Source organism: Cyprinodon tularosa, unplaced genomic scaffold (genome assembly GCF_016077235.1).
Source record: "Cyprinodon tularosa strain WSP-4 unplaced genomic scaffold, ASM1607723v1 ctg133, whole genome shotgun sequence".
In the NCBI taxonomy this organism is placed as follows: Eukaryota; Metazoa; Chordata; class Actinopteri; order Cyprinodontiformes; family Cyprinodontidae; genus Cyprinodon; species Cyprinodon tularosa.
Genome location: NW_024038148.1, coordinates 984768 through 1056856, shown reverse-complemented (window position 1 = coordinate 1056856; position 72089 = coordinate 984768). Strand labels below are relative to the sequence as shown.

The window sequence follows — 72089 nt, the reverse complement described above, 5'->3', positions numbered from 1 at the left end:
GCTTTGGCATCCCACACAGAATCTGCATTCTCTGATATAACATTAAGACAATGGAGAAGAGCTTCATAAAGGCTGTGAAAGTCTTCCAGGCTAGTGTGACACTCAACCCAATGAGTCTCACACATGAGCGTTAACTTCTTCTGAGCTAACAGTTCTTGTCCTGCTGCAAGCCTTTCCTGGTTAATCTCAGACACCGAAGATTCAAACTGTTGCTGCCTCTTTGGTGAATACTTGAAAAAAAATACCAACTGAAGCAACAGTTGAAAGCATACATTTGATATCCAAAACAGATGATGACTTGGATAATGCTAGGTTTAATTGGTGACTCGCACAGTGGAAGTACTTAGCTCTTGGGGATTCTTTGCAAAAGTTTGCAGCACAACCATTTCCTCTTCCTGCCATATTGCCAGCACCATCATAGCCTTGAGCACGACACAGTTTTGGATCTAGGCCAACTTTCTTTAAAGAGGTCAACAGGTTTTTACATATTGCTTCCCCTGTTATGGAATCACATCCAACAAAATCTATTAACCTTTCAAAAGGAATGCCATCTTTCACGTAGCGAATACACACACCTAGTTGTTCACAGTGTGAAACATCAGTGACCTCATCAGCTATTACAGCATAGTATGGCCCCCAATCCTGATTCAGCACATCATGCACAATTGTGCTTTGAATATACTCTTTTATACAGTCAAGCAAATCGTTTTGAGATGTCTCAGAAATGTATTTTGCATTCTGACCACATGCGTCCAAGTAATTTTTAAGTGGACCATCGCCTGCTTCTTGTCTGAACTTGAGAAGTGCAGGAAAGTTGCCTTTGTTCAGACTTTCTGATGTAGGATCGTCTCGGTGGCCTCTTAGGGCGAAGCCCTGACACCCACACAGCTCTATACATTTTACAACTGATGAGAGGAACAGTCTATTTTTTGTAACACGTTTATCCATCTCAGAATACAACGTTTGGGGCAAATCCGCTTGGTTGAGCGCCGGCTCTTCAGTTGTCTTTACATCGAAACACGGTCCTTGTTGTTCATCTGGAAAAGAAAATTTTTGTGATCAGGTGAACCTTGTAATCTCAGGAGGAGAGTGTTTTTATCGTAAATTATTAAATTCACTGAACACATATGACCAGGTGCACAAAACTGAATTTACTTAAAAGTAAATTGTATTTTTATTGTAAAATATTAAATGCACTGAAAACAAATAACACCAGATTTGTAGTTATCATATCACAATGTTAACAAGACTCCCTTAGACTCCAAGCATGTGCTTAGAGCGTTCATTGATTTGGATCCTTACCAATTGATAAAAGTTAGTCATGTTTTCATAAAGGATACCATTCTTATTTTGAACAGTACAACACACATGGTACAGGTTTAGACCCAAAAATACACACTACAAAATAACTATTGTATGCATGTCAATGGCAACTAATGTTGCTTATTTTTGTTAATTGTACACTCTTTATTACTTATCAAACATTGCAATTTTCATAACTTTCCCGTTACTGGTTAAAGTATTCCTACAATTGCATTACTTTGCAACTTTAAACAACTTGTTTATCAACAATCAACAATGTTGATAATGTTTTCTCATTATCATACCTTTTATCTGTGTGTCTCCAATATCTGAACGTTCATACTGGTCAACGCTGTGGTCATTTTCTGTAGTTGTGCCAGTTCCACTGAAGAATAGAAAACAAGATACATTTCAATCTGTGTTATTTAGATTATAGACATAAGCCTACACTTTGGATTTATTACTACAACATGACAAAACTTCTGAACTCGCTTGTTTGTGCTCTAAACTGCCACACTACAGACAATGGCGGAAATATTCCTCCGCCTCATAACGTCACGGTGAAAACCGTAATGTTTTTTTTACCATATGTACTGGAACATCAAACGGCCACCCACGTGGTCACTGTTGCTTAAACAATAGCTCTAACAAATTTCAATGGTGAGGTCCTCCCGAAATCCAAAATAATTTTTGATCGGAGCTGTGCAAAATGGTTCCTTGAAGTAGGAACCGCTGTACAAAGCACAACAGCGGGAAACTTGTTGAAGGAAAAGCCCGGTCAAAATAAGAATTCTAACTGCTGAAAGTACTTTAAATATAAAACTATTACATACTGGTCAATAAATTAACTCGGTGTTTCTTTTGCTTTGAAGAAGTGTGTTTGCGCTTTAAACTGCCGCACTACAGACACTGGCGGAAATATTCCTCCGCCTGATAACGTAACGGCGAAAACTACATTTTTTCCCCCCACTTTTACCCGATGTAATTGAACATCCAACTGCCATGCACGTGGTCGCTGTTGCTTCAACAATAGCTCTCGCGAATTTCAATGGCCTCCCGAAATCCAGAATAATTGTTGGAGCTGTGCACAACGGTTGTAGCTTGTAGAGTGTCACTCTACAAGCTACAACCTTTTTTTTCATCCTGTGACGTCTCTGTGCGTTGCTACACTGTGTAGCAACGCACAGAGACGTCGACCAGTAGCGCGCAACATGGCTGCTCTTTACACAGTGATCGAGACGACAATTTATGCTTTTATTTCCTTATCGATTAACGCTTAGTTCATGAAATCACCACAAACATTTTAGTTTAAGATATAGCTAATGATCCTTGTTGACCGGACTTCTTTTTTAATTTGCCTGTCGTCGGCCGCCGGGTTTCGGTCAGCTTTTTTTCTGGCTACATATGTTCACTGTTTACGAATCAAAAAATCATATAAATTTGCTGTTATATAGAAAATAAAGTGATAAAGTTGGTTTCTACTTACCCTTCTGTTGGATTGGACCAGAATCTTAAAAGAGATGGTTGTCTGGTTTTCTTGTTTGGCCTTAAATCTTCCAGGTCTCCTCGTGCTCGCTTCGACGCCATTGTGGTATCACTGAATCGCGTCGCGTTGCAACGCCGCGTTATTACAACGCCTAGGTCTCGCGAGACGTGGCGTTGCAATTCAAATTCATGCCGATATCCGGTGTCTCGACCGTCGCGTCGGCGTCATAGCGCGTTCCAGATAACAGGTAATGGCTACTAATCTTAATTCTAGGATGTTTAAGATTTCGGCCTCTTAAAAAAGTACTTTTGGTCTCCCAAAGGGGGGTGCGCGCGCGCCCCCGCCTGAATCCGCGCCTGGATGAGGAGGTGATGGCTGGAAACAGCAGGAAACTGAAGAGTCTTTGGCCTGTGACTGTAGACTTGGGAGTGAATGTTAAAATGTGATAATGAAGCAGTGCTTCTGCAGCTACTCTGAGGAAAAACAACTGTAATAAAAGTTCTCTGATAAACTAACATTTCTTCTGAAATCATTTCTGGGAGATTTTAATAGACGTCCTTGTTTGGAAATTTGCCGTTTTGCTTTAGTAATAAAGCCAAATAAGTCAGTTTTAACCTTGACTGGTTATTTGTGGAACTTTTATTTTAGACAAATGTTCAACATTTGATCCAGCAGAAAACGGGACAAAATATGCAATTTCCATGTCTTTCTTTTCTCTTCTACTGCATATTTCATTCAGCTTCTACTATTCCTTGGAATATTTCATATCCACAAAGCAAGATGGTTAGACTCTGAACCAAATTAAAAACACTTCATCCAAAAAGTTAAGAAATACAGCATCACAATAAAATCAAACTATATTCTTTACAAATCTGTGAACTTATCACCCTAGTAACTGTATATGTATATATTTTTTTACATACCTTTGATTTGTTATAGTTTTCTTTGTTGACTTGCTGACCTTTTAATGTTCTAATGTGTTATCTCCTGTATAATGTCTTTATACGCTTTTGGCATTCACTAGTTTCTTGTATAATGGAAGCTAAATGATAAAATAAAAAACCTTGGCTGCGTTCGAATTTATGGGCTGCGTCTTCCAAGCAGGGGCGGAGCTAATATGGGGGAGCCAGCCAAATCTTTATAAAGATTTTCTGGCTACACCTCTGCTTCCAAGGACATGGTCCACCTGGACTGGATCCTTCCAAGTCCGTGAAAATAAGGACACCGGAGGAGTTTTGGTTGTTTCAAACAGGTCAAGCCTTCGGCGGCTTTTAACGCCGTACACTCTGTCGCTTAGCAACTGTGACAGTTGACACACAAACCTTCAGTTAAATAACATGCTGCTGTCATTTTGCACATCTCTGATGTTGCTGCTATTTTCAAATATCCATTACTGTAAAAATGTCCATAGCTGTATATTGGTTATTTATTCTCCATGTGGACAGTTTTATATTGTTAAAACACTTTACAGTATTTTATTGTTTATATTTTAACTCTTCCCTATTATGTTATTCTTATACATTTTTCTAAGGTCCACATTTGTGTGACCATTTTCAATAATCTTTCTGCTGCTGTAAATTTGCCCATTGTGGGACAATAAAGTGATTTTCTATTTTATTCTATTATATTCTATTCTATTTTATAAAAGGAGTTGAAAGATATAAGTAAATCTAAACAATGTATGTAATAAAAATATATCTGCAAAATCTCTTATGTTCAACAACAATAAATACTTAGTTAAGCAAATTGTGCAAAACAGCAATAAAAAAAATTATAATCCTATCAGATTTATAGTTCCCACACTACAGATATATTAGAATCTGTCCCTAAATTACAGCCAAACCCATTTACACAGTAACAGATAAAAACCTTTAGATAAATCAAACATTACCGCCACATATCTGACTGAATAACCATTAAAACAACTATTTTAATTCATTTCAGAAGGAACTATTCACATACAGGTGCTGGTCATAAAATTAGAATATCATGAAAAAGTAGATTGATTTCAGTAATTCCATTTAAAAAGTGAAACTTGTATATTATATTCATACATTACATACAAACTCATATATTTCAGATGTTTATTTTGTTTAATTTTGATGATTACAAATGACAACAAATGAAAATCTCAAATTCATCATATCAGAAAATTAGAATATTACTGAAGACCAATAAAAACAAAGGATTTATAGAAATGTTGGCCAACTGAAAAGTATGAACATGAAAAGTATGAGCATGTACAGCACTCAGTATTTAGTTGGGCCTCCTTTGGCCTGTATTACTGCAGCAATGCGGCGTGGCATGGAGTCGATCAGTCTGTGGCACTGCTCAGGTGTTATGATAGCCCAGGTTGCTCTAATAGTGGCTTTTAGCTCTTCTGAATTGTTGGGTCTGGTGTATTGCATCTTCTTCTTCACAATACCCCATAGATTTTCTATGGGGTTAAGGTCAGGAGAGTTTGCTGGCCAATTAAGAACAGGGATACCATGGTCCTTCAACCAGGTACTGGTAGCTTTGGCACAGTGTGCAGGTGCCAAGTCCTGTTGGAAAATGAAATCTGCATCTCCAAAAAGTTGGTCAGCTGCAGGAAGCATGAAGTGCTCTAAAACTTCCTGGTATGTGGCTGCGTTGACCCTGGACCTCAGAAAACACAATGGACCAACACCAGCAGATGACATGGCACCCCAAACCATCACTGACTGTGGAAACTTTACACTGGACTTCAAGCAACGTGGATGAAGTGCCTCTCTTCTTTTCCTCCAGACTCTGGGACCTTGATTTCCAAAGGAAATGCAAAATTTACTTTCATCAGAGAACATGACTTTGGACCACTCACCAGCAGTCCAGTCCTGTTTCTCTTTAGCCCAGGCAAGACGCTTCTGACGCTGTCTGTGGTTCAAGAGTGGCTTGACACAAGGAATGCGACAGCAGAAACCCATGTCTTTCATACGTCTGTGTGTGGTGGTTCTTGAAGCACTCACTCCAGCTGCAGTCCACTCTTTGTGAATCTCCCCCACATTTTTGAATGGGTTTTGTTTCACAATCCTCTCCAGGGTGCGGTTATCTCTCTTGCTTGTACGCTTTTTTCGACCACATCTTTTCCTTCCCTTCGCCTCTCTATTAATGTGCTTGGACACTGAGCTCTGTGAACAGCCAGCCTCTTTAGCGATGACCTTTTGTGTCTTGCCCTCCTTGTGCAAGGTGTCGATGGTCGTCTTTTGGACAACTGTCAAGTCAGCAGTCTTCCCCATGATTGTGTAGCCTATAGAACTAGACTGAAAGACCATTTAAAGGCTTTTGCAGGTGGTTTGAGTTAATTAGCTGATTAGAGTGTGGCACCAGGGGCCATCAATTTTGAACCTTTTCACAATATTCTAATTTTCTGATATGATGAATTTGAGATTTTCATTTGTTGTCATTTGTAATCATCAAAATTAAACAAAATAAACATCTGAAATATATGAGTTTGTATGTAATGTATGAATATAATATACAAGTTTCACTTTTTAAATGGAATTACTGAAATCAATCTACTTTTTCATGATATTCTAATTTTATGACCAGCACCTGTATATTAAACTCCACTTCCAATATTCACCACAGTTCGGCGCCAAGTAACCTTTCCTCTGATCACGGAGCAGCCGGCTTGCTTGGACTTGCAATGAATCCTGGGATATCCAAGGATACACCAGATCGGTCCTTCAAATCGGGCAAAACGAAGGATGCATTTGTAGGCCGCGTAACGAGGAGTCTTGGAATCCGACCAGACCTTGGCACCTCGCTATGATGTAATCGGCCCTCGAATCTGGCCTTCGGAGGATGCAGCCCATGAATTCGAACAGAGCCTTTGACTTTAAACCTCGGGTTAACACCATTGTAAATGTATGTAGCTTGTCATCTGCAAGCCACTTGCCTACATACAAATAATGACTGAGAGGCCAGGTTCTTGGTACCCAGAGGCGGTTCTAGACAGGGGCCTGTGCCCCTGTAGAACTAGTCCTGGCCCCTTCTATGGCCTCTGTATTGAAAACACGCATAACAGAGTTGATGCAATTAGCAGATGCAATCATATAAAAAAAAAAAACCTTTTCAGATGTGTTTTTGCAGTGTAACTAAATCAATTTCTAATGATTGTTCGGTTGAATAAGGAATATCTGTCCCCACAATCAGGGGCGAATTTAGGAAAACACATAAAACAGACTCATTATACAGATTAGTGTTGTGCCGAGGCCATTTTTTGGTCCCAATACCAATACCCGATAACTGGCTGTACAGAATTGGCCGATACCATCTGTTTGAAATTGATGTGTGTATATATGAATAACTGCATACTACTTGGATGTAAAATAATTACCATCATGGTTTTGTCAAGCTGCTGCCTACCTTTGTGAAGCAGGAAAAAGACTAAAACAAAGTGAATCCAGTAGAACTTTTTATTGCCTACCTGGAATGGGTGACAATAGTTGAAGAAACTTTTGGCTCTCAAAATGGTATCTGTGCCCCATTTGTTTGTACTCGCTGATACCAATACCATCATTTTAGTGCTGGTATCCGAGCCACAATAATACTGATACAAAAATTTTAATAGAATAAACACACTTTATTTGATCTACCTTCTGTCCCTCACTAAGCCCACTCTCACTTATCTGATTGCTCCTTCCTGTGTTTCCAAAAAATCAACAGCAAAAGCATATACCACAGTCCTTTTCACTGTAGACAGCCCATGATCTGCTTATCTGTTCTCCATTTTTATTTAATATGATAGAATAATAGCTGGAAGTAAATATGAGCCCGTCTCATGTTTTCCACTTCAGCATGAGAGAAAAAAAGAAACACCTAAATAACTGTTTTTTGTGGCAGTCTGTAGCAAATACGAACGAAATTCAAAACTTAATTTTAAAATGACCCATGGTCAGTATGGTAAATAAATAAAATCAATATAGGGGGACATCTCCTTCTGCGGTTTAATGCTCACTAGTTGTTCATCTCTTGTTCAACAGGTGCTAAGTTTGCTGCTGACGGTGGGCTGCTGCTGGAGGGGCCCCTTAGATACATTTAGGGCCGGATCTATCAAAGGTTTGCGTGTATAAAAACATGAGCTATTTCACTGCGCACGCAAAAAAATGTACAAACTGATCTATCAACAGCGTGCTAAAAGGATTTGGTCTTTAAAACGTGCTAAATAGCGCCTCTTATCCATTTAGAACTTTTTCTGCAATGAATATGCAATATTGGGCGTTTACACGCAAAAGTGCGTCTTGTGGGAGGAGAACATGTAAATATATTAATTTAGCACTCGCAAAGTGATTTATTAAACCTGAAATCAATTTTGCTAACGGTATCTGACTCTATATTTAACACGTTTCAAAAGAAGGTGCAAATGGTCTGTATGCGTAATTGCGCACACATGGCAGCGGTTATTGTCGCAAGAAGGAGACATCGAAATGAAGCAAGGAGACGCAGAGAACGCATTTTTTCACTCCTTGTGAATATTTTTGGAATGAACGAGGAAACGATCATCAAAACATAGTTTATCCAGCATTGCCATTTTGGAGCTGCAGTTCCAGTGATTTGCTCCTCACAGAGCGTCAGCTGTACTTGTTCTTCAGTGCTGGTCAGAGGCATCTCATCTACTGTGCCCCCTCCTCTTTTGTTCGCAGATGTTTTGTTATATGCCAGTTTTTCTTTGATTCGCCTTCTAATATCCTGGTATCTTCTTTTTACTTCATCCACTGTTCGCAAGGTTTCACCAACAGCGTTTACTTTATTACAGATTTGTTCACATATAGCGTTCCTCTGTGTGACAGTCACAATTTTTTGCTGTAGCTCACTTAAATGTTTGTTGGCTTCATCCACCAACACCTCCATTTCCATGGGGTCGAATTTCCTTCTGCGCTTTCTGCTGTCCAAACTCGCCATGCCGCAAACCACAAAACGCGCAAAACCATCATTTAAATAGGGCGTCTCCAACAGTTTTGCACCTGCCACCAGTTACGCAATCACTCTTGTTAAATCACCCGCAAACCATGGTTCAGCCCCTCGCGCAAAATTCCGGTTTGCGAGCGCAAATTACTGCACGCAAAATTGGATCTTGATAAATCCGGCCCTTAGTGTTATAAGCTTTCTGATGGCATTTTAGCAAAAGGATTTTTATCAAAAACACAATTAATGTGCAAAAATAAGGAATAGCTGTATTAACCATATATATAAAAGGAGGTTTATGGGCACCCCAGGAACTTGGGGCCCTAGGCAACTGCCTGGTTTTGCCTAATGGTGAATCCGCCCCTGCCCCCAATGATACCTTTAAAGGTGTTTACATGTGGTAGTTTTTTCCAGCGATGGACCGAAACTATTCTCCTTCCTTCTCTCCGTTCATCTCTGTTCAGGGTTCTTTCTGTTCTCGACTCATCATTTTTTAAGTCGTAAAACTCTGGCACATTTTATTTTTTTTCTATAAAATTATGTTCATAAAAATATTGTTTTGGGATTCTACTCTGAACAGCATTGTTTGATGAAACACATTTGGCTAAATTACTTTTACCTGAGATGCAAATAAATTCACTATGGATTCCTGCTTCTCCGGCTGAATCAAGTGATGATTTCTCTCATGAAGCAGAGTTGGAATTAATTCTTAAAATGGTCTATTTTATTCAGCTGGTTGAAAATGCAGAAATGCATCTAAATTTAAGATCTCAGTCTCCAGCTGTTTAATGAGATAAGAAAATTGATAATTTCCTTCAGCTGGGATGAGGAAAACTCTGCATATATGCAGAGATGGGAAGTAACGAAGTACAAATACTTTGTTACTGTACTCAAGTAGATTTTTTTGATATTTTTACTTTACTTAAGTACTTATTTTTATGGCGACTTTTTACTTCTACCCCTTACATTTTTACACAAATATCTGTACTTTCTACTCCTTACATTTTAAAAAATTGGCTCGTTACTTTAGTTTTGAATCATTTCAATGGAGTTACCTTTATTATTTTTCACGTCATCAATACCAAATTCAATCTAATTGGATGGGAATCTACGTTGCATTTGACGCACCACTACAAGATGAATCGACAGATTCGGCGGTATTCATTCGCGGCAAATCATTGCAGCTTGGTGGCGGTGGCGTTAGCATGGTAGTATGGACGACGAGATGATTGAAAATGAACACAACGGAGATCTAGTCCTATTGGCAGACATCCATTTAAAATGTAGGCAACGGCATGAAAAAAGTGGTTTCTACTTTTACTTTTATACTTTAAGTAAATTTACAAGCCTGTACTTTGTTACTTTTACTTGAGTAAAGAAGTTTAATCAGTACTTCCACTTTTACCAGAGTATTTTTTAACACAAGTATCTGTACTTTTACTTGAGTAGGGAAAGTTAGTACTTATGCCATCTCTGCATAAATGTTCCGTAAAATAAAAAAAACAAAAAAAAAAAACAAATCCACTGGACTTGGTTTCCAAGATTTGAAGAAGTTTCGCCTCCCCTCCAGGAAGCTTTCTCAATTCAAAGTACATTTGACAATTAGAAAGGAGAATAAAATGATATGAATCAATATCAGATGCTCCGCTGGTTGAACTTAAAAAGTAAAAACAAACAGCTTAAGGCAGGAGAGTAAGATTTAATAAAGAATAAAGAACTGATATAAAAGGGGAGTTTTTCTTCTTTAGATTTTTATAAAGCTTTTGATTGTTTGTATCACACATTTATTCTGAAAACGACATTATTTTTGATCTGGCAATAAATTTATTAAGGCGATCGCAATTTTATATAAAGGAATAAATAGTTCGGTTACTCATGGTAGGTGTACTTGCTGTAGGTTGAGATGAAAGAATTTAATCCAAATAATTAGCAATATTCTTGTAAAATCAGTTTGGAGGAATAGATGTCATTGCATTAAGAAAGATGATGTAGTAAAATAATTGAAAGAATGGGTCTAAATGTGGTGGATTTTGATGTAATGGATGGGGTCCTTAAATTGAAGTGGCAGAAAGCCTTCCTTAAATATACAGATTCCTTTTGCTTTACGATCAAAATGAATGGATTTGTGTTCCTTTTACGATGTGACTATGTGACTTTAATTGTAACTTTCTGCCAGTTAAGCTCTCTGCGATTCATCAGTACTATTGCACTGGAAATGAATTACAAACATAACCTCACTCCACAACATTCACTTTTGGAACAGAAATGTATTGATAAACAGGAAGTCAGTATTTGAAAGACATTGTTATAATAAAGGGATCTGCTCTGTTAGTCAATTAATGGATTCAGAGGGGAACTTCTGAATCATGGTGAATGATGATTCATATCAGGGTCGTTGTTTTGCTCAATATAACCTAAATTGCCAAAAAAAAAAAAAAGAAAACCAAATATAACAAATTGCTGAAATCTTAACTTTGCAATTTTAGTTCTCTGTTAGACATTATTTATTATACTCTGGCACTTCAGATGAAGGTATTCAGATCCACGAAATTAGATGTTACAGTGACATGGGGAGTTTCACTTTAAGCAATGTTTCCTGAATTCAATTAGAAGACATGACATTTTAAAAGACTTTATAACAGATCAAATTTCTAAAATAAAACCTATTTTTGTAACCTACCCTCTGCTTCCAGCAATGAAAGAGACACAATTCAAAATAATGAATGAAACATATCCAACTAAAGAGTTTTTGTCATCAGCATTTAAGTTACATACAGAATATTGTGTAGTTTTTAAGAGAAACACGAGACTTTGAAACATTTCTTCTATTTTTTCGTGAACCAATTTTTAAAGTTCTGGACAGATTTCTGCGACTGGCTAAACATAAAGAACATTGATCTGTCTCCTCTATCTGACACAGTTTGTAGAAACAGTATTATTTGGTTTAGAAGGGGAAAAAAACTATTTACAGGAGTATTTTGGAAACTTTCTTTTCATTCACAGATGTAAGACTTTTTTCTTTTTTTTTTAAGCCCACATTTTGTCATTGGAAAAATAATTTTGACCATTTTTCTAAGTGTCTGAAACTGGTTACATCTAAACATGTAGTCAAATTATATTTGTTGAAACGTTTTGATTAAATTTTTTGTTCTGTTTTGTTTCTTGTCTAACCCTAACCCTTGTTTTAATTTTATGTTGTTCACATGTCAATACACATAATTTTTGACGGTTATTTATTGCTGCCTAATGTCTATTCTATTTTACAATGTTTACTCCTATCTTGACTGATTCTGTTTGTGTTGTTCAATCGATTTGAGATTCTAGTATAATTTAGCATATATTTGTTTTGTAGCTACTTTGCAAGAAAAACAAAGCAGGAGAGCAGAGTTTGCATCTTTCGTCCTTTTCTAATGTCTTTCCGGCCTGCTTAGGCGGAAGTTGTATTGCGTGCATCACCCAAAACTGTCCGGCGGATGTTGTTCCACGGGCCTTGCCACAAAAACAATGGCGAGCGGGATCGGCAGTGAGTAATGTTTTTATCTCGTTTTTAATGTTATTTGCCACTATCAGACACCAGTAAGGCCGGATTAAAACATATTAGTTTATTTCATCCCAATTGTTGAGGCACAGTAGCCTCGCTGTCCCGAATATCGCTGCAGTGTTGAAAGCTGTGTGTGCTCCATGAATGTTTCCCCCCTTAACATTGCTAAGCTAAGGCGGTAATATAGACCAGAATTATCCGTTTTCATTTTGTTAGTAGAATACGACTCACATGAAATTTACAAGTTTTTGTTTTTATAAGCCTTTGTGAAATTACAGTGAAATGGGAAGCTTTATCCGTTCCGGAGTTGTTTTGCTAGCCGTAGCAAGCTAGCAGTGCTTGTTTTCCTTCAACATGCTGCAGTCATCATCGGGTGTGTTATTAAATGTGTTATTTATAAATAATAAAAATAAAGTAATTCCTTTATTTGAAAAGTAGTTTATTTCACAGACGATATCAATTCAAGTGTTATTGATGCTGTACGCATCTTCCACTCCAACATATTGAATCAGTTAGCTGGTAGGATCCAGTACCTGTCACTATAAATAAACATGTTATTTGTTGTATAAATATTAATTTGTTTTCTTGTATTTTTTCTTCTTTTCGCTGTAGAACACAAGATACTGAATGTGGGACCTACAGAGCCATGGTCAATCAGGGAGAAATTATGTTTGGCCTCATCTGTTATGAGGAGTGGAGACCAAAACTGGTAAATTAATTAAAATGCTGCTCAATAGTAAAGGAGAGAATCTGCTGTCAATCAATCATCAATTAATATAGATATATGTGTATATATAAAGGGCAAAACAAATTCCAACTTTAAAAAAAAAAAACCTAGCTGCTCTTCCAGACTGGTGAGATAACAATAAACATTTTCAAGAGTGAAAATCACGGTTCAGAACTTGCATTATTGAATTTGTTGTTTTCATACATATAGTCCTATTAAAAGCTGTGAATTGTGCTTATTAAGATGTAGCAAATTTTGTAAACTTTATATATAAGACAACAGATCCACTGAATGTATCCCAGTTGTGAGCCATGCATACAAACTCTCAACTCATGTCATTGATCTGTGTGCCAAGATTATAAAGTGCCCAGTTTAGTAAAGCTTAAGCCCAGATTTCCAAAAGCTTTGCTTATTTTTGGTCCGCTGACACTTGCCAGCAGAAAGAGCGAAAGCTGTTATTATTCCTGCGGCAGGATCGCTAATGTACTATTTAATGGCTATTTTTGCAAACCCTGGTTTTTAAAAAGCAATTACCTGCTAATACCTTTTTTTTTTTTTTTTTTTTTTTTTTTTTATACAAACAATATTTTAGATCAGGGGTTAGTTAATGTTTCATAATTGTTTCAATAATTTTTGTCAAACTAAAATGTATTTTAACCTTTTCAAAACGTTTTAACTACATAATTACATCCATGCTGTTATCTGCATAGTTTTGTTTTTTTTTTTATCTTTTTTTTTGTAAAAAACAACAAAAAAGATGTGTTCTTCATACCTTGAGTTTGTTTTTTAATTCAATCTAAATTAGCACTTTATTTATACATTTACAGTGTTTCTTTTTTGAGACAGATTTTTTTCCCCCATTTGCTCTTGAGTCTATTTTATCTTTTGATTTTGGTTCTTTTTCATATTTGTTTAGTCTTGTAGGTACCTGCAAGACTAAACTGTTAACTGTAAACTCTAATTTTCTTTATAGCTTTGCCTGTCACACCAGAATTTCCCTACTATAGGATAATAAATTGTATATTACTATTCTTTTCTGGGACAAAATGATTGCAGAGTTGGCATTTCAAACTGGCCATACCCCTTTTTGTGGGGTTAGTTTGTCTAGCATTACAAAAACACATGTCTGTGTTTTGGCTAGTGAACATTTGTTCCACTTTTCAAACATTTCCTCCTCCAGCATGTCTTTAAGACAGGTTGAAATAAAGAGATAATTGTTTCAAACATGTCTTAACATGTCTGTGATTAGCTAAAGTAGATTTTCCTCCCTCTAAGTAATACATCATAGATGGTGGTAGTTAGACTGACAAACTTCAATGTTTAGTGAACGCTGGTCATGGATGATGAGGTGGAAAATCCTCCATTACTTTAGCCAGTTTCTCCCATGGATGTTTCCTGCCCTCACACTGATTCCTCTTCAATATGCCCTCATTCCATGGATATTTTTTGTCCTTAAGGGTGTCTGTAAGCAGAGCCATCAAGCCTTTCTCAGAGCCTGGTCGACCTCCTGACTGGTTCTCTCAGAAGGTAAGAGACATAAACCTACTGTTGCATTTATTACAAGGCTAGTTTTTAGTTAACTTCCTGCTGTGTTTCTCAGCACTGTGCCTCACAATATTCTGAGCTGCTTGAAGCCACAGAAGCACCAAAGTGAGTGCATTAACATTTACACACTGCAGTCATTGTCAGTGATGCTGCAGAACTGAATTTCTAACTTGAGGCCATGTTTATTTAAATGTTCTTGTTCCTTTAGACGCAAGCGTGGGGAGAAGGGAGAGGTGGTGGAGACGATCGAAGATGTCATCGTCCGTAGGCTGACCAGTGAAAGGATTGAGGAATTAAAAAGATTACAGAGAGACACACAGGAGCAGTACAGGTAAGTGGACACTTCAGGTGCATCAGCTTTTGTTATCCTCTTGATTGTGTGCATGTAGAACTGATTTCATTATTAAAAATCAGCTTTAATTTTGGTTTATCGGGATTTGGAATTCCAAAATCAAAGGGTCTGTTCAGACCTGCCACATTTGCTCCACTTTAAATGGACCAGTTTGTTTTATTTCCTGGATCTGAACCTTTTCTGCAGGTATGAATAAATATCAGCAAACTTCGGTCAGGAACTAACGGCCAGATCGGGGACTCTGGTGCGATTTGCACCAGGTGTGAATACAACTTACAATTAGAATACAAACCACCTGGTCCAAAACAAACAAGCAGACTTAAAGACTGGTGTGAATTAAGTTTGGGTGATTGGATGAATCTATCTACCATCGACGATAGAATCAGACCTTCAGTGGTTGTTTTTGGTTTATTTAGAGCATTTATTTATTTATTTTTTCTTGGACCTGCGGGGTAAGACATAGCCCACAAAAAACAAAAACTAAATCTAATTCTGTTTTTAAAGTCGTAGGGAAATCATATTTAAATGTCAAATCAACATGTATATAAATGTACTCTTTATCAGACCATATTGTCCCAAAAGTTAGAACATTTCTATGTAAAAAAACAAAAATCCTGTCTTAAAATCTGTGTTTTTTTTTTTCGTTATCTTATGCAGCAGGTTAATCAGACATCAGCCTGAACACCTAAATTATTCCAAAAACAATAAAAATTTTCTTTACCAAACCAAGCTTCTGCCGCCCTGGCGTCCTCTTCCACAACATCTTCGTCCCCGCTTTCCTCCTCTAAATAAAAAATGTATGACGGAGGAGACTCATCCACGACCTCTGACACTAAACTCTCCTCCTCTTGCATGTTTCCTCTGTCCATAGCATTCCTTCACAGTGTCGTTTCTAAGTCACCAATTTAGTGCTACTTGGTCCCAATGGAATTTCCACTTGGAACCTACTAGCACTAAGTTGCTAACTGGTTAGCAAGATGCTTCTGACAAACCGGCCACAACCATATAGCTTGCAAACCAACCGCCACAACAATCCTATCCCCTTGATAAACCACCAATCAAATTCACTTTATTCACTCGTGTAAAGTCAGGCACCACTCGGGAGTATTCCGAACTGCGACGGTTGGAACATTCGCTTCCCTAAAATTTTAATGGTGCTCACAAGCTCCTTTCAGCTGTAGCTTTTTTTCCCCGGGGCCACCGAGCTGCAGCCAAACCAGAACCGCAGAGAAGCTGTTTTTTTTAAAAGTGTGTGGTACTTATATAGAGCTTTTTCAAGTCAGGCGATGTGACCAAATCAATTTACACTACATTCAGTCATTCACCCATTCACGCACACACCCAGACACTGATGATGGCAAACTATATTGTAGCCACACCTGCCTTGGGCTCACTGACAGAAGCAAGCATCAATCCATCCATCCATTCATCTTCTCCTGCTTATATGACAGGATCGCTGTGTGACTGGTATCTATCTCTAGCAGTCTATGGGCAAAAGTCACGGTACACCCTGGGAAGGTCGCCTGTCTAACGCAGACAAAAAAAACATCATGTGACCTGGATTCGATCACTTTGCATGCACACATTTAGTCAACAAGCAGAAGCTATGGAAGAGTTTGGAACTCTCAGCACAGTTGCAAAGAAAAAAATACAAATCCCTAAAAAATGCAATGATGTTTGATTCCAGCAGGCTTAAAACTGGATTTATGCTGGAAAAAAACAGTCTGACTGTTGGGAGTTTACTGAGTTATTCTATGATCTATCAGTTTTCAATGAGGCGTTACAGCGCTGGTCTAGCTTTCTCCTAATTCTGCTTCTCTGCCAGCAGATGGCGCCACATCTGTTTGTGTCAGCTTATAGCCCCCAGTGTGAGGTTCTATTTAGGCTTCAAAAGGATGATTTAAAAACTATCCTGATGACCACTTGGTTTATATTTTGGTCTTTTTGGTAGAGGCAATAATGTGACTGTGCACATTGAAAGCTCAAAACTAACCAAACAAAGACTCTGCCTGTCGTATCTTTCCTTAAAGGTTAGAGGTGATTTGCAGTAAAATGTTTTCCTTCCTGTTCCATTCCTTGTCCTGACAGAAAACTGAAGAAGGAGGTGGATCTGATACAGTCGGGTCACATGGACTCCCAGCTCAAAGATCTGTGGGCAGAAATCACACTGTAAGGTTCTTTTCTATCTTATAAAAAATATGTCTAACTTTAATCTGAGTTATTCTGCTGTGTGTGAACAACAATAATCAAGGATTAGTTCTTCTAGAGATGTAGGATTTAACCTTAATAGTGCTAAGATAGTATTGCTATTTTTTCATGATTTTATTGGCCTTTTTTATGCGTGTACACTGGATTCTGCAGTAGCTTTTCTCTATTTTGTTTGGTTGTTTTTTGCTACCACAGAAAGAAGAAACAGGAGGAGGAGGAAGCAGAACAGAAGAGGAAAGCCACAGAGATGGCGTACCAAGGTAGGTTCACACTGCTTACTGTGAACACATGCAGATCAGATTTCCCTCAAAACGCAGAAAAGCAAAATACACCCAGGCCGGTGCTGCAAAGCTGTTCATCAGTGAGACCTGATCTGCAAAAACAAACTAGCATAAGGTTGTGTGACAATGGAAATGCCTCAGCAGTGGTTTTCTATCCTTCTAGTCATTTACAAACACTTGAAAAATAGCCTCATAATTTTGATAAACTGAGGACAAAAACAAATATTTGTCTTCATTTCACCTCTTTTTTTGTGAGAAAGTAATTGATGTGAAATGACTTTCTGACATAACAGCAGCCGTTAGATAATAACGGCCAGAGGAGCCTGAGAGCACAGAGCTCTGCCGCTCCGACAGGTTTAAAAAAGGCTAAATCTGACTAACCACGTGATGTTTTGGTGCCTGTTTCATCAATTAACTTATTTTTAAAACAAATGAAAGGTTTTAAAATGTCATTTGTAAACTCACCTTTATTTACTGCCGCTTCTGATGGAACAAATCACTGCAGGACATCTTGCTGACCATAGCTCCGCCCCTTCAACAACCCCGGAAAAAGTCATCATCAGCGTCAATGTGCATTAACACTCTACCCCAGCTTCTCTAAACATTTTGAGAGTTGAAACAAAAGAGGCTATTTGATTCAAATATATCCAACAAGATGCTAGACAATGATCTCGGGCTACCACTCTAGTGCCCACTGGCTGAAAAACCCTTTGTGGCAGTGTTGCTCTCCATTGTTTACGTTCCTGATTTCTGTCATACTGATTACATCCCCAACACTAACCCAGCGTAATGGTGTCATCAGACACTAGGCCTGGGCAATAAAATAGCAATTTAGAAAAATGCAATTTTCAAATCGCAGAGGGACTCAGTTTTACATCACAATACATTTAACAAGAGTAAGAGACTAAATTTCTCCCTTCAGCCCTTAAGATGGAGCTAATATGATTAACGTGGGCATGTCATCGCACAAAAGGGAACATGGAGTTGCAGCTAGCAGCTGCAAATGTTACAGTAAAGTCCTGGAACACTGGATTCTGGGCCAGCAGGCTTTCAAAGTCAGGAAAAAACTGAAACGCTGGAGTAAAGCATCATTATGCTTGAGCTTGGCGCGAAGAAAATCGCAATATAGATTTTTGGCAAAATCTTTCAGCCCTACCAGACACGCAGCTGCATGGGACAGAGGCCTCACCGCTTGACAGCAGGGGATCAGACACAGCTTTTTATTTTTTGCTAATGGAAAAAGAGACAGATTGTTAGCATTATTGTTTAAAACCACGCTAACCACTAATTTTAGAGGGAATGAGGCTCATCAGTACAACAAAACACCTACGTGTTACAAAGCTTGCCTGGAAAGCCGGGCACCTTTCTGAGAGCTGTGCTTGATGTTCTGGTAAATTTTTAATTGTGTCATTCCAGAGAGATCAGGTTCATGGACGTCAGTATTCCCTCCCAGTTACTGCTTGTATTTTCTTTTAAAACCTTCAGTTTATGAGCTATGACTCAAGATGTCCGCCTTTGACCTTCTGTTTCCCCCACAGCGCGCCAGGCACTGAAAAACACGCCGAAGCGCCTCACCAGTGTGACGGTCCGTTCTCCTCTGGGGTCCAGCCCCCCGACCCACGACTCTCAGGCAGACTCTGCGGTTCCCACGCCGCCCATGGACACTGAAGGCGTCCCTTCAGAGGACACCACCATCCACTCAGTTGTAAGAGCACTGTTCTTCAGCACTTATAAATTACAGAGGAAAATAGAAAACCTTTATTTTAGCAGAGACGCTGCAGTTCAAACACTGTTTTGCATCTGAACTTGTAAAAAGAACGGCCTTTCTCTGTCAGGCCCAGGGGGTCGGGGTGTTTCTGCCAGCAGCTGACCCTCCGGTGTCGGGACCAAAAGACGGAGGCCTGGCGAATCTGGTTGATGACTCGCCACAGAAGAGATTGCTGACGCAGAAAGCCACGCCGCCGCCGTCACCTCTGTTATCAGAGCTGCTGAAGAAGGGAAACCTCATATCAGCCAGCCCACGCCTGGTGAGATCAGCCTTCACATTACAAATACCAGTGATAGGCAGAGGCTAATTCCTACCCTAGCTTTTTCTTTTAGTGTGTTAAAGTTTGTTAATCCCTATAACAAATACAAAGCCTTTTACTTTCCTCCCATATCTGACATTTTCCGGGTATTTTCTGGTTTTAGGTATCCGAAGGAGACACAACCAATTTAACAAACGGTCTGCAGACTGCAGCTGTAGTGCAGAGTCACGAAGTTTTTACAGGTAAGCAAACTGAGGTGTAGCTAACACTGGAAACTAAAGAAGGGACAAGAGCATTAAATGCTCCAAGTTGATGTCACTGGGAATCCCCAGCAGTCGCTTCCCTCAAAGCAGCGCATCTTTGGGATTTTCCATTAATGTTCCCGCTGGCTTGAAGTAGAGAGCCGTTTATTGAGAGCTTTCATTCAAAATTAAATACATTAATTGTCAATTAATATTCTGTTAAAGAAATTAATAAATATCCCCATGAAAAAAGATAAATATGCTAAAATAATTTTATTAATTTATTTTCTAATTAATTACATAATTTATTTATGTATTTCATAATAGCTTTTTGTGACACTTTTATTTTGTAAATCTACTTTAGATATTAAGTGACTTTTTTTAACATTTTCATTTTAAGCTCTTTATGTTTTTAACTTCTCATATTCAAATAAGGAGGCGGGGTTTTATCTGTCGGGCCGCGCTGGTTAGGATTGGCTGAGTGAATTTGATTTGAAGTACTCCAATCATTTTGACCAATCAAATCAAATTATTTCCTCTTAATCAGCTCTGTTTGGTTCTGTCACTACCCGATCCGTACCATCAGCTTAATTGTGCATTTGCAAGCAGATATTCATCCAGGTTGCCATAAATAATGTTCTTATGGTACTAAAAGTACATATTTCTATCCTTAAATCACCAAAGAATTTTTATCTACATATTTATAAAAATAATTAATGGCTTTTTCGAGCCACAAAATATCTTCGCAAAATAGTAATACTGAACTTCTTGAAATGTTAAAAATGTTGTAATTTGCATTTATTATAATTCTGTGTATTTAATTTCCCTCTCTGATCAATAAAGTATTTTAATTGGACTGATGTGCGCCAGCCAGGCAGCATTATGTCCCACAGAGAGAACCAAATCCAACATCTCTGAACTGAATTTATACCTAGAATAAATACATACCAGCTGGTCCAGTTGGATCGACTGATTCTGCAGCTTTCCTTTCTCCTTTATCAGTTTCCTCCACACTCTCCTCTTTCTTCTCTTTGACTCTGAAATCCTCTCATCTTCCCCACTTATGCTAACATTATTTTCCTCCTCTTCACATTTTATTTATCACATGAACAAAGATCCCTTTAATTTGATGGTTATTAGGGTATAACGATATTCTTCCTCCAGTTACAGGATAAAAATGATAACAAATGTAACACAAGTCTAAAAGGAATCAGAAAGAAAACCTCAAATTAAGGAGTTATAACTTGGTACTTTATGTACACAATCCTTCTCCACTTGTCTTTAAAGTCAAGCTTAACAAAATAAAACAGCTCATTCAGATCCCTTTTCATACCACAATTTATTTTCTCAAGAGGGTGCACAAAAGAATTAGCCTGACGTAGTCCGACTCAATTCTAGTCAGAATATGAGTCTGATACTGCTCCATAGAGCTGTGATTATGGGGCGTGTTTCGAACGAACCAGGAAAAAAAATGCCTCTGCACTCAATTGGATAGACCTACAACCAATAAGAGCAACGGAGTGCGTGACGTATCTTAAGCGAGGCATAGTTGTTGTCAACAAAAATCAAAGCGTGCAGTTTCACGCCTAGAATAAGAAGATGAGACTTGATCGCGTTTCTCTGTTCCTCTTTTAAAATTAATTTGCTGTCGATATCTTCTAGAACAGACCTAATAGCAGAATCTACTCACCCAAACTCTCCAGCGGCAGCCATTATTGTTGTCACCCAAGCGCGCTTTGGTCACGTGGTTGATAACGTTACTCTTGATCATCTGTCCATCATCGTATAAAGCCCGCCCTGACAATTTGATTGGATCGCCTGACAGTGGGCTTTAATACTCGCGCTACTATGGAGCAGAGCCAGACCGAACTTCCCCGAACTCAAACCTTGTCGGCGGGACTAAGTTCGGACTGGCACCCAGGCTACAAAAGAATATGACTTGTGTGGGAGTAGCATTAGCAACATTAGCAGTTAGCCATGGTTTGTTTCCCTGTCTGTTACACAGTAGGTAGAAAGTTACTCAAGCAGCAACACCTTACGATCCCCAGCTGAGTCCCTGATTGTTGGAATCGCCCCTTTTGCTGTAATACAGACAGTAGTAGTGATAGCGAGGCGGGCTAATGCTAGCATCCTTTCAGGAGTGATGGAAGTATACAGGACGACCCAAATCATGCTGCATGGAGAACGAGCTCTAGTGGGATTTCCTGTTTTGAACAAAGAACCCAAACAAAAATAAAATGAGTCACTTTTACACTTTTCCCAACTCCAACACACACATTTAAACAGGAAAAAGTCTGCACAATGACTCCTCTAAATATTCAAACTAGAGAATAATAATGTGCAGCAAATGGAGCGAGCTGCAACACTCGCAACGGCTGCTCGCAACACATTGGATAAATATATTACAGTCATTCCAGTAAGATGCTCCTTTCTGTTTGTTTATTTTTCCACGGTGTTCTGACCAGGGGCCTGTTTCAATAAGGAAGTTCAACCAACTCTGAGTTAAAACTTGAACTCTGAGTTGACTTATCCTGAGATTGGAAACTCTGAGTTTTGGGTTTCAGAACAGCTGAAATGAGTTAGTTCATCAACTCTAAATTGACTGACTCTGAGTTAAGCGCGTGCACCACAACTATAAAAAGCCATTATCAATGGAGCACAGATATTACAAACCATGGCAACAGGGTCAGACAAAAAAAGGTGTGCATATTTCTCACCAGCAGAACTGGATGTGCTTATGCAAGCATATGCAGAATTTGAACATGTATTTAAAAAAAAAAGCAACACGGCTGCAGCGGCGAAGGAGAGAGAGTTAGCTTGGGTGAAAATAGCTGCTCGAGTCAATGCGTAAGTTTACATTTTAATTACTTTTATACAGTGTTGGGTGTAATGAATTAAGTTACTTAAGTCATATAAATACTGTAATTAAATTAAAGACTATAAAACAATAGTGGATTTAATATCAAATTTTAAAAGGTATATTTTGATTTGAACTTTCTCCCTCTAGTTACACACTTTGGTCAATTTAAGATTAATTCATGCAATTGAATATTGTTTATTTGAAAGCATTAGAAGTGCAGTTTCTTGTCTCTCCTTGTATTGTTGAAGTGGTTGATGTTGATTTGGGATTTAGAAAGTAATTAATAAGTAAGTAAAACAAATTAGTAAGTAGACCAATACTTTCTGGAGACAGTAATTATTACATTAATCTAATTAGACTTGTTGAAGATAAAATTTGTAGTTAGTAATTAAGAACTATTTTAGAGTAACCTACCCAACTGTTATAATATCAGAGGTGAAACTGGAAGAACAGTATTTTATTAAACCTAATTTAGTTTTCATGGATAGGTGCAATCCTGCAGGCATCAAAAGAACATGGCAGCAGCTGAAAATGAAATATAAAAACATACTTCAAGCAGGTAAGCCTTGAGCACATCATGGGAGTAGAGTAGCTACCTGGCTTTACAAACAGGATCATCCATAAAAGGACATGCCATTTCATTCCCTTTGATGCGCTCTACGTGACTGAAATGTGTGCAATGAATACTGTATGTCCCCAAAGAATCAATGAGGTGTTTAAACACCACTTCCTCTTTAAAAAAGGGGAGGAGACCAAAATAAACTCTGGATTTTCTGAAGAAAACCTGCTCCCGACCAGGTTAGGTTCACAGAGTAAATTGCCATGGTAACTGACTCTGAGTTTAAGTTACCTCTCTTTCAGAAACGGGCTTGACTTACTCTGCTTTCTCAGGTTTAACTTACCTCCCTTTCTGAAACAGAAAACCCAGAGTTTCCCTCATTTCAGGGTTAACAAACTCAGAGTTTTCACTTAACCTCCTTTCTGAAACAGGCCCCAGATTGGGCAGTCACTCTGATCAGAAATTATTTACCCGCTTTATCCTCAGCACTGGTTTTGTACAGGAAGATCAGAGGTGTTACACAGCCTCCATTTCCTGTGTAAATAATCACCCATTGAACAATGTTGTTTAATAAGTTATAAGATAATAACATAACTTTATAACCTGAGCTAATCCTTTGAAGTCATAGGGAAATGATATTTAAATGTCAAATCATTCTGGCTTAAACATGTATATAAATGTACTCACACGATATTGTACCAAAATTTAGAAAATTTCTGCTTTAAAAAAAATCCTGTCTTAAAATCTGTGGGTTTTTTTTCATTATCTTATTCAGACCAGTTATTATTCGTCAGCTTGTACGCCTAAATTCGGCCAATCATATATCAACGGTCATCTGTCAATCACATTTGTTCGGTCATAGCATCTTGATTCATATGTTGCAGCTAATATACGCAACGGTTGAAATAAGAATAATTTCCTATCCCAGTGAGTCAGTGTTCACGGGATGGACGTCTGTGTCTTCAGCAGGCGTAGAGCTAACAGAGCTGGCAGCGTTGCGAGGCAAGGGCTCACACATGTACGGCTGTAAGCCTTCTACACCAAACCAAACTTCTGCCGCCCTGGCGTCCTCTTCCACAACATCTTCATCCCGTTTTCCTCCTCTAAATAAAAAATGGATGATGTAGGAGACTCATCCACGACCTGCGACACTAAACTCTCCTCCTCTTGCATGTTTCCACTGTCCATAGCGTTCCTTGACAGCGTCGTTTCTAAGTCACCAATTTAGTGCTACTTGGTCCCAATGGAATTTCCCATTGGGAACCTACTAGCACTAAGTTGCTAACTGGTTAGCAAGATGCTTTTGATAAATCGGCCACAGTCAAACTTGCTTGCGAATTTTCCGCCACAATAAACCCGCCCTCGTTATAAATGAACAATTACATTCACTTTATTCACTCATGCAAAGTCGTGCATCATTCGGCAGAATTCGGAAATGCAACGGTTGGAACAGCCGTTTCCCTACGGCTTTAAGGTACTTCATAAATCAAGTGGGTTAAGTTGGAAATGAAAGAGGAAGTTTAAATAAATGGAGAACTAGGATGTGACTGTATGTGGAGCGAAGCTGACCTTCTCATGTGGGTTTGCAGAGGGTGATGCTGAAGCTGCGGTGAAGGCAGAACTCGGTGAGGAGACGGGGCTGGCTGAAGAGGATCTTGTAGCTGTTTCCTACATGGGAGATGAGCTGGACCTGGAGACTGTGGGCGACATCATTGCCATCATAGAGGAGAAGGTATTTTATTTTTGTTCATGACCTTGATTAGGGCTGGGCGATAATTCAATAACGATATATATCGATCGATAGATGTGTGGCGCAATAGAAAAAAAGAGGGTCGATAAAAGTTCGATAAAAATTTATTTATGTATTTGTTATATTTATTTTGGTCACTTTTCTGGTCACTTTAGTTTATTCTTTGTCAGTATTTAATAACATAACTCAGGTATTTTAAGTTATTTTTCCTTAAAACAATTCTGTTATGGTTAAGAAAGTTGTTTAAATAAAGATTTAATTGGAAGTCTGTGTTTGTATTTCATTATTAAAATTAAATCATTTAGCAATATTATAAAAAGTCCAGGCAGAGCTGCACATAAAATATGGTTTCAAATCTTTTCAATAATTATCGATATCGATCAATATGCATTTTTTTTTTATCGATAAGCTTTTTTTCTATATCGCCCAGCCCTAACCTTGACGCTGAATGTTAAAGCAGTGGTTCATCTCAAACGAAGGGTTTGGTTGTTGTTTGCTTTTAATGTGATCTTTGATCAGTGAGTCCTGTTGGAGCTTCATCATTTACTTTCATTTACTTACCTGTGTGGACATATTTTTATTTTATTTTTTCCTAAAACACTGTATATTTCTATGTTTGTCTCTAAATAGAAGTCAAGAGGGACTATAAAATGATAGAGATCCTTACAGTTGATTTCATACTACTTAGTTTCCACCACCATAACCACAGATTCACTGTATTTTATTGGGAGTTTATGACATAGAGAGGTTAGAAGAGGAATTTTCAATGTCTCTGAGGAGAGGAATTGATTTGAATTTAGTCTGACTGATTCCATCACTTATAGCGTCACCTTTCACTGCAGCTACAGACATAAATCTGTTGTCTTGCGGCTTTGCATTTCCAGAGAACGGCTATTTTAGTCACTTCTTTGAAAACTAGCTTTAGCTCAAATGCACAGCTAACAGTTAATGAGCACATATTCTGCGTCGGAGTAAGATTTTTACTTTCACTAGGCCCTGTTAATGAATAAATATGCTTTGGCCTTAACTATTTATTTTATTTTATTTCTGTAGTTTTCACATTAACTTTACAGAACTTAATATAAATGCGAAACATTAGAGTCATCAAGCCGGGGCTACAAATAAACATCATTTCAGCTAAACTAAAACCTCCTTTAACATAGTTAACTGTTGGTCTGATCATCAAAGATATTTGGAATATGTGATTAAAATAAAACAAGGTAATCATTTCAGAAAAAGAAGAAAAAACTAAAATATTTTTTACAATTTAGCTCCTTGGTGTGTTTAAGAAAAAGTCGCTTTCCATGTCATGAGTTTCTTTTATTATTCCTATCCAGTCTTCAGTAGTTGATGTCTTTTTACTACATTCTAGCAATATTTGGAATAAATATACATCTTTCTTTTTAATTCACATGGTAGATTGGCCAAGTAAATTACACTGAAATCAAGTGGTAGTTGAACCTGTAGTTGATTTTATTTATGGCTATCAGAGTAATGGGCACCTAACATGTCTGCGTCCCTTTTTAAGCTATATTGTTTCTTCTTCCTGTTGGTTTATCTCATGAAATGTTTCTGTTTGCAATGGGGCGACATGTTAAAACCTTCTTAATACTGTAGCGTGTCGCTGCTTTTTCCAAGTGATTCATCCTGTTTTCTGTCCCTCCCTCCAGGTGGACGACTCCGTTGAGGCTTTAGACGCAGCTGCCGTGGAGGCGGCTCTATCTCTCTGCGAGGAAGCGGTTTCCGAAGGCCACACCCTCCCCGGGCCGTGGGAGACCCAGGAGCTGAAGCCTTCAGAACCCCCCGTCCAGCAGGAGCATCAGGATGTTCCCAGCATGCTGACCCCGTCCTCCAGCAGCAATCAGGAGACACAGAACCAGCCGGACGTTAAAAGAGAAGAACAGTTCAAGGGGAGCGGGGAAGGCGCCGAGGTGGCGGGAAGCGACGTCACCTCCTCGGTCGCTTCCGACGACGGCGCGGCTGGGTGTGAAGTGGCAGAGGAGGGGGCTGCAGTGAAGGAGGCTGCAGACGCTGCGGTGAAGAGTGAAGGAGAGGACTGGAGCCAGACTGAGGCCAACCCTCCATGTCTCGGTGGGGGGGGGACACACACCTGCTCATTCATGCACAGAAATAATCCTTATTTTGTCTCTAATTCTTTCTATTCTTGTTCAGACTCAGAGGACAGTTCTGTGTCAGGGAAAGAGTCCAAGGTAACCAGGAAGAAACCGACACCTGCTGGACAGCCATTCATCATGGAGGAAAGTTTGACTCCCTTTGCTTTCTGTCAACTTCAGGAGGTGAAGGAAGAGGAGGGGGGCAGTGAGGCTGACCCCGATGAAGGGATGGAGCTGAAGGAGGACTGCGGGGAGGGGGACGGTCCCTACCTGTCTGAGGTGGAGCGGGCCGCCAGCGAGAGCGAAGACGGCTACGGTCCGCCCTCCCAGCGCTACACCGTGGATTCACTGGCCAGCAGCCCGGCCTCCTCCTCCCAGCTGTAGGTTCCTGGTTTAATTTAAAATAATTTTAAATTATGTTTGATGTTTAAAGCAGCTTTATGCTTTTTTAGATTAAACTAACTGCTGCAAACACAGTGAACCACATGGCCTCTCTCTCTAATCTTCTCTTCCATGTGAATCAGCTCCACATGTGGAGAGGACCAGGAGGCCGTCCAGGCGCAGAAGATCTGGAAGAAAGCCATCATGCTTGTGTGGAGAGCTGCAGCCAATCACAGGTGCTGCTTCTTGGAAAGCATAAAAACATAATCTCTCTTCGCTGCTCATCATACGCCTCCGTTATCTCCCAGATAGTAAGATTATTCAATCCCTATTTCTAAAATATTCCCACAATCACAGGTACGCCAGCGTCTTCCTGCAGCCTGTGTCAGACGATATCGCCCCCGGTTACCACAGCATTGTGCACAGGTAAGAAAACACAAACGCACACATTGTAACATGCAGTGTTTAAAAAAAAACAAGCTTAAGAATATACTTATGCAGTTTGCCACAATTAGAAACAACAAATATGTGGCTGGAGACATTCTGCTTAGATGAGACCAATTTTAAGCTTTCTATCCTTCAATAATTTGGTTGGAAGAGGAAAACTAGCACTAGACGCCATCCTGTATGCAACATCCCAACATTGGGCATTGTGCATCATGTGTGGATGCTTTTCTTCGGCACGGAGGAGGAAGATAAACAGGACTTAAATGCAAAGCAATGGAGAAAGAAACCTGTTAGAGGATGACCAGGGTTCACCTTCCAGCAGTGCAGCTAACCTCAGTAATCAGTCGGCCTCATTGGAAGGTGCTGTACATTAGAAAATGAAAAGTATACTGTTACAGCATAAAGGCGACTTAAATATATTAAATAATTAAAATAAGATAAGATAAGATAAAAAAAAAATATTGAGAAAGGAAAGTTGGACTGAAAGCGAATAAGCTTTAGAAAGTTCAGTCAAAGGCTGCTCTAAAGAAGTAATTCAATTAAAAGCTATTTGAGGTTTCAGTGATTTTAGTTTTCTGGGAGTTTATTCCATTTAGTGAATCATAGGAACTAAAAGCTGCTTCTCCATGTTTAGTTCTAGGTTTGCAAAGTAGATTTTATCCACAAAATCTAATTATTGATGGTCTGGCTGTTGATCCACTGACAGCAAGTATCTAATGTAGTTTGGAGCTAAGCCTTTGAGGGATTAATAGACCAACATACGTGTTTTAAAGTTTATTCTCTGGAATACGTGGAGCCAGTGGAAGGACTTTAGAACTGGGCTGATGTGTTCTACTTTTGGCTCTAGTGAGGATGCAGGCAGCAGCATTCTGGATCAACTGCAGCTGTGTGGTCCACTTTAAGGCAGAGCTGTGAAAAACACTGCTGCTCTGCTAAAGATGAACAAAGCAGGAATTAGTTTTCCGAGGTCCTGCTGAGACATTGGTCCTCCATCCTGAAGATGTTCCTCAGGTGATGGAGGAACTTTATGAGCCTTTGAAGATTCAGGTCTGAGTTCATCACTACACCCAGATTTGATGCCTGATTGCTGCTTTCTAACTGGATTAACTGGAGCTCTGTGCTAACTTTTAAACTGACTTAGTAAAAAAAAAAAACATTGCTTTACTCCTGTTTTGATTCACCTGAAGAACATTCTGTCTCATCCATGCGTTGATTTCTTCTCTGAATTAACCCAGAGCTGGAATGAGTTCATAGTGACGTGGAGACACAGTGATGTACAGCTGGGTGTCGTCAGCATAGTGACGCTGACTTACGTTATTCCTTATTAAGATCTGAGTTAGGGAGAGCATGTAGATATCAGCTAGGAGGGGCCCTAAGATGGATCCTTGGGGAACGCCATGGGGGATTTTTGTGGCCCCGATGCAAACGTGCTTCAAGTAGGATTTAATCCAGTTCAGTTTAGCGCCAGAAAGGCTGAGCCAGTTTTACAGGCTAATAAAATGTAGTTAGATGCACTAATCAGATATAATATTCAGGGTTCCCACGGGTCCTTAAAAAGTCTTAAAAGGCATTGAATTCCTCAAAATAAAACTATGGCCTTAATTGGTATTAAAATGTCTTAAATCAGTCTTTTGTAGGTCTTATTTTTTAAAACATCATAAATAGGATTTTTTTTTTACTATTTATTTTTATAATTTAAATGAAACATTAAAATTGAAAACATTTTTTTTTATAAAAAAAAAATAAAAAAAAATAACAGCTCGCCATTACTGGTTCTGTCCTGATAGCGGAACCAATTAAAGTGTTGTTGCAGCCGGGACATTTGGGAGATGCGCCATTTACTTTTTGTCTGGAAAATATGAGCAAGTGTAAATGTAACCAAAATTGGTTATCCAGCCAAGAGTTTTCTCCATGGCTAAAACCAGAGAAAAAAAACCAAGCTCAGAACGATGGGAATTAAGGCAGTGGAGTCGCACATGCGAAACACCAAACACAAAGCGTCAAAATGGAGTTACAGAGAAACAGCCGGTATTTCTCAGTTTTGTTCCACCCTTGTCTCTGCAGCGCCTCCACTTATCACCAAATCAAACATACTAAGAAAACGATACAAAGAAAAATAGCTGCAAAAAACGCTTAGCACTGGTTATGTTGTGACTTTAAAACTGATTTGTTTTGTTCCCTTCTAAAACAAAGTTTGTGAATTCAGTTAAATAGTTGTTAAAATATATCTGTCATTGGTGTGTTTTTAGCTTTCTTCCTGTATGGGAAGCTTTTCAAAATTTGAAACATTAGTGCAGTGGTTTATGTTAAAATAAACCTTTGGGTTAAGTTGTCGCAAGCAGGCTTTTCTTGTGAATTTGGTCTTAAATTTTTATTTCAAGTGGCATTAAAAAGTCTTGAATTTAACTTTCCTTATGCTGTAGGAACCCTTATATTATTGGCATTGTTCCAGAAAATCCTGAATCACTGTTAAGCCAGTTCACCTAAATTGTGCTAAAATACCAAGGAACTTTGTACTCAGATGAGATGGGTAGCTTAAGAGAAAAATAAATAAACATTTATGATCCCTAGTTTACATGACTCAAAATTCTATAATTAGGATTAAAAACACAAAAAAGTAAGTGGAATTGGAAGGTCTACATTTTTTAAACCATTAAAGTCAAAATTTGTTTTGTTTGGACTTATTTGTCTGATCTTATACTGATTCGAAGTTACCTTTTACTATATAAATGTGTACAATTATACAAAAAATAATATATATATATATATATATATATATATATATATATATATATATATATATATATATAGCAAACAGAGCTCTTGTGTCTGAAAGATATCACACTGAAAAAAAAATAGAGGTTGACAGAACTTAAATTTTCTAGGCAACGTGATGCATTTGGTTTTTTGAGTTTTCCTTACTTAAATTTACTGTGGTTGAGTTTACAAAGATTTTTGAGTTCTGCCAACTTAGGTTTTTGGAGTGTTACATAGAAATTTTGAGTTCTACCAACTTAGGTTTTTGAGTTTCACCCTTAAGTTCTGAGTTCTATCAACTTTGTTTTATGAGTTTGACATATAGATTTTGAGTTCTACAAACTCAGATTTTGTAGTGTTATCTGCAAGTTGAGTTCTATCAACTCAGTTTTTTTAGTCCAACCAATCGTCTTCACTACCAATCATTCAACACACAAAAAATTATGTTAATACAACATTTTTATTGCTTGAAGTCAAACATTGTATCAATAGATACAGTATAAAACCATGTTCAAGAACATAATCTTAACTGCACAGATCAAAGTAACCTGACACTGGACCAGAATGTTCTAGATTCGTAAGAAGGAGTGATGATGAGGGAAAAAACAGTAAGACACCGATTTAGTAAGAGGAAAACACACAGGTAATTTTTTGTGAAGTAAGTGTATTAACATATATGAAAAAATAACAGTTTTACAAATTTGGACGGCCTTCAGTTTGATTTTTTCAATTGTAGTCTCTTTAAATTGGGTGCACCCTTTAAAAAAAATAAAATGAAATAAAATGTCTTGTTTCCCAACGGAAAAAGAAAAAGGTTTTCCCTTTTTATCTCTGAGTTTTTCTTTTTAGTCCTACCACTCCGACAGGACGATGAATGCAAGAAAAGAAAGTCCTCTTCAGTCCAAATCCTCTTCTTCAGTCCAAATCCAGATGTTCGCACGGTTGGCTCACCATCTCCATTTAAGGAGAGAATCCAGAATCCAGGGTATCCAAAAACCCTGCCTGCATAGCACAACAGGGCTTAGTTAAATCCATTCACTTCTTGTTCTTAACTGTACAGTTTATATCTCTCCAAGTATGATAAATTTCAGTGTGTAATGTAACTTTTCTAACTCATTACGAATTAACTGCTGCATTACAGGGTTAACATATAAAATGTTAATGTCACTGTTTTTCTTTTAAAGCAAATAAAATCATGAAAGCAAAAAATCCACATGTAAATAATTATAAAACCACTTACAGTTAAACAGTAAATATCCACATCGGATTAAGAAAGTAAAATAATGTAGTCTTGTAATATTCTGTGCCTGAGTGCAACAACACTGCACTACATAAAACAGTTTAGAAATTTCATAAGTTATTACACTCAACTTAATGTCTCTTTTCATTTGTACAATGAAAATAACAGGCACTCTTTTCTCTAGCATAAACACTCACCCACACATGCGCGACATAAACACGCACGCGCACACGCGCACTATAAACACGCACGCGCACGCGCGCGGCTTTTCCTTTCATCAGAACGTGAAAAACATGTGAACTCATGCTTCAACTCGGTGGCAATACACCACAAGGGAATATTAACTCACGGAGCTAACCGCTAACTGTCTGTACTTTGCAGCACTCACCGGGAAAAGAAAAGATTCAGAAAACTGGTAAGGTCCCAGGGTCGTTCCTCCGTGGTTCTCCAGATGCATAAAAGGACAATGTCCGCCAGTCTTCTCAAACGCGAGGGAAAAAGGCTGTGCACTTGAAGAAAGGGATAGGAAACCCCGTACCGTAGTGGGCGTGTCCATGAACATAAGCAGTGCGCATGCCCATGAGTTTACAGTTGAGGGAACTCAAAAAATCTTGCATAGGCGATTTAAAACTCCTTGTTAAACCAACTTCTGAGAATTTGAGTTGGGCAAACATGTATTTATTTGTTAGATGTCAAATTTATATTTCTGAGTTGGATTACAATACAATTGTGTGTTAGAACAACAATTGCCATTTACTTTTTTAACAGTGCAGGATCAGAGGTGGAAATGTGGATGTGTGCATCCCTGGTTTTGATGGAGGTTTTTCATTTATTAGAATGTCTTAGTCAAAGGCCGTACATACATCCAATTGAGAATCTACAGGAAAGGATATTTTACAAAAAAATAATAAAAGATGGAGGAAAAAAATCCAATCTTTAGACATGCCAATGTGTTAGAGCCATACGTCAAAAAGGCTGCAACCAAAGCTGGTTCTTCATTACCTTGTAAGCAAGATGAAATGTCGTGAGATTGGTGAATTCAAAACCTATTGAAAAAGCAGATAAAGCCAGGAGCCAGCAGAGGCATTTGTCTGGATAGAGAAATGTTTCAGACCAATGAAATGCGGTAATGTGTATGACGTTGATGCTTCAACCAACCAAAGGCTAAAGGCTGGAGCAAAACAAACATGGCTGTGCCTGTTTCAGCTGGAATACTCTCCATTTATTTTTGAAAAACAAGCAAAAGCACATGTTCATTGCCTTCATGGAACAGAAAGATGTTTGTATGTTCCTCCCAAACAGATTTGGTTGGAGTTTAATCCATCGGTTAACTCCATGAAAAAAAATCAAGAATGTGATACAGCTCAGATTCAATTCAATTCAGTTTATTTATATAGCGCCAATTCACAACAAGTCATCTCAACACTTCACAATTCAACCAGATCATACAGTCGGATTGATTCAAAGTTTTCTGTCTAAGGAAAACCAGTTGATTGCATCAACACATCGACTCAAACGAAACTAAGCATGCTTGTAACGACAGTGGAGAGAAAAAAACTCCCTTTTAGCATGAAGAAACCTCCAGCAGAACCAGGCTCAGTGTGAGCGGCCATCTGCTGAGGCCGACTGGAGTTCAAGGAGACAGAAGCAGAGATAGATAAAGAAACAGATACAAAAGGCATCTGCCAACCAGCTCCACAGGCGGCCCCATACAGGAAACAACCAATCAGGCAGACAAGCTCTGAGCTAGCTCGCATGTCAGAGGATGGAGATAGCACATCCAGTTAGTCACAGCCAGAGAAACAGGACTACACTGGAAAACAGGCAGATCTTGAACATCTATAAACAAAGATGTTGATGGCAGCAACACAGCTGATATTTCTCTCCGCGATGGAGTCACGGCCAAACAGGAACAGACCAGATGAAGCTACTAGATGCTGCTTTTGATTGGCTAAACACCTGACATGGGAGGCAGGTGCCCAATCAGCTACTGGAGGATTTCCAAATCGATGTGTGTAGAATTCAGAATGACTTAAATGTATCAATCTGGCTCATGCCAGGTTAGGTTTTTAACGTTTTCGTTTTTCAGACATATTTGAAACCTTGAATTTAACCTGTGTTTTATTAGTCACCTTAAATCCCACTGAAATCCCACAAAGTTTCTTTTATTTTATCCTATATTTTCATGAATGATCATGTATAGTGTTGCATAAATACATCTGGTTCTAAAGGTGGTCCTTTCTGCCTGCTACAGACCCATGGACCTGTCAGCCATCAAGAAGAACATTGAGTCCGGCGTGATCCGCACCACAGCTGAGTTCCAGCGAGATATCATGTTGATGTTCCAGAACGCCATCATGTACAACTCCTCAGACCACGACGTCTACCACATGGCGCTGGAGATGCAGCGAGACGTCCTGGAGCACGTCCAGCAGTTCCTGGCCACCCAGCTCATCATGCAGACCTCGGAGAGCGCCATCTCTGCTAAGAGCCTCCGCGGCAGGGAGGGAAACCGGAAACCAGGGGAGGCGGCTGAGAAGGTGGGGGTCATGACTGTACGCGTATAAAGTTATTAAATGTCTGATCAATAAAGGTGAAAACCTTTCTATTTTAGTGGATCTGCATGCTTCATGAAACACACATTTGTAGCTGTCGCCTGTTTGTCTCATTGGCAAAATAATTACCGTAAAAAAAAACGCTTCCTCCCATCTGTGGGTAAAACTTGAGGGGAAGCCGATCAGAGGGAGAGTTTACCTCCTCTGACGAGCAGGAAGGGGTTTTAATTTAAATGTAAAACATCACTTATGAGCGATTTTCTGGTTGTTCTTTGCTCCAGACAAAGATCAAATGTTCCATTAAGTTTCTGTATACCGGTCTCATATTTCTGAGCATGACGCTGTGACTCATGAAGAGACTTTTACCTTTAGTATCAGTAAAATACATTTAAAGCACTTTTAAAGCTAATAGTATATTTCTGTAAAAAGTATTAGCTGAAATATTGCTTGTTGCTTTCCTGGACCAACAGCATCTTTTATTTTTTTCTTTTGTGAGACAGATTCAGTGTAAATAATTATCTTCAGTCTCTGGGTAAGTCCTTATGACACAACCGGGACATGTGAAAGAAATCCTGACCAAGATGAGGGTAGAAAAAAACCAACCCTCAGCATCAGTGAAAACTGACTCTATGTTGATCACTATGTTGATCATGCTGGTGCAGTAATAGTCCTTATATTTTATGGAGTTGATCTATGATGACCGATCTGTGCTTCTTTCATCATCCACCTCTATTTATTCTAATAGTACACCCAGTGGTGGTTGTTGCATGGATGGCGCCCTGGGCGAGCCGCCTTCATTCTGCCCAGCAACGCAACCAAACAGACGCCCACTCCCCTGTTCCAACCTTTCTGCTAAAAAAAGATATATTTTTTATAGATACATACAGATTATATACAGCTAAAAATATTGCTCCAATATCTATAATCACTAATTGATTAAACATTTTTTATAGAGATCCTCCTTTTTTAAGCTTTTCTGATCACTATAGGTGATCACACCTGATACGACTTTACGCAAGGTGGCTACGTAGGTTCGACTGAGATAGACCCCACGGCTATTTTAGACGGTCTACGCAGCAATTCAGCTGTAATTTTATGGGTCACAGGAAGAGAGATGCAGGTCTTGGAGTTGCACAGAGCATACATAGCAAGCAGGACACTTTTGCAAAAAGAATCAGTAATACATAAAAAATAGAACACTTTACCCAGGATAGGAGTTCAGGAGGGCAGAGAACAGATAAAGATAGCTCAGTTTATCACTCTCCTTGAAAAAGAAGAAAAACTTTAGGAGGACAAAGTAAACCTAAAATTGGGATCGTCTTTGAACCTCACAAAAAGCCCCCGGAAATAACGAGAGCAGACAGAGCAGCTAAGCACGGCGTATCTCTCTCGCCTTTTTATGAAAAAATTAAAGAAAACTTGGATAAAATTCCCAAATCTCTCTCTGAGAATCACCTCTCTGTTCAGTCAACATATAACCCTCCCCACTGCGTTTATTGCCGCGTTTTTCTTTTCTGTAGACGTAGATCGCATGTTTTTAATATAGACGAATAAGCATTCTCTGTCTGTTCTGGTTAGAGATGCTGCACAGACTCGTTAAATGGGGCTTTGCTTCATAGAATGAGGCAGTGTTTTTTTTTTTATATAACTTTTCATAATGTGTCCAAGTCAAATGTGGGAAATAGTTTTAATTTGTGTTTAGCACAGAGACATAAGTGAAAAGAGCGCTCACCCTGCCTTGTCAGAGCCTCTCTATATGTAGCCAGTGTGACATGGAAAAAAATCAGATCGGAGAATAAAAAGTGGTACGCAACCTTTACTCTCCTTTGCTTTTACTGAAGGAGTCAGACAAATACTAAATACAGCTTTTATGTTTCCATAGGTTGTAAAATGTGGTGATTTAGAAACATGGCAGTTTTTAGAGGCCGTTATTTAATAATCTTCAGAGCGAGGGAGTGGGGGGGGGGAATGGTTTCAGTCTTCAGAGGAAGGAATTGGAAGAAAAGAGAGAAGCACTGATCTGAGCTCATTCTAAGTCCAGAAAAGCATTTACATATACTTTGAATATACTGTGTTTTACATACGGAATAAGAGTTTCATTACTCTTATTCCTAACTCTTATCTGTGGTGTTTTGGGAGCGTCTTTTAGTCGGAGCAAAGCAGCTGGGTTCTATAAAAAGCTGCAGGTTTAATCCCCACAGACTCCCACTCTGGGTCCCTGAGCATGACCCCTAATATTCGCTCTCCGCTCCGTCTGGGCGAAGGGTTAAATGCAGAACACTGGTTATTTTGGAATATTTAATTGCAATGACATATAACCATTATTATTTAATATTAAAGATAAACATTTGATTTAAAATCAGAAAATAATTAAGGCGCTTGATTAAGCAACTAACAGGGGGTAGATAAAAAGGGCTTTTTGTTTGGTTGTAGTTTTTCTAAGCTCTCTATCATGCCGCCCTGGGCAGAATGCTATAACCCCCCGGTGCAGATCTTTCTTTTTCCCCCTCTACATGCAGACTGAGCAGAAAGTGAAAGCTTAGCAGCAACATGTTGTTTTTCCTTCCTGATGCACATCGCCGTCCCACATGCTGCACCAGAACCAGCTGATCCCAGTCCTGCATGTTTAGCTGCTCATCTTCCCTCCATCAGTCTGACTGCATGCTGGTGTAACTGCAAAATGAAACTTTTTTTATGATGATCTCATGCATGTTAATCTGTTATAAATACAGAGGTCTGTCATTAGGGTCCCTTCTGCTCTTCTCTTAAAGTTTGGAGCTTTATTGGTTAGAAATCTGGCTGTGTTCTGCTTGTCTCTTCTGTTTGGAAATATCAAATCTAAACGTGTCCACGTTTCCCTGATGTTTTGTGGGTGTCTGTGTTCGTCATCTGATGAGGTCCAGTAACCTCCTTCCTCGGCGTCTCGTTTGATTCTGACTCTAATGAAACTTGCTCTCTCACACTCGTGTGTCTTTGCTTTCTCTTTTTTTTCCCTCCGATGTTTGTCCTTCTACAGGACAGTGTCCCAATGGCCTCTCCTGCTTTCCTTCTCTCTCTCTTTGTAAGTATTCAGGTTCTTCCCTCAGATCTCACCAGAACCAGGTCTAAGCCCAATGATCACTCACTCTGTCTGTGTCTCTTTTCTTCTTCTGCTGACATTAAGGCTACGTAAACAGACGGAAGCGCTTCAGCTTCTTCATCCAGTCCCTGAAATGTTTCCCATTTTTGTCAGGTTATAACTAAAAACGTTTTATTTGGATTCTTTGTGACAGAGCAGCACATGGTGCATAGTAGTAAACCAGTTCTGGATGCATCATTCTTAAAGCTTTAGCAAGGAGTCTTCTTTGTCTCCACCAGATTTTCTCAAAGAAAGAGGAAAATCGTTCCAGATTCTTCTTTGCAAAACAGCTAAAGCTGAGTTAGATTGGATACGTCTGAGATGTGGACTTTGACTAGGCCACTCTAACATGTTTCTGCTGCTGGATAGTCAACCTCCCAGCATTGGATTTGCATGGCTCTAACAAGCTTTCCACCTGAATTAGTTTTTATTCATTCCCCCAGGGGTTCCCAAAGTAATGTGACGGGACCCCCTGGGGGGTCGCATGACACAGAGCAGGTGGTCGGGAGAACGTTTTTACTATCATTGGAATGTGATCATATACAATGTATCATGAAATAGATAAATAAGAATGTCTCTTTAAACAATAAGTACATGAAGATGTAACATTTATTAATTCAAATATTAAAAATACAATTGTAATTTTACAGTAACAGAATAATTAAGAGAGGATGGATGGATTTAGATCATTTTTATGTGATTTAAAAGATTAGTTTTTTTTTTTAAATGATTGTTCCGTATTTTCCGGACTATAGAGCGTACCTCACTATAAGCTGTGCGCACAAATAAAAAAAAAAAAAATGGAAACGAACATATTTATGCCACACCGGGCTATAAGCCACTGATATCTACTGAACTGTCTCCCACCAAACCTATAGGGGGAGCTCTACATAAAGCCCCTGGAGTAGAGAAGAAGAAGAATGCTAGCTTCTGTTAGCTTGTTAGCTCACAGCAGTAAGAGCTTTTACTGAAAGCTGGCGCGTCGTCAGCTCTTTATTTCAGCTCTGCAGGAGTTGAGCCCAGTGTCTTCGTTGGTTCAGCAGCTTTAATGCTGCAAATAAATGTCAAAATGTGTGAATTAGGAACATTTGTTCCCCGTCATGCCTGCTGCTAGCATGTTCTTGTCCTAACTGAAAATTAGCCCTTTATTCTTTCATTTCCAACTTTGACCTCCCCTTCTAGCGGAAAAATCCACAGAAAAGCTGCACCTTCTTATAAGTCGCATGGTTTAAAACGTGGGGGAAATTATCGGCTTATATTCCAGAAAATACGGTAGTATAATCACTTTATATGAATAATTGAATACAGGGTGAATTAATTATGTATTTTTAAGGGATTGCTGCTCTGTTGCCTTGTTAAATTTGGGGTCACAGTCTAAAATGTTTCGGATCCTTTCCAATAAACCATGACCAGCTTCTCTGTACCTGATGGATAAAAGCATCTGTACAGCATAATGCTGCCACTACCGTTGTAGTGGCGATTGTTTGTCAAACCAATACCAGGCTCCTACATTTATAGAAAGTGGACCACCCACATTTCTTCCTGTTTTACATAATAAAGAAAGAAAAAATTATAAAACAACAAAAAATAAATACACAAAATTCAACAATTAACCTATAAATAAAGTCTGTAAATAATACAAAAAATATATAAGTTTAGAAATTAACACAATTCAAATGGATAAAGAAATACAGAATAAATAGCTCCAACAACCGTGTTTTGTGTCCTTCGACCAAGATTTCTTGGAAAGAAACTGCAGATTAGACTTTTTATGGCGTTCTTTTTATATTTTTTGGAGTGCATACTTTCTTCTCCGTCGTCTATGCTGTTTGAAATGCATTTTTAGAACATTTGCTGCTTTAAACGTCTGCATGTGTTTCTTCTTCTGAGGGCTTCACAGAACAGCCCGGTCAAAGCTGACTATGCAACCATGTGAAAATCTTTTATATATTATTCTCTCCACTATAAAACACACCTCTTTGTGTAGCTCTGTCACATTACAGCTGGAGTCTGACTAAATGTGGAAACATTGAGGGGATCTGAGCTGTCTTCACAGAATCATCCCGATGTCGTTTCAGTTATTGTTTCAGTCAGACATATTAGAGTCGACATGACTGTTTTCCAGTTTGTTTTGGGTTTCTATTTTCAGCATGATTGCCTTTTGTTTTGCTTGATGGGGAAACATTCGGGCCACCTGTCACGGTGTTGCAGCTCCAAACATCGGGGCTCATAGGTCACCCATCAACTCGGAGCACGCTTCAGGTTCTGTTGTCACATCACACTATCCTGTAACCTTTCGTGGCCCAAACTTCGGTTACTGGATCCATGCTGGTTTCCCATTCTTCTGTTGCTCCTCTCTGCATGTTCTTATTCCATTTCTTTTTATTGTTTTTTTTTATTTTTATGATTTTCTATCTTTTCCTTCTTCAGTCATCCGTATGCCTCTGATTTATCCTTCATGTGGGGAGGAGTCCCTCTGAGGTGTTTTCTCTGCTGAGCCCAATCATATAACGATGCCTCTGACCTTAGTGAAACCTATCTGTGTGTCCCGCTGCAGGATGGAGGCACCAGGGGTCGCCGTAGCGCCATGGAGGCTGACCTCAAAATGAAGAAGTAAACAAGACGAAGCAGAGGTTGAACTCGTTACCTGCTGGTCGCTAAGGATGCTTTCTGGAAATGGCAGATGTCTCTACAGCCTGGTTCTCTCTGAAGGGGCTACATCTCTGTTCATTAATAAGCAGCTCTTTAAATTAGACCCCCAGTGCACTTCACGCCATCGCATAGTCTCACTTAACTGCTAAAGGTAGTGAGTAGTCACTCCCATTGGATGAAAGTGAATGAACACTTTTATAAGGAGAACATTTACACCAGCAGTTTGTTTGGGATCAATAATGGAAGGTGGAATAAGACCCGTCTGCGGGGTTGGATCATGTTCATCATTTATACGTTTGTTCGTCTGAGTCTGGATGCGTCCAGTCAGAAGTGGACGTCCCATAAGCTCTGCATGTTGGACTGATGGGTCATGTTAAAGCAGAATTCATTGGAGGTTTTGTTTTATCGCCTCCCGGTATTCTGATCTGTGTGCAAACAGGAGCATGGTTCAGCTTCTTAAAGTGGGATCACCTTTAACTGACCTCCACTTCATAAGAAGCACCTACATCAGACTAATTTTTTAATTTTCTATTAAGTCTTTAGCTGCAGAAGTGGGCTTCAGTTTTAGAAGACAGCTTTGAAATCACTACATTTTCCATAAATGGACTCCTCTTGATTGCTGACGTCATTAAGCTCCTTCCAGCCTAATGTACTGTGAATGGAGAGGGTGCTAAAACAGTGGGTTTAGTTTAAGAAAGAGGGGGTCACAGTTTGTTATTGCTGGAACTAAAATGTTCACTTAGGAAGTTACGTGTGTGTGTGAGCCCTTTGTAAATGGAATAAAAACATGCTGGTGTTACGTGTTAGAGAGTACAAAGTGGAGTTTTGTACATGAGAAGGCTCATTAGTGAGGGTAGATGAGACTTGTATGTTTTTGGTGTACATTTGTTAAATAAAAGATTTGATTAAAATGTAAAAATGGGTCAGTGATTAATTTACTAATAAGATTTACTTGGTTGAAAGGTTTTCTATAAAAAAAACAAAGCATGAAGCTACAGAGCTATGTACATATATTTGTTGGTTTGAAGCAGAGTTTAAATGTTCTGGCCTGTAGGACAGATTAAAAAAAAATCCCAATTCTGAAATTAACAATTTCCAAAGATTGTTTCAAAAAAATAACCTCTCACCACCCATACGCACTTGTTTACTCTTGAAAATAAACAGCGATACATAAGCTGGCTGATTATCAGTATGGGCTTAAATGTTCACTATTCATTAGTGATATTACAGGGAGAGAAGAAATGACCAAGTTTGATCTTTTGATGGAAATATTGGACTCAGTTTCACAAAATAGCTAATTGCAGTTTAAGGTGCTAGTTCTAGAGATTTAAATTAGGACAGTTTATTTTATTGCAAGCTTTTTTCCATCCAGCAGCCATGCAATGCATGTATTATTGCTTCCTTTTTTTAAATCCATTTAGTTTGATTTGTTACTGAATGCATAAATTGAATAGTTTAAGCAATATCTCCTCTAGGAAAAACGGCAGTTCATTGGTTAGACTTGTCAACTAATTTGGTAAATACATTTTCCAAACATCATGGAAACTGCAATCCATTCACATCTGATCCAAAAGAATCCAAATCAGGGGTCTGCAACCTTTGGACCCTCTACAATGGCCTTTAGTGAAACCAACTGCTGGTTCTGAATGCCATTCTTAAATGTTTAGCAGTTGCATTTATTTTTCCATTTGTCACCCAAATGAAAAATGTTTAGATCAGCATTTATCACTTTTACAAACTCCAAAAACAGCTTTTTCTGCTCTTTTGTCTTGACCTTATTTAAAAACTAAAGATGCAAATAAACAGCTTAAAGTAGATTTTCTGTTTCAGATATTCAAGTTATTTAAAGACCATGTAGGATTTGTGGCTCTTAGATTTGCATTTAGCAGGACTCTAAACTGATTTAAAAGGTTGCAGATGGCTGGTCGATCATTTGTCACCAAGGGGTGAAATTACTTTAAGTTTTTAAAGAGACTGATGTCCAGACAAGACTTTATAGCAAGGAATTTATTATGCAGTTCAAGTTTCATAAATAAAAATGACAAAAACAAAAACAGTACTCTGGTAGTGAGGCCAGCTCAGTCCTGATCAAGTCAAACAGTGTCAGACAAGCAGCTGTGCAAAAATACTCTGGAACAGAGTGAAAAACAAAAGCTTTAGGTTGAGGACCTGCTCAAGATGTACAATAGTAAAAAAAAAAAAAATCAAAAGACTAAATCACATTGCAGTGTTTCCAACTCTACATTCACAACTGACATGAAATGGGTCTAGAGTCTATGGGCCCCTAGCTGAAGCCATGGGGCCCCTAGCTGAAGCCATGGGGCCCCTAGCTGAGGTCATGGATCACAGGACTGGCTGAGGAGTAGAGCTTCCTCTTCACCAGCCGGTACTCCGGCCTCAGCTTCAGCACCTTCCCGGAGTCAAAGATGCTCCACCCGTCCTCCTTCTCCACCTTGAACACCACAGAGAGCTCAAAGGTGGGGGTGACAGCCGGGTCCGGCACCACGCTCCCCGCAGCCTTCAGTCCGTCTTTGCTCTCCACGTAAAGCCTGATGGAAGCGCCTCGGAGCCCGCAGGGCTCATCGGCGGAGGAGCGCAGGATGTGCTGTCCGACCCTGCTGATCATGTTGCGGGGCAGCAGCAGCGCCTGGCAGCGGAGGACGGACTGCTTGGCTTCCGTCAGACAGCTCTCCATCTGCCGGGTCAGGTCCTGGTGGAGGAGCCGCTCTTCATCCTCCAGATTTGAAACTGAGGAGGAGGAGAAAGGTCAGAGGTCACAATCACATTGGGTCATTTGATCCTAACGGTTATTTAATGAACTTCCGGCAGGTTACTTACAGGGCCAGCCTCCTTCTCTCTCATCCCAGCTCTCGACGCTTCCCCGCCGGGCCGAACTGGACACCCGGTCCGAGGCTTTGTGCTGGAAGAAGTACTTCCCAATCATCTCCGCCACACTTTCCTCCTCCGTCATGAGCGACACTCCGTGTCCAAAAGGCATAGCGGCGATATAGACCATCCTGGCTGTGATATGTGAAGCTCCCGTTTCTCCTCCGGCTGTTTTCTCGATGTTTCCTCCATATAGTAAAAACGAGTGGATAGAAAACCGGCAGAGTGGAGAGATTTTATAGAGAAGGGGCGGGGCTTCACCTTACATCAGCCAGGAGGGGCGGGGCTTAGAGCAATAAGTCCAGAAACTTCCTGATTTGAGGATCACGCAACCATCCTGCCGATTGCAAACAGCTGAGAGCTGTCACGTCCTTTCAATACTATGGAAGGCAACCGTGTTAAAGCATTACATCAGCAAGAATACTCAAATTATAATAAAATAAATAAAATAGTATAAAGTGAAGGCAACCGTGTTAAAGCATTACATCAGCAAGAATACTCAAATTATAATAAAATAAATAAAATAGTATAAAGTGAAGGCAACCGTGTTAAAGCATTACATCAGCAAGAATACTCAAATTATAATAAAATAAATAAAATAGTATAAAGTGAAGGCAACCGTGTTAAAGCATTACATCAGCAAGAATACTCAAATTATAATAAAATAAATAAAATAGTATAAAGTGAAGGCAACCGTGTTAAAGCATTACATCAGCAAGAATACTCAAATTATAATAAAAATAAATAAAATAGTATAAAGTGAAGGCAACCGTGTTAAAGCATTACATCAGCAAGAATACTCAAATTATAATAAAATAAATAAAATAGTATAAAGTGAAGGCAACCGTGTTAAAGCATTACATCAGCAAGAATACTCAAATTATAATAAAATAAATAAAATAGTATAAAGTGAAGGCAACCGTGTTAAAGCATTACATCAGCAAGAATACTCAAATTATAATAAAATAGTATAAAGTGAAGGCAACCGTGTTAAAGCATTACATCAGCAAGAATACTCAAATTATAATAAAATAAATAAAATAGTATAAAGTGAAGGCAACCGTGTTAAAGCATTACATCAGCAAGAATGCTCAAATTATAATAAAATAAATAAAATAGTATAAAGTGAAGGCAACCGTGTTAAAGCATTACATCAGAAAGAATACTCAAATTATAATAAAATAAATAAAATAGTATAAAGTGAAGGCAACCGTGTTAAAGCATTACATCAGCAAGAATACTCAAATTATAATAAAAATAAATAAAATAGTATAAAGTGAAGGCAACCGTGTTAAAGCATTACATCAGCAAGAATACTCAAATTATAATAAAATAAATAAAATAGTATAAAGTGAAGGCAACCGTGTTAAAGCATTACATCAGCAAGAATACTCACATTATAATAAAATAAATAAAATAGTATAAAGTGAAGGCAACCGTGTTAAAGCATTACATCAGCAAGAATACTCAAATTATAATAAAATAAATAAAATAGTATAAAGTGAAGGCAACCGTGTTAAAGCATTACATCAGCAAGAATACTCAAATTATAATAAAATAAATAAAATAGTATAAAGTGAAGGCAACCGTGTTAAAGCATTACATCAGCAAGAATACTCAAATTATAATAAAATAAATAAAATAGTATAAAGTGAAGGCAACCGTGTTAAAGCATTACATCAGCAAGAATACTCAAATTATAATAAAATAGTATAAAGTGAAGGCAACTGTGTTAAAGCATTACATCAGCAAGAATACTCAAATTATAATAAAATAAATAAAATAGTATAAAGTGAAGGCAACCGTGTTAAAGCATTACATCAGCAAGAATGCTCAAATTATAATAAAAATAAATAAAATAGTATAAAGTGAAGGCAACCGTGTTAAAGCATTACATCAGCAAGAATACTCAAATTATAATAAAATAAATAAAATAGTATAAAGTGAAGGCAACCGTGTTAAAGCATTACATCAGCAAGAATACTCAAATTATAATAAAAATAAATAAAATAGTATAAAGTGAAGGCAAAGGTGTTAAAGCATTACATCAGCAAGAATACTCAAATTATAATAAAATAAATAAAATAGTATAAAGTGAAGGCAACCGTGTTAAAGCATTACATCAGCAAGAATACTCAAATTATAATAAAAATAAATAAAATAGTATAAAGTGAAGGCAACCGTGTTAAAGCATTACATCAGCAAGAATACTCAAATTATAATAAAAATAAATAAAATAGTATAAAGTGAAGGCAACCGTGTTAAAGCATTACATCAGCAAGAATACTCAAATAAAATAAAAATAAATAAAATAGTATAAAGTGAAGGCAACCGTGTTAAAGCATTACATCAGCAAGAATACTCAAATTATAATAAAAATAAATAAAATAGTATAAAGTGAAGGCAACCGTGTTAAAGCATTACATCAGCAAGAATACTCAAATTATAATAAAATAAATAAAATAGTTTAAAGTGAAGGCAACCGTGTTAAAGCATTACATCAGCAAGAATACTCAAATAAAATAAAATAAATAAAATAGTAAGTGAAGCACATTTGTTGAATGCAGAACCACCCATCAAAGAAATCATGTTAGATAAATTAATACAAGAGTATAAGGGCCATTGAAAAAGCTAAAAAAAAACAGAAATTCAATAAACAAAAGTCTGCTAATTAATCTGAATTCGACTAATTCTGATTTTAATCTCAGAATTATTCTTATAGAATTATGATTACCTCATATTCCTATTTAAATGAAGTGAAAATCCAGGGTTTTGGCAATAGAGTTCTAATTTTACCTTTAATTCTGAGATCAAAGGTTACATTTTAAGTCAGAATTCAATAGCCTTTTTTTGGTCAATTTTTAATGGCTTTCATCCTCTTCCATAGTGATACAGCTCGAGTTCATATTTGGGGGAAAATCCATATGAGAACTGATATTCATTTAAAATTTGGCAGTATTTGACAACATCTTCCCATCAGTTTAATTGTTTAAGACTGAACTATTTCAATCATGTTGTCACCCTGAAACATAAAGCATATAAATACGAATAATCCAAAATGAAATAACTTATCTCTATACTAGGTTTTGTTAGTTAAACCTTCTGGGAGAGTTAAAATGCTGAAAATAAAAGCTATATTAGAATTTTTGTTGGATGCATCCCAAAAAGGGGGTCTGGGGAGTAAATTTTTCAAAAGCAGATTTTTTCCAAAACAGGCTAAATGAAAAAATGAATATTGTAATGCGGAAACTGTTTGTATTTCCATCCTTATGTTAACTCTATGCTATGTGGTATGTTTAATGTTTAATTACTCTTGCACAACACCCTCATGTTTTCACCTGGTTTGTACACTCTGTAATCTTACCTGCTATGTTCTTTTTTTGTGACAACCTAAATAGACATTTAAAAAAATAAAAGAATGAAGGAAAAAAAAGGAAAGTTTAGATAATTTTAAATACTTTTTCTGCAAAAATAGATTTTAAATTACATTTATTTTTATAACTAAAGTGTGTTGAAAACCAGAAGAAAAACTGCTGTCAAACTGATTGTCAGGATTACTCTGTTCCGTTTGAATCAACCCAAAATTATAAGATAAAGTTAACCAAAAGTATTCCAGTTTGAATCAATGAGACACATTATAATAATCACCCAGAGCTCTCCCCTTTCTTATGGTGAATATTTCTTGGCCGTTTGTATGTGGGATGCAATATAACTGCAGGCATTACGTAGCGTTTATTTTCCCCTAAAATGAAACAAAGTGACAAAGTATCTCTGTTGGAAATGTACCAGCCTGTGAGTCACAGAGAGAAGATGCTAAAACTCATCCCTCTGCAGACGTTTAAGTGTTAAAAGAGAAGCTGATCACCACAGTGATTCAGGGTCAGACTTCCCCTTCTCTGCAAAAATTCATCTAAAAATAATCTTCAAATAGGTGTATTTGTCCTTAAATTATGATCATTTGATATTATGAACTTGAACTAAGCAAGCACATTTTTTTTCTTATTATACATGTGAATAATATTAATTCATTGAAAAATTATCTTACCAATCCGTGCAAATTAAGGGAAAATATATGTATTTTAAGGAAAATTGGCTTACTTATTATCCAACCCTTGTATTTTCATTATTAATAAAATATGTCTTCATATACATTTTTATCTTGTTATTAAAATGGGAACAATAGTTCATAAAGTTGGATAGTTAAAGAAATAAAGGAGAAATCGTCCAACAATGGTGTAGTTTTGTGTCTTTCTTTTATTTTTTTGTCTTATTAAAATCACTATGCAATTTGGGTAATTTTACATGAATGAGCTTATAATGCTTTATAACAGCTGAAATCGAACTTTGAACATTTTTGAGAAGTAGGTCAAGCTAAATGAGGGATGTCGGCATCTTTGACGTCTGGTCACAGATTATCTATTACCTCTATGTCTGAACTTTGACTCGGCTATTTTAGCACATGGATTTGCTCCGGTCTCGAATATCTTGCAGGTTTTTCTCGCTAAGTTTTCCCCGTATTTAGCCCCAGCCATTTTTCCACCAACCCTGACCGGCTTTCCTGTCCCCACAACAAGCTGAGGCCGCCACCATGTTCCACCATGCTTTCTCAGGGGAGATTATGAAGCCAGTTGGTTAAACAGATTTTATTTAGGATGAACTAATCTGTTATCTTAAAACAGTGTATAATACATGCTGTAAAACACAAAGGTGCAGTTTTAACTCCATAGATCCTTGTTTGTTCATGTTCCTTCAGTGAGCCAGACTGCTTCAGGTGATTCTGTTCTTCTGTTTGTGTCTAGACTGGATGAATTGAACTCTGCTCTTACTCACCAGCAGGTGACTGACTCATTCTGACATGACATCACAGACCGTCCCTCACACGCCCGATGATGGCTGGAGGGGCATTTAAAAGAAACGTACAGACTTTTTTTCCACAATCTATTGCTCAAGATCTACAAAGGCAATTCAATTCTATTTTTATAGCGAAATTCAGTAGATGGAAAATTCAAAGTTCTTTACACGAATTAGATAATAAAATAGAAGAAAAATAAAACCCAAAAAATGTGTAAATTAAATAAAACAATTGGACCACAAAAAAAGCAGAATAACAGCAAGTAAGAAAAACATGAAAAAAACTACATAGAGAAAATAAAGTAGTTGGACCATAATCTTAAACTAGTAATACCTCAGTTAACAGTTTAACTTCAATAGTCAAAGGCAGGTCTAAAATAATGTCTGGATCTGCAGTGAGTTTAAGGCCTTGTATTGCTTGGAAACCTTGGAAACCAAGTCCAGTGGACTGTTTTTTAAACTTTTACGGACACCAAGATTTTAGCCGGAAGCAGTGGTTTCTAGATTTAGTAGCTGAAACTATGAGCTAACTCTGGATCTCTCCTCTTTTGGTCAGAAATTTTTTACCTCAGTTTTATTTTTATTTGGTTGTAGAAAATTATGACATCCACATATTGATCTGTTCTAAGCTTATAGCCAGCGCTCTGACGGGTTCATAGTCACCTGGTGACATTGTGATGTAAAGCTGTGTGTCATCTCCATAGTTATGGTAACTGATCTGGTTGTTTGCTATAATCTGAGCTAAGGAGAGCATGTAGATGTTGAATAGGAGGGGCCCCAGAATGGAGCCTTAAGGAACCCCACATGTGATTTTTTTTTAGTCTCTGATTAAAGTTCCCTACTGACACATAGAAGTCCCTGTCCTTCAGGTAGGATTTAAACCAGTCCAGTGTGGAACGAGAAAGGCCGACCCAGTTTTCCAGACCCTCTAATAAAATCCAGTGTTCAAAGGTATCAAATGGGCCTGTAGTGTAGAAGGATTCGTTTGTCTAAGCTTCTCTTTTTCAACAATCTTTTGATAATTGCATTTTTTAAGGCTTGGGGGAAAACAGCTGACACGAGGAATGTGTTTATGATTTAAATCAAATCAGACCCTAAAGAGGAGCTTAGCTTCTGAACAGTTTCTTCTAAACGTTTGCAGTTAGACAGATTTGGACAGAATTGGGACATTTTAAGAGAGCTTATTTTAACTGAAGTCAGCATTGGTACTGGAATGGGCATTTATTTGCAGGCTGTTTTTTTTAATATCCTGTATCTTTTAAGTAAAACATTTTGCTAAAGTCATTGCAGACCTTTTTAGTGTGGAGTTTATCAGCCGCTGTGACTCAGTGTTAAACTCATCAGGTACTAATTAAATTTTTAAACAGGGAACATTTAAAAAGTGTTTGAACGATTATGATTTGGAGTCCTATGAGTTTTCTGAACACCAAAGTCTAAATCTTCTCCAAGTCTTTTTTTTTTTTTTTCCTCTTTGAAGCAGCAGCTAGAAAGTTTGCTCTTTAATGAATGAGAAACATGAGTCCAAAGCAGTAAACAGAAGGAAAACAAGTCCTATATTAAAGCTCAAGCATCCACTGTACTGGCGTGACATGATAAATGACTGTGAGCAGGCGTGGACTTCTTTCTAAGGTTATTGTTCACCTGAGTCAGACTCCTTGGAAACGTCCCGGCTGTGGCTCCACTGCAGGCAGCCAATCACATCCAGACCTGCTGCAGTCGCAGTGAGTAACGTAGTTCTAAGGAGGAAGTGTGTTTTAGAGGAAGCGCTGGGAAATTACCGAGTGTGATCACTCCACAGGACTGAAACCATTCATCAGCATAATACATGTAACACACTCAGTGAAATTCACTGGTATTTCATTAGTATTAAAATAAACCAGCTTGGTTTTATCAGCTGTGAAGGAAGATCCTTACAGCAGGACTTCCTTTGTCAAAATGGTACCTTATATTTGATCAGGTGTTTATAGTGGAGACACTTAAGCCTGAATAATGGCCAGTTTAACACATTTAGTTCACAATCAAGTTTCAGAAGCAAGAAGTCATTGAATAAGTAACAGAAGGCTGATATCAGCTTAGAGGGTCTGTTTAAATTCAAACACAGGATGACTGTTTCTAATAAAAATAAATAAAAAGTCTCTATAATGATAAAACAATGTAAAAGGAGAAAAAGAAATGTCAAAGGTTATCTCGTCTTTTCTTAATCACCTATGGAATATCTTTATTGCCTGCTTTACCGTCTGATTTAGTAATGGCTGATATCATTCTCCTGGTGTTTTGATGATTTATCCTTAGAGATGACCTCTAATCTTCAAACATTGAACGTCTCCTTACCATCATACTAATCTCTATCAGAGAATCAACAAATCATAAAAAATATATAAATATATTGTGTTCTAAGAAACAAAGACAACTTTAAGAGAAAGGCTAACCAAGAAATATAAATGTTCCATAAAATAGATAAATACAGATGAAAAATTTGTCAAAAAGCAGAGGTTAAATACCTCAAAAAGAGGCACATATATAATATATCTGCCCTGGAATTCATAGGGAAAATGAACACATAGCAGGTGGTCCAGTTGGATCGGCTGCTCTGTTCTCCTTCTTGTTTATCGTCTTCTTTCTCTCCGAAACTTTCTCCAGCTGTTTCCTATCAGTGGTCTCCTTCACCTCTCTATCATTCTTCCATCTTCTGATTTCTGTATTTTCTTATTTCTTGCAGAAGAATCTAGAAATGTCTCCACTTTCAAATCTGCAATGTGTAAACATCATGACTTGAAAAGTTAATCAATTTTTTATGGCAAGACGTCTAAGTCAGGGGTTTGGTTGAGGTTTGAGGACCCAAATGCAGAGGCAGAGAGGCTGAGGAGATTTCCTGCAGTTTAATAGGGGAAAGAAGCAGTAAACAAAGGCAGGAATCCAAAAATCCAACTAATAATGTAAACTTAACCAGAACCATGGAGACATCAGGGGAAAATAATCATGAGGAGCCAGGCAGGGAACGAGGTAGGAAGAAAACAGCATTGAGATCCAGCAACGACAAGGAACCTACAAAGAGTTACAGCAGAGGGAGAGTATATGTAGCTGACTGAGACAAAGGCAGGGTTAACGAGCGGATAAGGAGCAGATGTGAGTGGAGACGAGGAAGCCAAGGGGAAAGGAACACACACACACACACAAGGGCAACAGAGGACAACAACAGAAAAACCTGAGAACTAACATAAATCTAGAAATTACAGCAAAATAGGAATTAAACCAATAAAGCTAGAAAACAAGGAGCAAAGTAAAGCACAACAGAACCAAGACCATGACAGTGTACAGCAATATGAAAAAATAAATCCTGTCACATTCACACAGGTCCCACAAACAGTTCTGTTTACACATCTTGTTTTCATGGCTACGATTTATTATTCTATATAATAGAAAATAGAAAAATGCATATATTTTGATAAATCAATGTTTAAGTTAAATCAATGTTTAACTTGAAGGCTGTGAGGGGCTTTGGAATAACACAGATTGAGTCATATAAATTTTTTTATACACAGAAGTAGATAATAGTTCCCATGATTTCCAACCAGGAAATCATTAGATGCTGCTTTTTATTGCTTACTTTCTGTTTCTTAAAATACGGTTGTATTTTTCATGCTGCATCCGTTTCTAATCCAAGTGTAAATATTTTAGTTTCTTCTCATCCCTGAAGTCAGCGGTTGATTTCTTTTACATTTAAAAAGCCTGGACTAAAGAGTCTTTTAAAAACAGGAACAGTGTTTTTAATGTAAAGATTTTAATAGGTCTAAATCTGCTTTTATTTTTTAAAGATTCTAGTTTTCAAGCTAGTTTTTCACACCATCTTCCTGACATGCAATTCCTTCCTGCATGTTTTTATCTTTTTTTTTTTTTAGCTCTTCTGTTCAAACTTTTAGCTGAGAATAAAAACAGATTTTTTTTTCACAGGTTTGTATTTTTCACCTCTCCCAGATTGTGGGGTTCTGTATTTATTGTTCTGCTGAGTGTTAGCCGTGACCCTCTGACCTCATTTCGACCATCCAGCAGCAGTCAGATGCTCCTGTAGGTGAGGAACAGGTCTGACCTGTCTGCAGTAGTCTTCCACTTGTGACTGCCGTCACGAGTGCTTGTTGTTGTTGTTTGTTTTTTTTTAAATCCTTATCTGACGTAGAAATGATGTATGAAATGATGATGATCAAAGCAACCAGGATAAGTTGTTATTATTCTAACATGTTATTATTACTATATATTTATTGAACACAGAGACATAAAAAAACTCACTTTGTATGACGTTATTATTCCATAAACAAGTTGAGGATGTCCCAATGCAGTTAATATTACAGCAAATATAATGCTGCTTCGAAGGATGAAGCTCTTTCTAGACCAAGTGGTCTAAAAGAGGAGGGTTTTGGAAGATGACTTCGATTGGATGATGGATGGTCAGGGTAACGTTTGCTCCCTGAGGCTGGCTGAAGATCAGACATGGGGAGATGTTAAAAGAAGAATTTCTAGTATGAATTCAGCATCTCTGAAGCTTATGAAGAATGACCAAAAGAAAAAAAAGGAAGAATAATAACTAAGTGAAAGGGAGGAACTGTCAACCTATTATAGTAAAGATCTAGTTCCTACAGCGAAGATCTCAGTTTTTGTCACTGTACAGTTTGAAACAACACTGTGTTTTTTTTCCACTAGGGGCGCTAGACCGTTAACTTCCTATAGGCCAGGGGTCGGTAACCCAAACTGTTCAAAGAGCCATATTGAACCAAAAAATTTATAATAACCTGCCTGGAGCTGCAAAAATTGAAAAGTCTTCTATCAGCCTCGTATGGCAACACGGGCTCTAAGTTTATTATCACACTATAGAAAAGGACATGTGGGCTTAAATATATAATAAGCATTCGTGATTAAATGTTTAACCTGGAGCAAATGTCACATAGTAGCATGAGGTGAGGGAGAAGCAGTGAACGCTCTCACCACGTGGAATTCAACGCACGCCGTTTCACCGCACGGTGAGTTTGGTTGCATTGATAAAATTATAGAAACGGGATAAAGGAATCTTTCTATGGTGGACGTGTGTCTGTTGGTAGGAGTTGTTTGAGTCATTAGGAACCAAGCAGGAACTGACATCCATCAGCGCAGAGCTCTCTAACCCTGAAATCCAACATCCTCCCTCACCAATATTCCTTGGTGCGATTTTTATTTTTAAGATTTGGGGAAAAATGGAAGAAGTTTCCCATCCCTGCATCAGAGCGCTACCTGTTTGATCTGTGGACGGTTTTCCAGCCTTGCAACCAAATTAACAGCAGTAGTGGAGATGCAATCCACTTCTTAAATCTAAATTTGCTCTACTCAAATTTTTACAGAAGTTCTGCAATCACACTTTTTCTCTCACTCACAACTTGGCAGTGGGCTGCATATTTAGCCTTCCCTGGAGATGCCTTTCCAAATGTTTATTTTTTGACAACCTCTCATTACAAAGCAAAAATGCAGGTAATCCTTCCGCATTGATAACGAAAGCAAATCATCAGCCATCTTCCTTTTTCTCCCTTTGGAATCCGTGGTCTGAGACACACCTGCAGCTTTGTTTGCCTGGCACCACGCCACACTGGTTGCAAGTTGTGACCACTGATCTCTATGACTATGACGCAAATTATTGTTTAATTATATGTATTATGCAAATGTTTACAGCGTTAGAAAACAGAATTCATTGTTTTTTGAAAATTTTTAAAAAGCTCCAGGGAGCAGCAAGGGGGACGCTAAAGAGCTGCATCCGGCTCCCGAGCCATGGGTTGCCAACCCCTGCTGTAGGACAATGTCTCACAGCCTCTCGTAATATGAAATAGCCCTCTCAGGCTACTGCCTTCTCCAACCCACTAACCATCTGCTCGTGCATGCGGAGGGTCGGCCATATTTAGTCCCATCTGAATCCAATAATGTATAAGTAGCTTATAAGGCCTTCCACAGCGAGTGAGGACCTGCTTCCCGCTAAAGCAGCACCTGCAGCCCCAAATTATGGTCGCCATGGAGGACGGGAGGTACGAATGTAAATTCTGCCTATTTGTTGCAGACATTCACTGAATAAAGAAACAACCAATATTATTTCACACAGGCTACAGAAATCACTTTGTCAAAGGTGCAATTGTTTTGACATGTTATCGCTATCGTTACAAATTAGGTCATAACTGAAAACTCAAAAACGTGGACCTAATTTAATACTAAAGTATCCTTGATATTTATTTATTTATTAATCAATACAGGCTACAAAGGTTAAACTGAACTGTCCAAGTAACGTCTTCCTATGGGCAACAACTTGAAGGGACAAACTAAACTGTTCATAATTTATCATTTATGGTACGCCAGCATTCATAACATGTGGGCAAATCACTGTCCCCCAGACATCCACGGTTATATTTTTTATATTTATATATTTTTTAAACAAAGTTGTGAGTGTATGACGTCAGCTCCAAATGACATAAAACTCATATGGGTGAGTAAAACATGATGTAATAACATAAAATCAAGGGCCCAATGCAAAAAAACGGTGTTCCTCTTTAACTGCTACCATGGTGATGACAGCTTCCTGTTCCGGTTGTGCAAAGAAAATCCTATTTCAAAAGCTCTGAGGAGTGGACTTAGTTCAGCTGCCAGAGTGCTTCACAGTGAGTGTAGTGAGGGGGTTGATGGAGAAGCTACTGACTGGGGAAGACCCTCAGTGTTTCCCATTCTGCTCGCAGACTACTTCAGACCTGTAGACTGAGAAGTCATGGCGTTCATTGCAAATTCAAGGCCACATTCACCCCTCAAGACTTAATCAAGATCACCAAAATTCACCACACTTTACCTGCCACAACGTTACTGCACATAAGATACTCTATATATATACGTAAGTCACATTAAATCTCTCTTACTTTATTTCTTACCATCCACAGTATTTATCTGAAGGAACTGTGCCCCTTCTGTTTGTATATAAGAGCCAGTGTCACAAGTGAATTTCTCCATTGTGTGATCAATAAAGTTTCATTCTATTCTAAAATAGACAATGTGGTGAGTGTTATATCTGCTTTTTGACTAACAATCTTTTAGGATTAGCTCTGGTTTTTCTGCCATAAAGCTTTGCTCTGGGTGACGGATCAAACCCTCTAAGTTTAGGGAGAGGTGAGTTTTTGAGAAAAGCAAACCACACAGAGCATATCTAAAATTTAGTCTCAAAAGGTGTGCAGTGTTGCTTTAAGGAAGTTGCAGGAGGATCAAGACTGAAAAATGTGGCTTAAAAGAAAGATAGAGCTGGGTGTCATCTGCATAACTAAAATTACAGATGCAAAGGGAGCAGGCAAAAAGAGTACGGGTCCCAGGACAGAGCCCTGAGGTACACCGGTTGTGACAGGAGATGGACATGAATGAGAAGACTTAACGTGGACGGACTAAGTGCGGACAGAAAAGTAAGAAGCCAGTCAAAGAGAGGGTGGCTCATGCCCAGTGGTAGAAAGTAACAAAGTACATTTACTTGGTTACTGTGCTTAAAGCTACAGTGTGTAATAATTACAGGGATATACAGTCAGAAATGTAATATATTATACATAACTATGTTATTTATCATCATCTACGAGCTCAGCCTCTTAACCTTAATATTTGCGTTGCCTTAGAATTTGTTATTTATAATTACATAGGAGCGGGTCTCACAGCCATGGAGGCAGACATCTTTGCGCTACGGCAGCGCAGAGCCAACAAACTAGCAATTGCGAGATCGCCCATTACGCTCGAAAGTAAGTGTATTTATTATCTTAAGTCTACATGAAATCTATACCCTACACAGACTAATGAAATACTATCTGTAAAATTATCTATGTAAACAAACCTCATAACTTGAGAAGGTAGGTGATGCGGACGTCGTGGAAGACATTTTGTCCCGTAACGCTCGCCGTACTGTTGGGGGGGAGAAGCGGTGGGGGGGGGGGGATGTTCATGTTGCTGCGGTCTGCAGTCTGGACGTTAGATGTCGCTGAAAATTACACACTGTAGCTTTAAGTACTTTTATTGAGTATCTTTACTTAAGTAATTATTTAGGAAGGTACTTATAACTTTTTTACTCCACTAAATTTTGATGAAGCTGCTAGTTATTTTAGTTGTTGCTGTTTGTTGCTTTCTTGAAATGCAATTTCAACATGGAAGATGGAATCCCTTAAGAGAGAATTAGGACAGGAGGAGTTCTCAAATCTGAGTTGTAGTTTCTTTGTGGTAATAGATTCAACCATACACCTCTTTTCTATAGTGAAAGTGTGAGGAGAATCAAGACTCTCCTGTTTTCTTTTTGATGTGTTTTTACTAAATCAAAATAGCTTTCCTTGTTATTTTTGCATTGTAGGTAGTTCTATGCATCAGTATATCAGTTGGTTTCTGAAACTTACTCTCAAAATTACTCTAAAAAATTATACAGAAATATACTGATATTAGAAAAAATATATATTTTTTGAATACTCAAGTACTTTTAAATGCATGCACTTTTGATTACTTAAGTATTTTCAAACGTGAGTACTTCAATACTTTAACTTGAGTAGATGTTTGACCATGTAACTTTTACTTGTAGTTGAGTAGATTTGAGAATATCAATACTTGTATTCAAGTACTACTGTATAGTACTTAGTCCACCGCTGCTCATGCCAATTAAAGATCAATTCTGCAGAGAACGGAGTGAGAAGTTGTGTCAAGGATAGCAGAAGATCCGGAAGAATAGGAATGGTAAGTAGAGCAGATTCGGCTGAAATCAGATGATCATCATTATTTATCTTCAGAGTGGTTTTAATGCTGCAGCGGGGGAAGAAACCAGGCATGCAACCTGCTTGCTAAGGTTATTGTGAGCTAAGTGTGAGAAAGGTTGCAAAGAAACAGTTTTTGTAGTATTTAAAATATTTATGGAGTGTAAATTGTTTTAGTTGTTGGGATCTGAGCCAGATTTCTTCAGTATAGAAGTGATAACAGTTGTAGGGATAAGTGAGAAGTGAATAATGGCAATAATGAAGGGGAAGAGAGCTCAAGAGTCAGGGTTTGACCAGGAGCTGTCGGGATGGGCTCAAGCATGTTTGATCAGTCTGGAGGTAGCTATAATAAAAACAAACCACTCCCTGTTTCCCTGACAACTTTGTTTGGTACCTTAAAGGCAATTCTTTTGCAGCCAGTAGTAGTATTTACCAACCTTTGGACAATCACAGAAACCCTTGAAAAGACAAAAAGAAAATAAAAGGACAGAATAAAATAAAATTCATATTCACAAATCTATGTCTAAAATGTATCAATCTACTGTTTGTTTTAAAAGCCAGTGACTGTTAGGGTAAAATAAATCTTCAGTCAGCCATGTTCAGATGCCCTCCAAAATGAGACATTCATATAGAGCAAAAGGCTGGTTACACTCCCGCAGCAGTGTTTGGCAGTGAGCTTGTTGCAGGTATGACGCAGATATGTTTGATTTATGCTCAATTTTGAAGCATGGTCTGGACAATCAGGAACTAGCTGTGGGTCTAGATACGGCAGAGGCGGTGAGGTAATGGGGGCAGGTTTGTGTGACAACGGAGGGACATGAGGGTGAAAAAGAGCGGGGATCCAGGTGGAAAAATGGTCCCAGCGTTCTCATGCACATCACTCTTCTAGCTGGACAAATGTCACGAGTTGTTTTCCGCAGTTTTGGTCATAAAAACAAAACAAGCCGGCTTCCTGTCTGCGGTGCTGTCTGCGGTCAATTGCAATTTAGGAGAGGTGCAGCGGAGTATCTGCGGAGGGGGCGGGTACACCTACGCAGAAGACCTGGTTTCGAAGTATAAATCAGCCTTTATGCTGGGACTTTTAAGGTGCATAGTCATGTTATACAATTATGTGAAAAAGACCAAAAGTATTTGATCTTAGCAACTGCATCCTCCAAAGGCCAGATTCGTCAGCCAATTACATCATAACCATGATCTGTTCAGATTCCAAGACTCCTCGCTATGCGGCCAAACAATGCAACATTCTTTTAGCCTGTTTTGAAGGTAGGTCCGGTGTATCCTACCTAGCCTTCGGTATCCCATGATTAATTGTGAGTCCAACAGAGGAAAAAGGGAAATATGACGAACACTGGTGAATATTTTAAGTGCAGTTTAATATAATACAAGTATGTGAATAGTTCCGTCAGAAATTAATGAAAATAATTGTTTTATATGTTAGATAAAATTTAATTTATTGAAAGGTTTTATTTGTCTCTGCGCAAATGGCTGACATTTAAGCACAGATTCCAACATCTGTGCAGTGTAGGGACTATAAATCTGATATCTGTGATGATGGCACTGTTGCTTAAGCTGCTCAAACATGTAGGCACGCAGAGCAGAAGTGAGAAGTCCGGCATCCATTTTTTGCCTGCTGTGGGTGTCAACTGCCATGGTTGCTAGGCGACAGAGCATACACTGAGTGAAGGGCAGTGACAGTCGGACCTGTTTGATTTCATAGCCGAACTCTTCTGGCCTTATTTTCACCACCCACGAAGGACCCGGTCCAGGTAGACCGGGTCCTTGGATGACACAGTCGTTGAAATCGAACAACCCCCTCTACTTCCTGAACTTCATCCATGGGGACATTGGCCATACACACCTGGACTAATTAGTCTGTCCAGTAATGAAAGACCAGAAACAAAGGAGTTGCTGAAGTTCAGTAGTAGATGGCTGGGCATGTTGCCCCTGGAGGCAGCTAGTGCATAAAGGTTGCTACATCCTGCAATGGCTTGCTTTACAGTTACAGCTAAGCATGGTTTAAAAACAGCCAATAAAAGACAGTAGAGACTATTAAAACAATTGCTGCTGTGACTGGTATCAGTATTTACATCGACTTAACAGTCACATCTGAGTGCCTGGAGCATTGGTCCAATCTCGCCCTTCTTGGAATTTGATACTTTTTCCCTTATTACTCACCGGATCTTTTTACTTTTCCTAGTTTCTCTTACACTTTGCTGGGAGGTGCTAGCTGGCCTAGTTACTTTCATGTTTACCCCCTGTGTTCATGCAAAGTATCGTACCCGCTTTGTGAATGTTAATACACACCAAGGGATTTTCCAACTTAAAAGTGAAAAAAAAAAAAAAGCATAAAACACAGAAATAAGAAAAAAACTTTGTATTCACCCAGAGTGAGCTACTGATGTAAAAAAAAAAGAAAGAAAAAGAAAAAGTCTCAAATAAAAATAACTATGACCATTTGACTAAAACTGTACTTCACCACACTGGTAGAGCTTTGGCTTTAACAAGAGATGAACATGTGGAAATTCCCTTTATGCCCACTCTTGTGTACGGAGTAGGACCCTGGGTGCTATGGGCCTGTTTCTCTTAAAAGACCCCTATTCCACAGAAACCATGTTTAGTGAGCAGAAGAGAAGAGAGGACTCTGGATACCCTCAATCCATCTTTTGCACACTTTAAATAGTTTTAGTGATGCTCTCCAACTAGGAAATAGTATTGACAGGATAGTTGGCAGTAAGTATAGTATCTCTTTTAGTATGACATTTTTGCTAATAAATTCCTCATCTCTAACACTGAGACTCTTTACCTACTTACTGCATAACTAAGAGTCAATGAGTAGCTTATTTTTGCTGCTGAACATTGAGATAAATAAGTTAACCAGCTAAACTGACTTTCTGGTTTAGTTCAGAATGCCTTCTTGCAAAGAGCTATAAATCAACAGGTGGAGATTTCCACTACCCCTCCCAATCTGGAGGCGTCATAAGGAGCCTGAACGTGCCGTATCTCAAGGTTTTAGAGCAGATAATTCTTTGGATCAGATCACTCTGTTCTTCTTCTTACCACCTGTCTTTTATAAGCGCACATCCAGGCTGTAAACAACCTGACAGAGCAGCTTCAGCTGCACCGCTCCGGTCAGGAGGAGCGTGTGTTTGTATCCGTCCATGTGAGAGTCAGCGCCAAGGCTCTATGCCAAGTCGTCTTGTGACTGCATCCTCTGTTTGTTTGGCCTCTTTAGAGCAAATACTTTGTCTGCACTTGAATTCTCATGACCTTCTGCACACAAGAAGTGTTTTTCTTTTCTTCACGCTGCCATTATTACAATGTTATATTCAAATCTTGCTGACATTTTGCCTTTGGTGCAAGTTTAAAATAAATGTATGTCCTTACCTAAAAATGCACCCTGTCATAAAAGTGACTGATAAGAATATTATTCATTGACTTTCAGTGCATCAAACCTTTCCATGAACTTCAGTCGTAAATATAGATGTGACAATAAGAACCTCTGATTTTGTGAAATACACCTTACTCTTTGCATGTTTGCACTGAGATACAGCTCCCTTATTCTCACCATACTTGTGTATATGAAAATAAAATATATTCTGCTCTAATTATTTAGTATAGATCCAGTTAAACTGGTCCTGGAGACCACAAGTGAGTGTCAGAGCAATATTGAACAGATCCAGGGGGGCGATTAGGTCTCAACATAAATCTAATCTCACAGATGTCAATAAAACTTAGGTGTGTAAATGTTGGTAAATAAACAAGTATAAATGTTAGATCTGTATTTGTTCCTTGTGTCAACTCATAAATACTTGTTACTTAAGATGTTTCATCTGTGAGAAAACAACTTCAGAAGTTTCTAATACAAATGAAATTGTATCCAACTACAAGTTACCTGGACTCATTACCAGTTGGGGGCACTGCACCTGAAGGTTGTTCATCAATCACCATTCAAAGTTATATCCCAGCTTGCAGAATCGTACTTGAACATTTGTGATTTGTACTTGTATTCATAACTTCTAAACTTATGTTCACACAGATGAAACATCTGATGTCGCGTGCATGTATGAGTTGACAACAGGAAACATTTTACTGACTAACATTTACACATTCATACACGTACACATCAATTTTTATTGACAATTATATTCAATTCAGTTTATTTCTATAGCGCCAATCCGCAATACATCATCTTAAGGCACTTTACAATTCACCAGATCATCCTGTCAAATTGATTCAAAGTTTTCTATCTAAGGAAAACCAGATGATTGCATCGACTCCTTGACTCAAAGGGAATCCATCACACCAAGCATTTTTGTAGCAACAGTGGAGAGGAAAAACTCCCTTTTAACAGGAAGAAACCTCCAGCAGAACCAGGCTCAGTGTGAGCGGCCATCTGCTGAGGCCGACCGGGGTTCAAAGAGACAGAAGCAGACATAGAAAAAGAAGCAGAGATACAAAAGGCAACTGTCAACCAGCTCCACAGGCGGCCCCGTCCAGTAAACACACAGCAAGGAAGATGAGCTCCAAGCCAGCTCCCACGTCAGAGGACGAAAGAAAGCACATAAGTCACGGAGAAACAGGACTTCACTGAAAAACAGGCCAAGCTCCAACATCTATAAACAAAGGTGTTGATGGCAGCAACACAGCTGATATTTCTCTCCTTGATGGTGTCACAGCCAAACAGGTACAGACCAGATGAAGCTACTAGGATGAGAAAAGGCAGAGAGAGCAGATCGTCAGAGTTGAATCAACAAATGCTGCGGAAGGGGAACATAGAGGTAGAATGTAGCAAAATGATGAAAACATGTCCCTTTGTCCTCCAGCAGTCTAAGCTTATAGCAGCATATCTATAGAGATAGTTCTCTTACTATAATTTTTATCATAAAGGAAAGTTTTAAGCCTGCCCTGTGATGGACTGGCGACCTGTCGAGGGTGTACCCCGCCTCTTGCCCATTGACTGCTGGAGAAGGCACCAGCACCCCTCCTGACCCCACTTGGGATAAACGTGCTAGAAAATGGATGTTTGGAAAGTTTTAAGCCTACCTTTAAAAGTAGACACGGTGTCTGCTTCATGGACTAAAACTGGTAGTTGGTTCCACAGGAGAGGAGCCTGATGACTAAAAGATCTGCCTCCCATTCTACTTTTAGAAATTCTACCTAGTAATCCTGCAGACTGAGAGCAAAGTGCTCTGTAAGGAACATAAGGAACAATCAGATCTCTGATATAAGATGGAGCTTGGCCATTTAAGGCTTTATAACTGAGAAGGAGGATTTTAAATTCTATTCTGGATTAACAGGAAGCCAATGAATATAAACTAGGATAGGAGAGATATGATCTCTCTTTTAAATTTTCAACAGGACTCTGGCTGCAGCATGTTGGATCAGCTAAAGGCTTTTATTACTGCTATATTAACCCACACAGAGGTCCACAACCCTGGTCCTGAATGCTTAGATGTGTCCTGCTTCAACCCACCTGTCATCAAGCACCTTAGAGGCTTGTTAATCACCCATTTATTTAGGTCAAATGTATGGAGGAAGGAAAAAACCTAAAATTTGCTGGACCCTTGCTGTACATCAGAAGTATATGGATATGGAGGGCCAAAATATATCATGAAATACATAAATATGAATTTCCCATAAAAACATTAGTGGACGTAACCTTAATGATTTTTCAAATACATGAGTTTAATATTAAATATACCACAAAATTATAAAATGGACAATTTAAAAAATCAACCTATAGCTTTAAAAAATGAATTATTGTTATTCAAATGTATTTAACTATAAATAATATTGACTTAACTGTCAACCAGCATTGGTGTCTTGAACTCCTTCACAGAAATTGATTAAAGTGATAAACATTTATGCTAAAGTCCTAAAGTCTACAATTGGACAAAACCAACTACTTTGAAAGTTGATGCTGTTTTTTTTTTGTTTTTTTTCTTTCGTTTAGAAATGTTTGTACACCCAAACGATGGTTTGGGTCAACACTCAACTCTGGAAACATTTTGTGACTCAGAAGCTGCAAAGTTTGGGAACCTCTGCTGTAGAAGATCCATTGCAGATATCTATAAAGCCTCAGATCCTGCTCTCAGTCTCCCTCTGGTGGCAAAAGAGTCCAACTGCATTTAGTTGAAAATGGAATCCGTCAAAAAAAGCAAAAAAACAAACTCTCCAAGAAGTTTAAATATGTGCTATAGTTTAATAGAAATAAAACTTGGCTGATAGGAATTTATGCTTTTACTATAGATATATTTTGAAGACACTTTCCGATCATCGTCCCATCTGCAGTTACTCCTGGTTTATGTAAATATTGTTGCTTATATCTTATTAGACCCACACGACAGAGGAAAGCAGTGCTGGTTATCTAACATCTAGAAAAGAATAAAAAGAAAACAAAACATCTACAACAGTTTCATTTATTAAGTGAGTCACTAAGCCAAAGAGCTCTTTGGGGTTCTGAAGTTGCAGGTTTCAGACTCCTGATCTACCAGATAAAATCTGTGATCCTAACTCAATACAACTGAAGTGAAAACTGCAACATCTTATTTACATTTCCCTTAAATCAACAATAACTAAATTTTTTCCTTCATAAAATATTTTCATAGCTTTGGTGATTATACATCGACTTTCAACAAGTTGAATGAAACATCTGTCACAGTCTGAGGGGGTCTGTGTCACTTTACTGATGCTAAGCAACTTTCAGGAGGTTGCAGTAATGCTGCCACACAGAACAACTACAAATGTGCAGACTGCCTTACGACATACATCACTTCCCCCTTTTCCCATCGGTATAATGATGGAAGTCGATGCGCCCACTTTAGCGAAACTACATGGCTGACATTGGCTTATTAGTAGTAGAGATGCATGACCAAAGATATATATTTAACTCTGCATGTATGGATATAATAATAAAACAAATTAGTAGGAGAATGACGGGAAATCTAGGTTTCCTCATAAATGACTGGAAAGCTACATTTATGACAGAGAAGCGGTAAAGAGTAGTGATTAGTCATGAGTTGATCATTAACCCCACAGAGGACAGCAACTGGAATCTACCAACATCATCACATACAGTTGATTAGTGGAGAAAATTAAATCCCACCTCTGTAAAATACACTTGGACTAATTCTGCAGATAATAATCAGTGTTCAAGATTAGATTATTGGTTCATTTCTCAGATGGAATGCAAAGATGCTTAAAAATGTGAAATTTCAGTATCTTAACTGAGCTTAATGGACCACTGCTTCATTGTATTATCTTTAAGAATAATTCAAATAATGATAACCCAAATCATCAGAAATTTAACAATACTTTAATGCTAAATGATGAAGTCTTAACAGGCCCGATATGTCACCTATAAGCAAATGGGAGTGGTTTACATTTGAAATCCAACAGTTAGAGATTACAAGGCGGAAAATTCACAAACAAAATTAGCTATTTGTAAAAATAAATACATGTGGAACAATTGAAATAAGGAGGGATAAGGCTCAATTAAATTTCCCTTCAAGTCAAACCATATGACATGTGCATAGATTAAAAGCCAGATGAATAGACATAGGAGAAAAAAATTCATTATATTTCTATGGATAAAAAAAAAAACAGAGAGAGAGGGTAAAAACAGAATAAAACCACTGAAGAAAAATTATACTACTATTGACCCAAACCTACAGAGCCCAGGAACAGACATGGGTGAAAAAACATATACCTATTCATTCCCATAAAATACAAATTAGTTTAGCACTAAATATCATTTTGTGCAAACGGAGTACTATGTGTGTCCATTATAAGAGCATTTTTGCCATGTTAAAACCATTTGGGGTTTAGCTTTACCTCCCTTTTTCTAATTCATTCTGAAGCGTTGGATTTGTCCCTCTACATCCATCCTTGGTGCAGTGCAGCAATTACTACATTTTATTCCATGAATACCTGCTGAGTGGCTCATCACAGTTTCACTGACTACTGGCCTATCACTGGTGGGTTAAAGGGGGAGCCTAGAATGGAGTCTATATACATTATGTCCATCCAGACCTAGGAATTCACAGCCCCTTTTAAAGTATAAAATGCAAGGTGGCGACTTCATGCTCTCCTTAAACATTCTGGAAGAAAATCCAAGATGTCTTTCTGACCCTTTTGTGTGAGAAGGACGAGGTTGTCGTTTTTGATGAGATCTTGTGTTGTTTCCTTAATAACCTGTGATTGTTATCTATAAAATTACAGTGAATATTATTGATAAATACCATGTCACCTTTGTAATTTTGGTTTTTGCTTTGTCTTCTCACAAGTCTGGTCGATCCTTCTTTGATGACTTTCGTTTAAGCCCCTTAAAATGAATACTTGAGATACGGTGCTGAGTCACAAAAGGCTTGATCATGGCAATGCAGTTTGACTAAGGGTGGCATTCCAATGTAATCCAGAATATCAATAAAAACCCATCAATTGTCAAGAAATAAACCAAAATCTTCAAACTTGGCTATATCCAAATGACAAACAGGGTTTTTTTCCCCACATTTCTTATATGTTTTTTAAAAGAGCAAATTTCCTACGAGCTCTATATTTATGAAAAAGTGATAAACTGTAAATTATTCATATCATCAATGACCGCATATTACATCATTAATTTCCATAGGTTGCTGTATGTTTCAAACAAAAACTGTCCTTTTAGAATAGGATAGAATGGATTAGAATAGAATAGAATAGAAAATCCCTTTGTTGTCCCACAAGGAGGAAATTGTGGTCAAAACAAAAGCTTACTGTACTAAGAAATTTCAGTTATTTTCTTCATTGACCAAAACCATGTTTGCAATGATATAAGTACTTTATCATATCCCCAAGCCTATTTTTTCTATGAAAAAAAAAAGTCAATTTCTATTCCGACGAGTAGAACAAAAAAAAAGGAACAATAGCAATAACTTAAAAAACTAAATAATATAGGAATGATTGTTTTATACATGTTGACAGGTACAGAATATCTAAATGTTGGTACCAATAGATCACTGTAGCTCTAACAGTAACATGGCTGCTTGTCTGCTAGGTGAACATCTGTCAAGCTCTTAAGATGTCGACTTAAGATGTAAATGTGCTCCGAAGCCACCTGCAGGTTTCTGCTTTCCTTCTGGAAAGGTAACATGACTGCTTGCTAATACATCAGCAGACTTGCTGGCCAAAAGCCCAATTGAAGGTTGGAGTCTGAGTGCGCCACCTACTGGTTCTGCAGAGTTAAAGCTGGACACCGTTTCATTCACAACACCTGTCCCATCAACCACGAATCAGAAATACTTTAATAATCCCAGGGAGAAATACTTTCATTACATTATTCCATCTGTAATAGAGTGACTATAGGACCAGTTTGATAGAACACTATTTCATAATCGCTTTGTCTCACCATCAGTTTGGGGGTCCTTGGCCTGGAAAACGTTGAAGACCTCTGCTATAAAACAATAACTAAATAAAGAAAAACAAATGTCATATTTCAATTTAATTTCGTTTATTTATGAAGCTCCATTTCACAACACTTGTGTCAAGGCACTCTCCATAAATACTACTCAATAGGATCATATAGACCAATTCCAAGTTAAGTACCTAAACTCCATTGGATCAAAAGCACTGCAGTCTGACCCTCGATCTTTAATCTAAACAAGAATGACTTTACATTTTTGTGCTTCATTTGTGCCTGTTTGATTTTTGTTTTCTGGCTATCATGTTAAAGATGTTAATAAAGCTCTTTAGAAGTCAATCAGTTTCGCTATGTTCCTGCTGGTCTGTGCAGCTATAATTCCTGTTTGTGCTGCCTTTGTTTTGAAGTTATTTACCAAAGTGAGAATGAGGAACCTGCAATCAATGAATGAGCTCAAAATGACCTGGGACTTCAAGAGGCCTGACAGACTTAAAGGTGAGAAAAGCAGAAGTACTTGGAAAAACAAGGACAGTGATTTTGGAGAAGAATTCCCCTCTTTCTTAGGGAAGTGGAAAGTGAATGTTGAATAGAAAAAACAATAGATATGAAATGAAATCCTGAGGAATGTATGATTTCATTAGAAACGTGATGTCATCTGTTGACGGGTAAAAAAAACAGAAGTGGAGGAAGATGAAGACTTCAAAATGATTTCAGCTAATTGTGATTAAAAAGATGAATGGGGATCTAATTTCCAGAGAAAAAGCAAAATATTTCTAGAATATGAAAGCATGTTTGCTTGTGCTGTGTTTCTGTTAATCTGTCATAAATTTTTTTTATTAATCTCATATGGCTTAAAGCTCCAGACTCAGTTATACCATCTGACTCTGTATTAGGGGTAAATTGAAAATTGTAAAAAATGTGCTATCCATTTAAAAGGATTTGACTGCTGAGACACAATACATGTTAGTTTATTGTATAAAAATGTGTTTTTATTTTCTGATCCAAACCATTCGTGAGTAAAAAAATTAAAAAATGAACTTTATTAATCTTATGTTGGAGAAATTTACCTCCAGATTTAACCCATTTGCATGGGGAGCAGTGGGCTGCCATTGTGGGGCGCCTAGGGAGCAGAGTGGGGTTTAAGTTTTGCTCAGGGAGCCAGAGTGCAGGCTGTGGGGATCGAACCAGGTACTTGCAACCTTCTCAGAGCACAAACACACTGCTCTAACCACTAGGCCAACACTCCCCATAGAGTTGCAGAGGCAAATGCAAAATATTTTGTCCCCATTTTCCACACTTTATTAGTAATACAACAGATCATGGCAAGAAAAGTAAGAGGATTTGTTTGAGGTTAATTATGGTTTCAACAGTCATCATTTATTTAACCTGACATTAAATAAAAAATAAAAAAGTGGCATCACTGAACCTGGGAGTAACACAGGATTTAAATGTCTTCACTCATATATAACACGATATATAACACTGATAACTGATCAGATGTAGCGTCCAGTCAGAATCAGAGTCAAGTTTATTGCCAAGGAGGTTTGCGCCTACAAGGAATTTCACTTGGTATTGAAGGTGCAGACAAATCAGATATATACATACAGAATACAGAATCTATGGTTATATACAATTTAAAACATACAACATATTATAAATAGTATATAGCTATATACTATATACACAGTAGACTGTAGACTTAATGTAACGCAGGAGGTCTGGAGATGTTACTGTCATGTTCGGATTAATGTGTCTAACCCACATGCAGAACACTCGGAGGCAGATGAAAAAGTTAAAAGATTTATTATAATAAATGTACAAAATATGTTCAGATCCAAGAGGGGGCTTGACTGGTCACAAGTGGGTTCACTGCTGAGGAGGACAGAGAGATTAGTGGAGGTCCAGGTCTTTTGCTGGTTGTGAGTGTTCAGGTCTGTACCTGTTCTGGAGTGGAGCAGAGCTGCAGAGGGGGGGAACCTTGAGGGTCCAGAGGTTGTCGGCAGGCTGAGGGCAGAGGCGGAGGCAGAGCTTACTGAGTGCAGGCAGATCACTGATTGAGTTTTCCTTCCAGTAATCTTCTGAGAGCGGGCAGACAGATCACCGGCAGAGAAACTCTCCAGAGTTTCAGGTATTCAGGCAGGATCAACCATTACTGGCAAACACTCTGGCACTGGAGTGAAGCCCTCCGCCTCCTTAAGTACGGATCTCCTGATGAGCAGATGAGAGACAGGTGGTGCGGTCGGCTCATGCTCCAGGAGATCTTGTGCACCCTCTGGTGGAGAAAGTGGACAAACCTCCAGATCCCAACAGTTACGTTGGTGTAGCTCGGGGGTAACCAATTAAAAATCAGCTGGGTCCGAATAAAGAAATTCATCAACCAGTAAAGGTCTGGTTGAAAATCATCAACCACTAAGGTCCAGTAAAATAATTTTTGATTATAATCTGTTACTTTAAACAGAATTTAACACTGAAAAAAATGAGTTGTTATGCATCCATGTTATACATTGAATTTTCAAACTAAAAAATACATAAAAACAGTAGAACATTTTTCCATATTAAAATGTTGTTGTTGTTTTTTTTAAGTAGAGAACAACAATCGTTCAGTTTGGTATAAAGACAATTTCCCGATTCACATATTTTATAAAGCATCTGAACTGATCTGTTTGTTATTTTTTCCTTTTTTCTGTCTTAATGTTGGCAGTGGGCTTTATGCTGCCCTGCAAGGCTTTAAACCTGGGTTTAAATGGAGACAAAGCCATTCTAAAGCACATATCAAGGTGCTCATTTTGAGCCTGGATCCATATTTATTTTTGATTCTGTTCATGGTGGAGAATCCTGCTTCACAGCAGCAGGTTGAGCCAAACATCCTCTAAATGTGCAGGGTCATCTTTGAGCACCATTTCACTTTTCTTTCCCCAGTTCACTGCAGTTCTTCCAGCAGTCCACACTTTCTCTGCTCTCTTTTTCTCATCATCTTCTTCTTCTTTCCCATCGCCCGGCTTGCCACAGGTTTGCCTGCTGTGTCTAAAAGTAGCAGCAGCAGCAGCCCAGACTGACTGCAGCTCATTGGATCATTTGTAGCACCTGTAGCCTGGTCCCGACGCTCCGGTGGGCGTTTACAATATTCACAGGAGAAGCGGCGCAAGTGAAGTTAGACACTGTCGTCGGACAACATGCAGTAATTAAAAATGTTTTAAATCAGGTTGGGTTAGCCATCAGATGGATCCGCAGTCCGATAATCCATGACCTCTGGTGTAGCTTCTAGGTCCTGAACGGGGGAGGGAGAGAGGCGGTGTCAATGTCACGGGTTGACAAGGCTGGTAGTGGAGGGGAAAAAACTGTTGTTGTGGCCTGAGGTTTTGGTCCTGATGGACTGCAGCCTCCTGCCAGAGGGAAGTGACTGAAATTGTTTGTGGCTGAGGTGCAAGGGATCAGCAACCATCTTCCTTGCATCAGAGTCCTGGAGGCGTACAGATCCAGGAGAGCTGGAAGATTGCCGCCAATCACCTTCTCTGCAGACCGGATGACACACTGCTGTCTGTCCTTGGCCTTGGCACCAGCGTAACAGATGGAGGAGGTGAGGATGGACTCAATGGTGCAGGAGTAGAAGTGCACCATCGTTGTCCTTGGCAGGTGGAATTGTTTCGGCTGCCGCAGGAAGCACATACCATGCAGGGCTTTCTTGGAGAGGGAGTTGATGTTCAGCTCCCCCTTTAGGTCCTGTGAGATGATAGTTCCCAGGAAGCGGAAAGACTCCACAGTGTTAATTGTGGAGTCACTGACTCCGCAATTATTCCTGAAATTCTTCCTCAAGTCCACATCCATCTCCACTGTTTTTAGAGCGTTGAGATCCAGGTTGTTCTCCCTGCACCAGGTCTCCAGATGGTCAACCTACCACCTGTATGAGGACTCATCACCATTAGAGTCCAGTGAGAGTGGCGTTGTCTGCAAACTTCAGCAGCTAGACAGAGTTATTACTGTTCAGTTCCCAGCTTCACATGCTGCTTCCTGTCAGACAGGAAGTCTGTAATCCACCTGCTGGTGGTGTCAGAGAAAAGAAAGCATGAGAATAGACGGGGGAAGGTCACTGGTTGGTCTAATATTAGGGGGTAATGTAGGAGCAGCCAACTAATGCCACGGGATTCCTAAATGATACTTATATAGAAAAATATATTAGCAAGATTTGTAATTTATTTACTACTATTTAATACTGCCTTTTAACCAGAGACACTGCATGTGGGGAACATGCTGCCAATCACCTGTTCACTTTTTCTTTTAGGGGAAAATTATTGCAGGCAGACATGATGAGTCGATCCCCACAGAGGAGAATGCGGAGCCAAGAGATGTAGATGAGAGAGAGATTACAGAAAGCCTGTCATAAATTATTGTATTTTATTAATCTATAAATAAATAAATACAATCTATAGCTGTTAACTTAGAATTATGGATGAAATGTGTGATATTATGAGCTGTATAGAAAAAAAGAGTAAACTAAAATGCCTTACTGTTAAAAAGAAGAATCTATTATAAGACAAAAACAAATTATATTATGGACTGAATGTGAGGAAAGAATCAATGGCAAAGTAGTATAAGAGTTAATAATACACGAGAGTTGCAAAGAAAATTCTTTAAGGATTCTTTTAGTAAAGGAGAGTCAAAAGTAATAGAAAATATGTTTACATTATAGCACACAGTATTTGATTAAATTTACAAAAACTTTATTTATTTTCCAAATAAATCCCTGAAGACAGAACAGATTTGAAACAGGAGACTCCTAGATGACTTGCAGAGACACGTTACTTTACCTTCTCCATAAAACACAACTACACGACCTGTTGAGAACTCTGACATCAGCTAGTTCTGAAAAGAAGCACAGATTCTTTTTCCATTTTAATGTTAGTATGCTGATGTACAGTTTTTGTTTTCACTTTATGGTTATTATACTAACAATTAAAATAGAGAAAAAACTGCTTTCAGAAGCACCTTTTTTATACAGTAGAATTGATATGTTTTTTTTAACCATATGTGACAAAGACTGTGTACGGTACTTGTCATAACTGCCAGTTAGAACCATAAAGATCTGAGTCAATTGAATGCCTGTTGACAGCAAAGTCTCGCTTCAACCCCAAACCCCCCAAGTATCTCCATCGTATGAAAGGTTGAGGTGTGCTCCCCCCTTCTTTTGAAGATTCTGATGCTGTTTTAGCTGATGTCCGAGTTCTCAACAGGTCCCCTGAGAGGCTGCGGCCTCTCCAGGCTGATCATCAGGGTGGGCTCTCGGCTCATTGGGTCCGGGTTGTGCCAGTCTTCCATCTGTGCGACCTTATTGGTCTCCTGCTGCGGAGCCGAGCTGAGGCAGAACTCCTCTTTATTCTGCTGCTCCAGATGTTTCAGGATGGTTTTGGACAGGAAGTGAGGGTCCTCCTCGTGCTCATCTAGAGGAGGAAGAGGATATGGTAACTTCAAATGGTAGAATCTCAAAAATCAGGACACCTTCAGTCGATCATCTGATTGACCCAGGACGGGAGAAGAAGCATTTATTTTACAGATCAAATTGACTTGCTGTCCTCAGTACACGTATCACAGCGCTTTAGTTTCTTTAGACTGGGTTAAAATGGGATAATAATAGTAAGATGTTTGAACTAGAAGAGTATATTACTGCATTGTCTGCATACAAAATAATGCGGCAAACAGGACAGACTTAAGAAGAGCTGTTCACAAACAGTGGAAAATGGCCAGTTTTTTTTTTTTTTATGACCAAAACCAGTGTGCGAAATACCTGTCAACATTTGGGGGGGTCCCTATCTCCCGATTGTTGCGCAATACCGATCAAAATTTTCTCAATATGCAGTAGGCCTATAACATTTGTAAGTCAAAGTCAGCTTTAATGTCAATTCTTCAGATTCACCAGACATAGAAGGACTCAAGAGGACGTTTCCTATTCACCAACAGTGAAAAAGATAAAGTGCACAGGCACAACAGATAAGATCAGTTCCTAATACTAAAATTTAAACATTCAATTTCACAATAAAATATAAAATGTACAATAATATAAAATATGCAATACTTATGATAGTGCAAAAAGGCAGATGGTAATGGCAACAGAAAAATTATTATTATTATTATTATT

The 72089-nt window shown here is 38.4% G+C and overlaps 3 protein-coding genes across 4 annotated transcripts in view; 1 reads left to right on the top strand and 2 right to left on the bottom strand.

The window, feature by feature from the left end:
- The first annotated feature begins 12144 nt into the window (after positions 1-12144).
- On the top strand, positions 12145-40988 carry brd8b (bromodomain containing 8b). Of its 2 annotated transcripts, XM_038277644.1 has the most exons (19): positions 12145-12236; positions 12867-12963; positions 14439-14508; positions 14582-14631; positions 14735-14857; positions 16967-17047; positions 17282-17346; positions 18906-19072; positions 19203-19394; positions 19558-19636; positions 24645-24787; positions 26476-26896; positions 26978-27015; positions 27100-27299; positions 27444-27536; positions 27658-27726; positions 33999-34284; positions 37316-37360; positions 39975-40988. In XM_038277644.1, the coding sequence occupies exons 1-19, from the start codon at positions 12218-12220 to the stop codon at positions 40032-40034; spliced, it is 2298 nt and encodes a 765-aa protein (XP_038133572.1). In that variant the 5' UTR covers positions 12145-12217; the 3' UTR covers positions 40035-40988. The 2 variants fall into 2 exon arrangements, with proteins under 2 accessions (XP_038133572.1, XP_038133573.1); XM_038277645.1 differs by lacking the exon at positions 37316-37360.
- A 1073-nt stretch (positions 40989-42061) lies between these two features.
- Positions 42062-43178, bottom strand: si:ch211-39i2.2 (uncharacterized protein LOC449866 homolog). The gene is made up of 2 exons (XM_038277646.1): positions 42908-43178; positions 42062-42817 (listed from the first exon to the last, which is right to left on the bottom strand). The coding sequence occupies exons 1-2, from the start codon at positions 43083-43085 to the stop codon at positions 42396-42398; spliced, it is 600 nt and encodes a 199-aa protein (XP_038133574.1). The 5' UTR covers positions 43086-43178; the 3' UTR covers positions 42062-42395.
- Positions 43179-70819: 27641 nt separating this feature from the next.
- sting1 (stimulator of interferon response cGAMP interactor 1) overlaps positions 70820-72089 on the bottom strand; it is a 10150-nt gene continuing 8880 nt past the window's right edge. The window contains exon 6 of the mRNA XM_038277650.1: positions 70820-71394. Within this exon, the coding sequence (XP_038133578.1) occupies positions 71162-71394 (233 nt within the window). The 3' untranslated portion in view covers positions 70820-71161. The remainder of the gene's footprint in view (positions 71395-72089) is intronic.

What these genes read in the sequence shown, in the direction of transcription:
- brd8b (XM_038277644.1), top strand. An exon ending in AGAGCTGCAGCCAATCACAG is followed by an intron (nt 27,537 to 27,657) that starts GTGCTGCTTCTT and finishes CCACAATCACAG; the next exon opens with GTACGCCAGCGTCTTCCTGC. An exon ending in CTTTCCTTCTCTCTCTCTTT is followed by an intron (nt 37,361 to 39,974) that starts GTAAGTATTCAG and finishes GTCCCGCTGCAG; the next exon opens with GATGGAGGCACCAGGGGTCG.
- si:ch211-39i2.2 (XM_038277646.1), bottom strand. Translation starts at nt 43,085, where the DNA reads ATGGTCTATATCGCCGCTATGCCTTTTGGACACGGAGTGTCGCTCATG. An exon ending in GAGAGAAGGAGGCTGGCCCT is followed by an intron (nt 42,818 to 42,907) that starts GTAAGTAACCTG and finishes CCTCCTCCTCAG; the next exon opens with TTTCAAATCTGGAGGATGAA.